The sequence below is a fragment of the Aplidium turbinatum genome, chromosome 8, assembly GCF_918807975.1.
Source record: "Aplidium turbinatum chromosome 8, kaAplTurb1.1, whole genome shotgun sequence".
NCBI classification, from domain to species: Eukaryota; Metazoa; Chordata; class Ascidiacea; order Aplousobranchia; family Polyclinidae; genus Aplidium; species Aplidium turbinatum.
Window position 1 is genome coordinate 3,791,642 of NC_137479.1, and position 72,089 is coordinate 3,863,730.

Below are 72,089 nucleotides of genomic sequence, written 5' to 3' on the forward strand. Positions count from 1 at the left end.
ATTGTAATCTGAAAGTTTATCTCTGAAAACATACACATGAAAAATTATTTTAAGCCACAAACTTAAATTTTCTTTTACAAACTTAAAAAATATTTTCAACAAATTACAATTTTATTTTTACAAGCTTAAGAAAATACAACAAAATATCACAAGTTTCTTTTGCATAATTTGTAACGTTAAAATTTGTGTTCGAAGATTTGTTTGTGTGTTTTTATCATCAGGTGTCATTACGTGTTGCAAAATTTGTGCTCGCATTCTGTTAGAGCTTTGTATTTTTTCATGCTTGTCTTAAGTTTAGGTAACAATTTGTGATGTTGATTTTTTTTCTAGTCGTCAGATTGCAGAAGTATATGTTGCAACAATTTGTTCTATAGCTGTTCATTTGGGCGTTCTTATTGCATAAAAGGAATGTTGATTGTTTAGTTGGAATTAGCATCATCTAAAATAAAAATTTATTCCTACAAAAAAAAACAATAACAAATTTAGAGTAACGTTGTTTTGAAAAAGCTATTATTCTTATAAGCTTTAAGTGACATCATACCAACAACTTTAATTTCCAGGTTAGCTAGATTTTTTAAACGTTACTATATAAAGGTTTAGCTGAAACCACTGTTTTAGCGAAACGTAGACCTAAAGAAATAAAGGTTTAACGAAATCAACATAAAGCGAAACGAAGATTAACCGAAATGGAGATGCAAAAATGCATTATTTATTAGGCTTTTGGACCAGTCATAGATTATAATACATATAACTAACTAATAAGCGACTAAGCACCCCTTTGACTAATTACTTTACATTAACCTAAAAGCAAACCACTGAATAAAAGAATTAAAGTATAACGAAATTAACTAACCCATACAAGCCAAAAAATAGTGAAACCTCATTGATTTACCAAAATAACACATTCAGCATGAACAAAACCCAGCATTTGGAAAGCTCTGGAATCAAACCAATAGACCTATCCATCAGAATCAACAGTGAAAACTCTATTCCTGCAAGCAAACAACTTTACGAAAAAACATGGCTACAACCAAACCGATAAAAAGTTAACAAAACTTTTATGAAATCATCTTAATTAAATCCTACATATTAACCGATCTATAATTTTTAGGTCCATACGCATACAGACAGTTTGCTAACTTCAACGCGATCGGCCCGCACTACGTGTTGTACGGGAAGAAGAACAAATATGCGTTGATATATCATCAACATCAACCGGTCATGCCACTGCTGGCAGATGGCCTCCACATATGTTTCCACACCATTCTGTCTTTTGCTGTTCTCATCCAGGTGATGCCAATCTTTTCTTCTATGGCATCTCGCCATCTTCTTTTTGGTCTCCCTCTAGTTCTTCTTGCATATCTTCGTGTCCATTCTGTGGTTGCCACTTTAGGTTTGTTGTTGTTTCTATAACACCTTTAATACAAGTTTTGTTTGTGATGACTTCATTTCTAATCTTGTCTTTCCTATTTATGTTTAATATTATTCTTTCCATGTTCCTTTGCGCCGCGGCCAGATTTCTTGTTTGTTGTTTTGTGAATGACTATGTTTCTGCTCCGTCTGTTAATGTTGGCAATATAACTGTGTTCATGATTTTGTTATATTTTGCGTTGGTATTTCAAATCGTGATGTTCTATATGCCTAGAACCAAAAGATCTACAATTTAAATCAACAACACTACATTAGTTATTTTGTGAGATTGCTATTTTTATGTTGGTTGAGCAAGAAACATTATACAAATAACGTTAATAAACCTTTATGATCTTCAAGTATATGCTTTAGGTGTGTTTAGGCATTGTATTGTAATAACAATTATGGCAGTACTTCGAAGCGAAGATAAAAAATAGTTAAAATCACATCATTTACAAGCTCTTAATGTAATGTATGTAGTGTAATTGTAATGAAAGAAATTAAAGCAAGGTAATTATGAAAGCCTACGAAATTAAAACGATTTCGCAATTAATACATTCAATGCGCAGCATCATGAAACAAAAGCAATGACACAAAACAATCCTGTAACGTTAAATAACCGCAAACATACTGTAGGTTGTTTCCCTGGTAAAGCGTTTAAAAAAATGATGTAATGAAGGTTTGCAAAAAAAATGGTTACAATCAGGTTTAGCAATGTAATTCTGTGTAGGTTATGTAAGTGAATCTTATGTAGCCTATGCATTATTTTAGGCTCGTGTTAAGACATTTTTGTTTTATAATTTAGAAAATTAGTGAGGAGCTAACCGTCACCATTTAGCGTCACTACATTTGATATAGCGTCACCACTTAGCGTTACCACTTTTTGATGCTTGGATGACGTATGTCTGTTGATTGCATCTTATGTTTTTGCTAGGAAAGATTCATTTTTCAATTCATTATTTCATAATGCCTTTTTATCAGTATCCTAGCGTGAGAATTATGAAGCTGGTTACACAATTATATCGCTTCACATAATTCGGACTTTGTACTTTGCGATTTACCTTTCTCACATAAAATCAAATGTGCGTCACTACTTTGGGTTATTGCATTTACAAGACCATTCATATTCATAACTATATAAATGTGGTATAAAATCAAATGTGGTATAAAATCAAATGTGGTATAAAATCAAATGTGCTTGTGGCAGGTTAACACCGAGGGTTAACACATTTACAAGTCGAAACTAACATTTACTTACTACTCACCAGTATCATCTTTGCCAACCGAATTCAGAGAATCACGTGACGTCACATAAAAATCATGCAGAAGAAAATAGTGTTTCCTATCGTTGTTAGGCCCACACTTACGACAGTTATTTGCATGAACGCAATCCCTAACCATATGCTGGCGCAAACAATTCAAGCATTTGCCAGCTTTCACAATGACATCTCTCCGATCTTTAGGTGTCAAGCGCAAAAATTCTTTACAATTAGACAAAAAATGATATTCAACTTGACCACGTGACGAACAACAAATGCATGCCGGTAGGTTTTTACGTGTGGCTTCACCACCGCGCGGTGCGCCAACAACAGTCGAGTACTGCGAACTCCCTGACATCACATCATCATGGGGTTTTACGGACGTCTGCCTAACCGGACATGAAGGCAATTTTCCTTTGCCAAACTTTTTAAATTGCTGCGACTCACCAGAATCGCCCATTAGCATAATGCTAAAATCAGTCGACTTACGCGTTTCCTCCCGTACTACAAATTCAAACAAACTCTGAAAAGTAGGCTCATCAGTGCCACCATACTGATCACCTAAAAAGTCAAGATAACGCTGCTTAGCGTCAAACGGGAGTCGCTTAGCCAAATCCAAAACAAAACGTCCTTCCAATTTGTCACGCTGACCATAAGCTTGCGCGTAAAGCAAACACTGCGATAATTCATCTTTAAACTCTTTCAGATCACTGGAAGAGGTCGAAGTCAATTTGCTACCATAGCGATACTTTCTAATTTCCGGTTCTGCAAAAAGACCTCCACGAACCCCAAAACGCTGGGACAAGCGAGCTAACGACATTTCTATCCTGTCTTCCTCTGACAAGCCAGGGGTGTCGGAAACCAAATTAGCAATCGTTTGCGCAGCTGTCCTAACACAAGCTGCTTGTAACAAAGTCAAACGAGTCCCCTTAAAGGGCGAAGCTGCCATTAAGGCCGTAACACGATTTTTAAAGAAGATAAATGGCATATTATTACCATCGTAACCAATCAAGGCCGCCTTATCGAAAAACGTCCTACTATTTTGGTATTCAAAAAAGCAATCCTGCTGTTGAGAACTCGATTTAGCGGGAGAAGACAAGCTATATCCCTTAAGGGGCTGAGTGGGCTCAGTCACATGCACAGCCCGATCACGATCCTCACACACGTTAAAATCAGGAGACGCGATACGCCTCTCACAACCACCCAAATTACGTGTAGCTGGGCGATCAAAACCTAGCGGCGCAGAAAACTGTGAAGGGGGCAAAGCATTACTACTAATGGCGGCCCCGTGACCTGTACGCTCTGGGGGAGGAGTTTGGTTGTAATTCGCAGACCTTGGCTCTACAGCATTCGGAAGACCCTTAGCCGCGGCCCCGAGACCTCCTGAAACAGCTGGAAAACGTGTGGATTGCCCTGGTCCATTCACAGGTTGAACGGGCGTTTGGAAAAGGTTATGTAAATTAAACTGCGATTGATGTTCTTTTCTGGAATGCCTAGAAGAGCCCTTCTTAGAGCTACGCCGAGAGCCCACCTCTGATCGATATTCAGCTAAAACTACCTCTTTACGTTGTTCAGCCCTCAACTGAGCGTCTTTGAGTGCGAACTCAGCAGCTCTCGCGGCGGCCTCAGCCGCTCTCGCTTCGGCCTCAGCTCTCGCTGCAGCCTCAGCTCGAATGGCCTCAGCAGCTCTTGCGGCAGCCTCAGCAGCTCTCGCTTCGGCCTCAGCTCTCGCGGCAGCCTCAGCTCGAATGGCCTCAGCTCTCGCGATGGCCTCAGCAGCTCTTGCTTCGGCCTCAGCTTGGATCTGGAGCTCCTCTCGTCTTAGCTGCAGGTTAATTTGTGCCACTATCCGAGACGAAGTCCTAGACATCCTAGTGCTTACATTTGAGGCGCTATCCTCAGGATGTATGTCAGCATCCAACATATCTGAGAACTCACTTTCTTTTTGTTCAAAGTTATTTTTTAACGAGTTAAATTCGGGATCTACCCTATCACGAAGTTCTGCCAAGATTGCAGAGTTAAAGATTTTAGTCAAAAGAGCATGGAAATGCCGTAATTCCTCTTCTAAAGTAGATAACTTAGATCTAAAAATTAACAGTTCCTGCTTATCACTCAAAGAACCTAGGGCTACAGAAAGTTCCCCAATTTGAGTCAAAATATCCCGTCTAAGATGCCGGGCCTCTCGAACTGACTTAGCCTCATCGTTATTGGGTCCCTCCCCAGAATGGCCTGCCCGACCGCAAAGAACATCATCAGGCTTAAACTCAGTCGAGTCTACGGCGGTCGAGTCCTTGTCGCCACCGAGTGTAGACATATTAAATGTTAGGGCTAAATTAACAATTAAAAAAAAAATGAAGTTACACAAACACACAAAATTATTAGGCTACAGTAGTTATAAAAAACTTAACTGCAAAGACCGTAAAAATACAAAAAAGAATTTAAATGCACGATACCGTAGCTGTACGGGTATGAAGTCCTAAAGTCCACAAAACTTGCTTGGATTCTTCCACTTGAATCTACAAGCACAGATGGATTGTCTTTTAATCTTCTTTCTTGCCAATGAATGTCAAAGTTATTTTTCTTCTGTACCAAACTGAGAAGAAATGTCTTTACTTTTCTTTGCTTCTGTAAGAGTGTAGACTACCAACCAACAAATCTTCTTTTATTATTTCTTGTACTTCTAACTAGTTCTTTTGCACTAGCTGACAACAAACACGTCGTTTATTTTTATGCCTTTAAGTGCTTCTTGGCCTACCAGCTAACAAAATCGTTTTTTATTTTTCTTGCTTTAATTTCTTCTTGACCTACCAACTGACAAGAACTCGTCTTTTATTTTTTTTTGTTTTAATTTCTTCTTGACCTACCAACTGACAAGAACTCGTCTTTTATTTTTTATGGTCACAGCGGTAAACCATAATCTCTTCGTGGGAAAATTGTAACATAAGATTCCCGAATCCGTTCGTCTGTATGTATCGACCGAGAAAGAAACACTTCTTGAAACGTCTATTCTTAAAGTGTATTCCTGTAAAATTAGCCCGCGGCTATCGAAATCGAAATGCAACGCCTTGCACCTCTAAAAACTGTCACTACGATACAGATTACTTGGATAAAAGACGGAGAATTTGTCCAGCTAGCAAGCACCAAATAAACCAGTTAAATGTGCGACCGACTTCCAACAAACAACTTCGAGAATGAATCAGAAAAATTTGTGATAACTCAAAGGCACGCCAGCAGTAGCGCGACGCAGCATTTCATGTCCAAACAAGTTTCAACTGAAACAGGTTTAAACAGGTTTGACACGAGTCTTACGGACGATGGTGCAATTTTGGCTCATGTTTTAGGAATTTCCATGACGTAATATTCAGTAGACCTGAACGGTTTCTACATGACGTTTGACCAGGCGAACAACCGTCTGGAACAACCTTTCAGAGTAAACGTTTTCAAGGCATGTTTTTGAAATACAATTACACACCAATACCATCCAGCGCGGCTGTAGAACGCATGTTTTCGCTTGGAAAGGACATTGTGCGTCCCAAACGCAGCAGATTGTCAGACAAACGTTTTAAAATGCTTGTGTTTCTACAAGGAAATAACTAAAAGCTTTGAGCTTGGGGAGGCATTGCCCCCCCAAGCCCCCCCGGCAATTACGGGCCTGGCCTAATGAAAGATATCTTGTGTAGTGTAATTTGGGAGGCTGATTCACATACGGTACACAGGATAACGGTTCGGCAAGACCCTTCTGAAACATACTATAATTAAAACTTCCCACTCCAGTGCGAATACGATTGAGTACCCAATCTTTGCGGGGTAGGCTAACTCTGATCGAAAAGATAAACCCTGGAGCATGAAGAAACAAGCTCGGCAATGTCATCGCGAGCATGATCCTTTTTTAAATGCGGCGGCATTGTCTACCACTTCTCGGGAAGGTGTAATTCTTCTTCAGTTAAATATAGAAGGGCTTAACTAAAGCAAAATAGGCTACACCATTTTGACAAGAATAGCACAGCGCACTAGCGTACGCAGGGGGGGGGGGGGGGCCATTGGGCCATGGCCCCCCCCCCTTAAAAATGTTTTAGTAGTTAACGACGTAGATTAAGGCATTTAATATGTTTTGGATTGCACTGTCAGAGAAATTAACAATGTTGTTCTATAGACTAAGCTAATACGAAATACATAGCCCAATCCACCAACCCCACCCCAGGTATGCCAATGTAGCATGGTGTTCTGTAAGCCTATTATAGTGAGAAAAAAATGGATAAAGTCTAAACTAAAACCATACTGGGATATCGTGAAGACGTCTGGGATATCAATGGCCAGTGGCATAGCCAGGGGGGGTTTGGGGGTTACAACCCCCCCTTTGGCACGCGTGTGACATCACGATATTGAAAATCATGCCTTCAGTCTCTTTATGCTTGGGAATGATGCTTTCAGTCTAAAAAAAACTTGCCTAATTTTAAATAAAACTGCATTGAAAGAGCGAGTTTTGCCAATACCAAACATTCAAACATCTCAGCCAGGAATTAGCAACAAGAAAACATAGAGACTTAGCTTTATTTCCGAAAAATGCTGAAGAAAACATGATCTTATCCTTTTGCTATGCCACCTGACAGCACCATTTTACAGGAATATTCATACCCACATTTTTGTTGAAAATGCTCTCAGAATGCACCAAATTCAAAGTAATTTTCAAAATTTTCTGGGGGAGGCCCCCCAAACCCCCCGCCGCTGGGTGTCCTCTTAGGCAAAAACGATGTCGGGCTTCGCCCGCCCTTGTCAAACCCCTCCCTTTACAAATTTATGGCTATACGCTACTGTCAATGGCCCCCCCCCCCTTGACAAAATCTTGCGTACGCCACTGAGCACAGGAGCATGAGACAACTGCAATCCTCTTGCATGAAATGCATTTCCTAGATGTCACGGATACAGAAGGTAATTTGAAAACAATCCATTGCAATCAAATTTTATCAAACCTTGCAGTGTAATCTGGAAAGAAACGAACTGTTGTTATCTAATTAGCACAATTTGACTACGAGTGTAGCCTAGCTTCCATATAAATAAAAGTAATATGTTATGTTTTTTGCTTTTGTACATTGCAATGAATGTGGAGCTGTACTGAAAACAAACTCAATTGAGTATTGTCAAAGCAAAAGGGTGACTTCGGTAAAATTTTTTTGATAAAACGAGTTTACCAATAGCTTACAAAATGAAGAACTCAGCAATCTTTGAATACTGAACGGTGGCATTGAATACTGTAGGGTGGCAGCTGACATAGATGAACTTACAGGTCTTTCGTTGCCATTCTGTTGTGCTGACAGACACTCAATTTGTATGCACCGGTAACTTTTGTTTGTTTATCGCCAACAAAACAATACACTGAACTGAACTAAAAAACTTGGGTGTTCATCATTACAATTATCGTTTCTAGCACTAGGTTACAACGTTCATCTAATGAAAGTGAAAGTAAAATGTTCGACTCCAGCCACCCGCACTTGCTGTTGTTTCTCTGGGCAAGAAACTTTACGATAATTGCCACTACCCAGTGATCGATTTCGAGTAATGGGTAGTACCAAATTTAAGTAATAAGTAGAGTAGACAACCATAAACATATATTGCCGTCGGCTGCAGCGTGGGTCAGGTATACGTCGGAAGGCGTACACCGATGCAAAGCGCTCAAGTCCGCTTTCCCGCAATGCAGGATAAAGATATGACAAACAAACAAACACAAAAAACAGCAACGATCAGGTTGATTTATTGCTTGACTGACGTTTCGCGCATAATGATAATGGGCATTCTCAGGGCAAATAACATACAAAATAAAATTTACAAAGTTATATACTGTGGTGCGGTTGAAAGCAAAAACCACTTTCAAGAACTTGCCTTGTCCATCATGTTCAATGTTCATCTCTGACAGACAGCAATCGGTGATATACTCCACTAGAAGTGGAAACGTGGCAACGCTGATTGGTGAAATGCGATCATGCGAAACTAGGGTTTGGTCGTTTGCTGTTACTGTTGTCAATCAAAATCATCAGCAGTATTGCATAATTGCAAGGCATTCGTTGTTTTAAGTCTAATGCTTCAACTTTTTTTTGACTGGCTGGTGCGATGAAGCAAGTTATGTGCCTTTCTTGAGTGTAGTCAACTTAATTTTACGTATAAGATTACCTAGGATGTGTGAAATCAGCTCAATGTTACTCTAATGGTTTTGTTACCTTATTGTCATGTTCATATCACCTTGGCTATATCATTTTATTTTTCGACATTAACGTGTCCAGAACATAACTTGAGTGATGAACAACACAAAATCTTCATTGGTTTATAATATTTTTACAGCCTAGATTGTAGTTTACCACAATTTTCTTTGTCAAACCAGCTGTGTTTTGACAATTTTTGAGTTGAAGAGAATTTTGTTGCTTACGTTTGTGTGGACATGGCTGCTGTCAGTGGTGGCACTGAGCAACTCGTGGAACAAATTCAAGAGATTGCTGATGTTGAAGTGCTTCGATCATACATTGTGAAACTTGTTCCTTTGCTCTTAGAAGATGGGGGAGATGCAACATCCCCTTTGAGACGTAAATTGAATGAAAGAGGAAGTGATGATTTGCTAAAGAAGTTTCTGGGAGAAACTCAACCAAGGTCTTTAATGATTGAAAGGCTTGTCATAAAAGGTGATGTTCTTTTGCTTGTTACATTCATCTTAAAAATAACCTATATTGAAACGACAGTAAAGTACTTGGGCATTGTGATTAACAACATGCTGTCTGATGATGAAGACATGAAAAGACAGCTCCGGTCACTTTACTGCTCTGGCAATATGCTGAGAGCAAGATTCTCCAGGTGTTCTACCACTGTCAAAAACGTATTATTTCGATCCTACTGTATGCCAATGTATGGATCTCAGCTGTGGTGTAAATATTTTTCGTACAGTATCAATCGTCTACGTGTAGCGTATAATAACAGCTATAGAATTACATTTCATCTTCCGAGACGTATAAGTATAAGCTCTGTGATGGTAACTAACAAAATTACGACGTTTCATGCTCTCCTTCGTAAAAGTATATATAAATTTACTGATCGCTGCTTTAACACATCGAATACGTGGATTCAGCATTTGATGAATTCCGAGTGTTATCATCAATCTGCTTTCTTCCAGCATCGTGATCGTGCTCTCCAGCCTGAAACTTGTGCTTAATATTTGTGTAGTACCGATAGCTGCTAGGCCTACTCGATTTCTGTGTGGTGTTGTATTTCGTTTTCTTTGTGTGTTTGTATCCTATGGACCAATTCTACTTGTGTCTGAAACAAAATCCAAATAAATAAATATATAAATTTCTTTGTTTAAACAAAATTGTGATATCTTAATATTGATCATTACAATTTGCCTGCTATTTAATTAAGATTTTATATTCCTATTTTCAGTGATGTACGCGCATACAAAAAATATTGACGCTGTTAACGTTAACGCAAACGTTCAAAAAACCATACGCCGTATGCGTCAACGCAACTTGTAAAAAAAGTTGACGCCGTCAGCGCATACACTGGCGTAAACTAATTTTGTTTGCTAGGTGCCAAACATTCACATGGTATAAACCACTCAAAACAAACAAGTTTTATTTTGAATTTCCACGAAGAAACACAAGCATCTGAAAGTGTTCATTTGACATTTTTACTGTGTTTTGATTCCAATATGTCTTTGCCCATTGAAAGCAGGGTTGATCTCTAAGTGGTCAAAACTGGGTTTTGACCACTAAGCGGTTTAAACCTGGTTTTAACCGGTCAAAACTAGGTTTACACCGGTCAAAACTGGTCAAAACCCTGACCTGACCTGACTGGTCAAAACCCTGACCTGACTGGTCAAAACCCTGTAATGAGTTGCTTGATCGTGTTCGCCAGAAAATCACTGAAAATGTGAGGGAGATGGTAGAAGGTGAGGGAGGAGGGAGAAGGTGAGGGAGAAAGAAAAGATGAAATTGACTGGTGAATGAAGCATTTGAATATTTGAAGAGACTTGTTAATTCCAATTGTTCAATTGAGGTGTTCTACATAAAGTAGATAGGCATAAGGCATCACAACTTGTTCCTTTTCCGATAATCCTTTCTTGGCTTGATGTGTACTTTGCTTTAAAGAACGAATCATAAACTATCCTGTCTTTAATTTTTAAAGCATCTTAGAATATGCATTCGCATTGTTTTATTTTAACTGGATAAAATTTGATGGCAAATGTTTTTCATAAAAAAAATTGTTGGAATAAATTCTTGTACTTCAGTTGGCTGTCCAAATTGTTCATCGTTCTACCAAGCAATTTTTGGTTCATCAGAAATTTATTTGTAGAATTTGAATTTTCTCAGTAATTAAAATAACCAACTGATTGAAATATCAAAAACAAACAGAGAAGTTGAATATTTTTTGTTCCAAATCCAGCATTTAGGTTATGTTGATCAAAACAAAATATAGTTGAACATCATTACTAATAACATGGAGGGTAATACTTTTAATTCAATTGAAAAGCAACTTGATTCATACACTAAAGGGGTTTTGACCAGCAATAGGTGGTCAAAACTGCCCGGTTTAAACCAGGTTTTTACCGGGCTGTTTAAACCGCCCCGGTTTAAACCGATCAACCCTGATTGAAAGCATTCTTTCAACTACAGCGCTGGAAGGTATTGGCATGTTGTAGCGAAAAAAAGACATTAAAAAGTATGCATTGACGCTATGCGCTAAAAAACCGCAAAAACTTTACGGTGTAGCCTTAAGCGCAAACTATCCAAAAAAATGTGGCCGCAAGTGTTAGCGTAAACAAAAAGTCTACGCCGCAAGTATGCGGCGTAGAATTTGCGGCGTATACGTACATCACAGACATATACAACCAAGCAACCACACGGCATTTAACATAATCCATTAAAACTGAATTTTGTATCAATCTTGAAGGTATATATTTGTATTTTTGTTATTTTAAGGATTTCCATATGTTACCACCATTTATTTGAGTGAAACTAGCATGTATTTTAGTAGCTATTAAAATCATGAACTAAACATGAGCAAATTTTCAAATATTTCTATTTTTACATGTGTTGTTTGCATGGTGAAAAATTGTTTTAAACCTTCTTAATGAATGAATTGTGATCTACTGAAGATAGCACACTTTGCAGACTTTTAAACACAGACCATGTTTATAATATATTTGTTGCAGATGAAAATGATGATGATATGGAAGCCAACTATGAGATTTCTGTTGATGTGCATTATAGCAATGGAAAAGCTTCTGGGTTTGTTTTTCTTTGAACAAGTTTCTCATCTTATGTAGTGTTGCGGTTATTTAACATTTCACTATGACACAGGATAAAAATTTACATTTATTGTGAGATGTTTATTGTTTCTTGTAGGTTCTACATTCAGATATGCAGTATTTTGAACTATTGTTTGGCATATAGGATTTTGTTTCAAATGACAATTTTCATTTGAGAATCATTTTTACAACTCACCAGGTAATACAATGTGTACTGGTACTTCAGACAGCAAGGTAGGCCTATTTATCTTCTCCGGTTTGTATTCAACTCCACACATGGGGGTAATATTTCTTGGTCATTCACATGACAGTGCTTGCTGCTGTGGAAGAAGCTCTCCAATGCCAACAGCTAAAGTCTCACACACATACTTGTCTATACAAGTTTGACAACCCCTTTTAATTTCTTTTGTGCTGTCCAAGCTCATGTATTAAATTTTGTTTCTGTTAAAGGTAGTCTTGCCAAATATATACTATGAATTAAGTTAATAGCCTACTACGTTAGTACACTTTGCTTGTAACTGCGTGTTTAAATGCAGAATTGCACTCATTAAAAGAGGCGCGGTAGTTGAAGCAGACAAACCACTGGCTTCACAGCTCCATGCCATCACTTTGACCGAGGATTCTCCATACGAAACACTACACTCGCTTGTTAGCTGTGCCTTTGCGCCTTTCTTCAAATCGTATGTCCGAGAGAGTGGAAAGATTGGTCGGTACGTTACTGTTAGGTTACCGGTACCTATGCTGAAGTTATTTGAAGACATTTTTCTTTAACCTCTAAATCTTTGTTTGTAGCCAATCATTTATTTTGCATTACTAGTCTTAAAATTTTGTTTAATAATAAAATCAGACCTGGCTCTGGATATGGTCTTAACAGATCGATTGCAATTAAAATCCAACACAAAGTGTGTAACAATCATCATAGTTGTGTATGTGCAATGAATCATGCACATTTAAATACTACTAAATCAAATATAGTTATTACTATCTGAAGCCTTTACAAATTGTTTCACCTAACGGATCATCAGAAGGTCTGAAAAAACATGCAAACAGTAAAGATCGATGCATGTTTTTTCAGACCTTCTGATGATCCGTTAGATGAAACAATTTGTAAAGGCTTCAGATAGTAATAACTATATTTGATTTAATTCGCTCTGCTTTGCCTTGTTGCTTGGCATTGAGCACTTTTTGTAGTATTAATAGTTTTCATTGTTTTAAATACTACTACAATACATGTTCCGCGGAATCCTTATTGAACTATTTTAAGCAGAATTAAATGGTATGATTTCATCTTGAAACGTTTTTGTGATAGTGAGGGTGACAAAATGGCTCCTTCTGTCGAGAAGAAAATTGCTGAAGTGGAAATGGGTTTGTTGCATTTGCAACAGAACATCGACATCCCTGAGATTATGTTGGTTCCTCACCCATCTGTCAGCTCGACCATTAAACGATGCCAGGCAGACGGCAGGCGTGCACGAGTGCAAGATTTTGGAGATAAAGTCGAGGACTCGACTTACCTCAATAACCTTCAAACAGGAGTAAATCGCTGGATAAGAGAAATTCAAAAAGTAAGTGTTGTTTTGTTTAAGAAACAGGAATAACTAGTGGACTTTTTCTTTTTGGTAACTTTATGGTACCTTTTGCTTGTGGTCTGTGGAAAGACTGCGCTGTTACATAAATGTAAAAGTCATATTTTACATGGTTACATAAGAAAATAAAAAACAAATTAAAGATCATTTCAATTGAGGCCAGTTGATTGACACTGTGATATTGGTAACATACTTTTAATAGATTGGCAACATATTTTGTAGGCTAGTCTTTGTTTTTGAAAGACTTCATGGTTTATAAAGCTAAGTATTGGAGTCGCAGAAATCTTTTGGCGATTTCTTAGTCCTCCCTCGTTTTTAACCACCAGAAAAGTGGCATGTAATGATGTAACTATGTAAGTGGTATTCAACCAGTAATATCAAAGTTCTAACTTAAAATATACAGACTTTCGAACATATATATATAAAACGCCTTAACCAAAAAATTAAACGATTCTGATTGTCAATCAGCAAATCACCTTTGTGATGACCTTTCCAGGTCACCAAATTGGACCGCGACCCCTCGTCAGGAACAGCCATGCAGGAGATAAGCTTTTGGATGAATCTTGAACGGTCCCTACTTCGCATCCAAGAGATGAGGGAATCACCGGAAGTGACGTTGACATTGGATATTCTCAAACACGGGAAACGATTCCACGCCACTGTTAGTTTTGACACCGACACAGGTAGGCGTTGTCGTCTTTGCAGTTGCGATGACATGTGCGTGGACAGGCAGCGTGCACCGGGTGCAGTTGCGATGACATGTGCGTGGACAGGCAGCGTGCACTGGGTGCAGGGACCATCATCTACATTTGAAAAAGCAATTTAAGTTGTGTACGATTTGGTTCCAGTTGGATCTAATACTAAACAGTAAACGTATCAATGTTTCTCTCGTCTTATGTCGTTTAACAGCTGGCGTTTACCTTGGATCTCACGTAACACTAACAGAATGGAATGAGACATGAGCAACCTAACGACACATGTGACGTTTCATTTACAAATTTGTTATATTAGTTCAAGTTATTTCTGTCAAAATTTTCCTAATGATTGCTTTGATATTTAAAGTCCTTTGCCATTTGAAAGACATCAGCGGTTGATCTGGAACATCTCAAATACTTTTTGTTTGCCGGATGATGTCATACTTACCTTTATTAATAATTGATTTCCTTCAGGGCTGAAGCAAGCTATAGACAAAGTGAATGACTACAATCCACTTATGAAGGATTTTCCACTGGATGACTTGCTCTCGGCTACAGAGTTGAATCGAATCAGACAAGTGGGGATGCTTTTGCTATGCTGTTTCTTTTTCTTATCTTTATGCCGAGCCGTAAAGAACTCTCGAATTTTGAATATGTCGAATAAGCATTATAAGTTATCCAGCAGGATTCTTTTGCTGGAAGTGTATTTATGTTTCTTCCTTTACCGTTTGAACATGGAACGTCTGAGGCACTTGGTGATGTCCTCTGTCCATATGCGCATGCACTGGTCACTTCCTGGGGATCGATAGCTCTCACATTCACGTTGTCAGTTTGTAGCTTGGCTACTACGTTATATTCGCTTGTTTATTCTGTGACAGGATAATGTGATGTGAGATGACCTTACCAAGATGCAAATGTTTAATTTGTTTCCACATGCATGTGAAAACATGCATGTGTGGCCACACAAGGTAACTTTTCACCTATTCTGTTTGTTGTTAAGAATTACTGAACTGCGTGCTTTACGGAGAGTCGCATAGACTTTCCTTAACGGAATTTATTAGAATAACATCGCAAGATAACCGTACGAACAGGATGAGGCTTCGTAGATATAATTATTTTATGGATGGAAATTATCTTTTTTAATTCAGGCTCTCATTGCGATCTTTTCCCACTTAAGAAAAATTCGGAATTGTCAGCATTATCCCAGCCAACGTGCTTTAAGCTTGATCGAGGCAATATCAAGAGATTTGATGGGGCAGCTTCTCAAGGTATTTTTTAGATTGTGGCCAGAAGAATTGATTTGTGCACTCCAAATAAGTTGTGTTGGTAGACAGCCATTTACAGTGATTCAACGTCTTTAGACATAAAAATGTAAAAAAACGACATTTTCTATCTGGGTAGGTGATGCAATGGTTGATACTTTGACAAAATATACTTTTGTAGCTGAGTGTCGTTATGTGCAAGTGGCGCATTTCATCCCTTGCGGCATATGTTTAGGTGCTAGGCACACAACGGTTGATGCACATCTCGCACGATGAGTTTGAAAAGGTGATGATGGCGGCTTTCGAAGTATTTGCTACTTGGGACGACGAATACGAAAAGCTTCAAGTAAATACTTTTATCTCATAACCTTGCAATGATATATATGCGCCATTTTCTTCACGAATGTGAAGATGTTGCTGACGCGTTTACAGGGCTGTGGAGTCTGGCAAAAAATAAACGACTCCGATTTCTGGGAAAGTTTTGAAACGCAATATAGAAAGCAAGAAACAATATTTTGAAAAAGATTGTAAACAAAATTTTAATTGTTCATCGTTTGTATTGTATCAAGTCTTAGTCGGCCTTTTTTTATCGATTCCGGACGGACACGCCAAAATCTCTCCGACTCCACAGCCCTGCGTGTTTACTCGCTCGGATAAAGTTAATTTTTTTTTAAACGTTTTCTGCGCTGCTGTGGCTTTCCCGATCGCTTTCAAGTTACCATGATATTGGTTTGTTTTAAAGCCATCGTTATTTATCTGGAGGCTTTATAGGGAAAAGTTTCAGATAAATTTGCAATGAATGAAACATGGTTATGTACTACTCTTAGGCGTATAATCATGTACACTTCACTTTGTCGGGATTTGCTAATTCAGCTGTCAATAACAAGCTTGAAATGTTTGTTCACCAGTGAAAGTCTGCAGTGAGTAGTTCTCTCTTATTTTTGTTCGAACAGGGATTAATGAGGGATTTGCTGAAGAAGAAACGAGATGAGCAGAAGAAGATGATGTGGCGGCTAACTCCTGTTCACAAGAAGCTGCAATCCAGGTGCTTACTTTGACTGTGGAGCAAATATGTTTTTAAATGACGATTGTCAAATTGGACAACTGTGTTCGCCATCTTGAGCTTTGTGTGGTAGGCTACTGTTCATGTGTGCGAGTTCAAGGGTGTTACGTATGAAAGGATTCAGGGTTGTAGTGGGTAACTGCCCGGGTAACTAGGCGGGTGGGGTGAAAAAACGTTTTTTTTAAAGGACGTGGCCAGATTTACAAGACTAGTGTTGCCAGATGAGGAATTCTGCTCCAACTTGAGAAAACTTCAAAGCTGACGGAACTTAACTTGTTTTCAAAACATTCACAAGTTATATTTTCTACAACTAATCAAATAAATACTGCAGACTTTGGGTGTTCATCGGGATTGTTATCTTTTCTAGTATTAGTTTTGTTGTCACTATTGCTAGAATAAAATCAGATTCTTGTTAAATTTAGAAGACTTAGCAGCCAACAACTCACTGCCTAGCAACATGATTTTTTACATAAATGCATATTGCATAAATAAAAGTCAACTTGTTCTTAAACAAATTCGGCAAAACATTTTGTTTTCAGTTATTTTTACCTGATAAAAACCCTTTTTTTTCCATAAAACCATATTTTTTTTATTTTAAAGCCCGTTTTTGCCCATAAAAACCCGGGCTTTTACAACCCTGAAAGGATTGGTTACTTTCATGCAACCGCTTTGATAAAATCAATCTTTAAAAGTATCAAAGTTATTAAATGTATTAAAAATGACATCATTTGCAAGTGTAAGATGTGTTGTGGTTATTGCAATCACATCGCTTTGCCGTTAGATTGCGCAGTTAACGAGTATGATGCTGATTGCTCCAATAAATCTGGTAGTTTTTTGTTTCATAATTATTTTTCAATTGAGTCTACAGCAAACAATCCTGTAGTTTTCAACAATGGCGTTTTTAAGCGTCACATCTGCAGAGCATCAACCTTTGTTTACAACAGCAGCCGTTGTACACGCACAGATAAGAAACTAATCGAGTGATCTGAATCTTTCATTTTATACGAACACACAAACAAAGCATCTATCGTCTAACTCAGTAGTTCTCAAACTGTGCGTCGCGACGCCCTGGTGCGTCGTTTCAATTTCCCAAGGGCGTCGCAGAAGAGTTTCATCTCGTAGCTGAATTCAGTTTATCTTATAACAATGAGGTTAATCCTTTGATTAGCAGTTTCAGTTGTCATCAAAGTTGTTAACTTCATTAAAACACGCCCACTGAAGTCAAGAGTTTTCAAAAAACTTTGTGGAGAAATGAATGCAGGGCATCGGAGTTTGCTTTTTTAATTTTCATCCAAGTGGCTTTCGCTTAGAAAATTCTTTGAACGCTTCTACGAATTGGTGGATGAACTTAAGGCTTTTTTGCAGCAAGAAAATAATCCACTTGCAGATTATTTAGCTCAGAACAATTTCTTATTGAAATTGGCTTACTTTGCTTGTGTGATATCTTCGCCAAACTGAACATTTCTATGCAAGGGCCGAATAAAAATGACATTTCAGATAAAATTGCAGCATTCGTTAAAAAGCTGCTATTGTGGAAGGAAGATATAGCAAACCTGTCTGGAAGCTCTCGATACTTCACTTTCTTGTCCAATTTGCTTGAAAAGAAAAGTATGACGCTGCCTTCAAATTTGTGAAGCATATTTGGGCAACATTTGTCCAAGCTCGAGTCGAAATTTACAAAATACTTCCCGAAAAATTTATCAAACTACGAATGGATTTGTGATCTTTTTGTCCAACCTACTCCACTGTCTTTTACTGCACAAGAAAAAGAAGCCTACATTGACCTTTCTTGTGACAATTCCCTGAAAAGGATGTTTAATTCAGGAAATCCGGCAAATTTCTGGATTTCAATAAATGGCAATTATCCAGCTTTGGTGAAGAAAGCACTACGAATTATTATCCGATATGTCACGTCATGTTTATGTGAAGCAGGATTTTCTGCCTTGGCGGTGATAAAAAGCAAATTTCGATCACCAATAAACACTGAAAGAAAAATGCGGGTGGCAATTTCAAAAATTCTCCAAGATTTAATGAACTTAGTAAAAACAAACAAGCCCACACGTCACTTTAAATAATATGCATTGCTTTTTGTTGTTATATCAACAAACAAAACTTTAATAATAAGTTTCCTTATTAACTTTTATTTGCTGGTGCGTCGCAAGTCCAGAAAACTTTTCCAGAGGCGTCGCAACAAAAAAAAGTTTGAGAACCACTGGTCTAACTGTTCAGTGTGCGCTTGGCCACAGAAGATTGTAAGTTCTAACCAAGTGATCAATCATTGTGACGTCATCCAGTCGTTGGAGTTGATTGTTGTCTCGATCTTCCAGGTTAGATCAGATGCGTAAGTTCCGAAGACAACATGAACAGCTCCGTAATGTCATCATCCGCGTTCTACGTCCTCAACGATCCTCCTCAACATCCGGATCAGCTCCCACAACTCCTGATGGTGATGAGGGCGGTTCTGACAAGAAGGTGCACCTTGTCGACAATTTTTAGATCACTGTGATGTCTTCTATTTGTATAACCAACATGTGCAACCTTGTACCCAAGCAATTCTTGCTAATGAGTAATGAGAAACTTTTGTGCAGAGTTGTCTCCTTGTAAATGAATCATTTCAAACCACTGTATTACTGACCAACAAAACATTGAGCTTGATGTTTTGTGTGGTTCATGTCTCGTTCGGCAGTATGTCGTCTACTTTCAGTTTCAAACAAAAGAAATAATTTGAGAGTTTTTTTTTACTCTTGAGCTTAAATCTGCAATTGTGAATTGAGGCTACGATACGGGCCCTGTTACATGCATCTGTGGCACCAAGTCCCAAACAGCGGACCATCTTCTTGTGTGCTCCCAGCTTACCACCCACTGCAGCCATGCAGCAAGCGGGACCTTTCAATGTACAACTCCTCCGCACAAGAATGTGTCGATCTGTGGTGTATCAACCAAATTTAGAAGACTCGATAGAAGAGCTCTTGAGCTGACAAAAATATTGTTTTAACTATTTTGTTTTATTTGAAGCCTTTAATCTTAACCAGCGCTCACTGATGATTTGTTAACTCGTAGATTTGATGTGTATAATATTTCCATGTTAAAGGGTGCAAAATTTGCTTTTTTTGGTTTGGATCGGCATCGGTTTGCACGCCCAGTAAGCGGCTTCATTGTCAGCTATGTGATTCACAGATGAGCATCACGCTCTTGGAAGCGGCCGATGCTAACGCCATCGAGGAAGTGAACCTTGCCTACCACAATGTGAAGGAAGTTGATTGCTTGGATGTGGCAAAAGAAGGTGAGGTTTAAAAAATTAGACGTTTTGTTACAACTTTTTAAAATGTGACTTATTGCTGGACTGTGCAATGTCTTTAACAAACGTGCATCAATCATTCATAAGGCAAACAGTCCGTACTATAATGGTATTCGCGCTACAGTTCGTATGTTTGCTTTGCTTTGGTGGAACACTTCTATATGATATGCTGATAGTAAAAGGTCGCCTTTCTTCGTGATCAACCGCAGCAGAAAGGTTCTATGCTGCATTTGCGTCTATTTCAGCCACTAAACCACACATTATAGAAGGTATGACGATGAGTAGGCGGTTAACCTTGTTGATTGTGCGCTTTATCGTTCACTTGCCTGTATGACGTATAATGAATGCACTTGAACAAGCAGTTTGTCTAGATAATCAGCTGTCATTCTAGTTAATGTTTTATGAGCCAGTTATCCGGTCTTGTTTCTCCCGATGGTAGAAGTTGTTTCGCAATTACATCGATTCTGCCATCAAAGGCCGCCATGAATATAGCTTGTTTGAATTAAATGTTATATATATTTGCGACAAGTTACGAGTTTCATCCTGGCCCACGCAATACTTTGCCCCTTGCGAATGTGAATATGCTGAATCAGAGTTTTGGTTTCTTACTTTACCTTTTCGTAACAATGTACAATTGTACATCAATATGATATGAATGGGTGCCCAGTTGACTAGCCCACTTCAGACAGCTCTCCGGTTTCATTAGAACAATACATGCATACAACAGCACTTCAACTACAGGAGTGGTTCGAAGCCTTTACAAGTATGCAAAACCGCCCTGGTTAGTGTTTGGATGACGATCTCATTCATACGAAGGATAAATATTATTCAAAGCCCAAGCATCAAAGTGCAACCTTTTTATTGTTTCCCAGATGCTTCGTACTCTACAATGAGCATTGCTAAAGCGAAACTGAAAGTTCCGTACTTGAAAGTTCAAATTTGTTCATACCTTGCCACCAGAATTGCAAGGCCAGCCATATGTAAATGATTGCTTGTAAATTAAGGTACAGAGATATGGGAGGAGGCTGTCCGTCGTTACAACGAGAGGATTGACCGGGTGGAGACTCGCATCACTGCAAGGTTGCGGGACCAACTGGGCACTGCTAAGAATGCAAACGAAATGTTCAGAATATTCTCAAGGTATGCACTTTGCATGTATCTGCGTTGTCCGCAGGTTTTGGATGACCTTAGTTAGACGCACCAACTGTTCCACAATCATTTTTTCTCAATCACTTTAATTTGCAGTGAATGTTCTTGCCTCGTGTATCCCCCCAGACTGGACACACAAACCGGTCCACAGTCAATGGTTGATATTATTAAAGTTGAAAATAGCGCGTCTAATTTAGCTGGTTTACTTATTATTGCCGTGAATAGTGTTGCGTGACTATTCCAGCAGTGTAAGTTACTCTACGCTCTACTTTGAAGTTTCCTCATCGTATGTCAATGCCAATACTTAGATGAACCATCGAATGGTAGTGTCAGGAATAAGCTATTCGACTTATACACGGGAGAAGGAAATATCACCGATTTTCAGCTCAAAAGTAGGGGTTCGACTTATACACGGTATCGACATATACTCGAGTATGTACGGTACATTTCTACCACTGAAACGGTTTTATTGAAGCATAAATTGATAGTGTTTTCTAGGTTTGTAGCAAACCACTTAGGGTCGGACTATTTGCTTTAACAAACACTTAACAAAATTTCCTCTCATAATCAGGTTCAACGCTTTGTTCGTCCGACCTCACATCAGAGGAGCTATTCGAGAATACCAAACTCAGCTGATTCAAAGGGTGAGTGTCATAATGACTTAGGTCAGTCAAGCGTAACGTGTTGCGTCATCCACCGAGTGTCTCAAATTCGTTTTTTGATATGCCCGAGGAAGTCATCATTGAAAGCCAAAAACGTTCACATTTTTTCTCATTATAACTTGATAAATGTCGTGTTATTGCTTGGTTTCATGTGCTTATGTATTTATAAAGAAACCTCTCTCTACCATTGTTTTAAATATTAGGAATAAATGATGGAGTGAACATAATTACAAATCGTTTTGTTTAAATGGCATTCAATGATGTTTAGGTAAAAGATGACATTGAATCTTTGCACGAAAAATTCAAGAGACAATATGCTGGCAGCAAAGAAGAGTTGATCTCCAGGAAGAGAGACATTCCTCCCGTGGCTGGATCAATTATCTGGGCGAAACAAATCGAGCATAAGTTGTCAGCATACATGCGACGTGTGGAAGATGTCTTGGGCAAAGGATGGGAGAATCATGTGGAAGGCCAAAAGCTTAAACAGGATGGTGAAAACTTTAGAAATAAACTTGATACTAAAGCAATCTTTGAAGACTGGGCACAAAAGGTTCAACAACGCAGCATTGCAGTCAGTGGTCACATCTTTGCTGTTGAAGCTACAAGAGCTTCCCGTTTGACGGTCACTCGTGGCAGCGAATCGCACAAGGTCTTGCGACCAAGAGTGAATTTTCAACCGGAAATCATCACTCTGGCAAAGGAAGTTCGCAATATGAAGTGGCTTGGTTTTCGTGTCCCATTGGCAATTGTCAATAAAGCTCATCAAGCCAACCAGCTCTACCCGTTTGCCATCTCGCTAATGGAATCAGTCCGCACTTATGAAAGCGTGTTGCGTAAAATAGACGAGAGGCCAAATATAGCACCTCTTGTGGCACAGTTGAAGAAGGATCTTCACGCAACCTTCATGGAGGGTGTTCAGCTTGTGTGGGAATCATATAAACTTGATCCTTATGTACAAAAGTTTGCTGAACAGGTTTTCAATTTTGAAGAGAAGGTAGAAGACCTACTTGAAGTGGATGATCTTATATCAACCGAGGTAAGAAGTCTCGACACTTGCCAGTACAACTTCCAAGTCTTCTCAGACATCATCGGCCGCATCCAAAAGTGTGTGGATGACTTGAATCTTCATTCCTACTCTAATCTTTCTGTATGGGTGAGGAAGTTAGATGCGCGGGTGGAAGCAAAACTATCAGCCCGACTGGAAGCAGGGTTGCTTGCTTGGAATGATGCTTTGCTGGGCAAGAAAGACAACAAGAAGGAAGAAGAAGATCATTTCAGTGGATTAGGAGATGGAGATCCAGATGCTGTTGCTAAACAGCAACATAAACTTGGAGGAGAACCGAAATTGAAGCAACTGATTTATGAGATGCGTGTCAAGAACCAGGTTATTTATGCTTCCCCTAACGTGAACCTCATTATGAAGGAGCTGATTCATGATCTGCATCAGTGGGAGAACCACATCCTACGACTTCCTCGCATCCTCAGCACGAGGTATCAGGTAGGAGCCGACCAGAGGTTGACTGACAAGGATTTGTATTATCGAGAATGCCTTACAAAGTTGCCGTCAGGTCCTGTCGCGCTACAGCGCTGCTACGAGTCTGTTGTGAATCTGTACAATGAAGTTTCAGAGTACGTGAAGGAATGGTTGCAATACCAGAATCTCTGGGACATGCAAGCAGAAAGATTGTATGAGAAACTTGGAACTAACATTGAAACGTGGCAAGAACTTTTGGTTGAGATTCGTCGACGTCGCGCCACGTTTGACACGCTTGAAAATTGCAAAGAATTTGGACCTATCACAGTCGAGTACGCTAAAGTTCAGGCGAAGGTTAACCTGAAGTATGATTCTTGGCATAAAGATGTTCTGTCGCGATTCGGACAGTTGATTGGACAAGAAATGACAAACTTTCATGGCCAGATCGGTCGCTCGAGAACGGAACTTGAACAATCATCTGTAGAAACAGCTAACACCTCTGATGCTGTGTCTGTCATCACCAATGTGCAGGCATTAAAGCGCAACATGAAATCATGGGAAAGACAAGTCGATACTTACAGAGAGGGACAGCGGCTTCTGGAGAAGCATCGCTATCAATTCCCACCCTCTTGGCTTTACATTGACAACATTGAAGGTGAATGGGCTGCTTTTCAAGATATCATGAAACGCAAAGAGGTGTCGATTCAAAACCAAGTTGCGAGTTTACAAATGAAGATTGTTTCCGAAGATCGTGTTGTGGAACAAAGGACCAGTGAACTACTTGCTGACTGGGATCGTGGCAAGCCTGTGGCTGGCAGTCTTAAGCCAGAAGACGCAATGAGGTCACTAGCGATATTTGAAGGCAAGTTTCAAAGGCTTCAAGATGACCGCAACAACTTGATAAAAGCAAAGGAAGCTCTTGAGCTCACAGATAGTGATGTTGCCAGCCCTTCAGAAGAGAGGGTGCAAGTATCTGTTGAGGAACTCACTGACTTGAAAGAGGTTTGGTCTGAGCTGGCGAAGGTTTCAGAAGGAATTGAACAAGTGAAAGAACAACCCTGGTTGTCAATTAATCCGAGAAAGCTTCGCCAAACATTAGATGGGCACATGGAACAGATGAAAGCCTTCCCTGCCCGACTCCGACAGTATGCTTCATATGAATTCATTAGCAAGACCATAAAATCTTACATGAAAGCGAACTGGATGGTTGTAGAATTGAAAGGTAGCTCCGTGAAAGAGCGTCATTGGAAGCAGCTGATGAAGCAGTTGCGCGTTGTTTGGGTTCTCAGCGATCTCACACTGGGACAAGTATGGAATGTGGATCTATTGAAAAATGAAAACATCATCCGGGATATTCTGACGGTAGCTCAAGGTGAGATGGCGTTGGAGCAGTACATAGCTCAAGTGAGAGAGCAGTGGCAGTCGTATGAATTGGACATGGTCAATTATCAAAACAAGTGCAGGCTTATTAGAGGATGGGACGATTTGTTCACCAAAGTTAAGGACCACATCAACTCAGTGACAGCCATGAAGCTCAGTCCTTATTACAAAGTCTTTGAGGAAGAAGCATCCTCTTGGGAGGAAAAACTAAATCGAATCCTTGCTCTGTTTGATGTGTGGATTGATGTGCAACGAAGATGGGTTTACTTGGAAGGAATATTTACAGGAAGCGCAGACATTCCTCATCTTCTCCCAGTGGAGTCCCAGAGATTTGCTTCAATTTCCTCCGAGTTTTTACAACTGATGAAAAAAGTAGCTCGGTCTCCGCTTGTTCTTGATGTCTTGAATATCCCAGGAAGCCAACGATCGTTGGAGCGTCTTGCTGATTTGTTGGGAAAAGTACAAAAAGCCCTTGGAGAGTATCTGGAGAGAGAAAGAGCTTCATTCCCAAGGTTTTACTTTGTTGGTGATGAAGATCTTTTGGAAATAATCGGAAACAGCAAGAGCATTGCTAAACTTCAGAAACATTTCAAAAAGATGTTTGCTGGAATTACTGCTTTAACCTTGGAAAGTGAAGACTCTGTGGTTGCTGGAATATCATCAAAAGAAGCAGAGGAAGTGACATACAAGACACCAGTGTCCATTGCCAAGAACCCCAAGATCAATGAATGGCTTACAATGGTAGAGAAGGAAATGAAGCAAACATTGGCTAAGCTTCTTGCAGCTTCTGTGACTGATGTTAATGCGTTCAAAGAAGATGTTGTGGATCGTATAAAGTACATGGACTGGATGGACAAGTACCAAGCTCAGATTGTGACGTTGTCTGCACAAATATCGTGGTCAGAAAGTGTCGAGAAAGCTCTTCAAACTGTGGCTGATGGAAAAACAAAAGGAACAGTTGCTCTTGAGAATGTGTTATCTCAAGTTGAAGACACACTCAATGTCCTTGCTGATTCTGTTCTTCATGAGCAGCCCGCAGTGAGGAGGAAGAAGTTGGAACATCTTATTACAGAACTTGTTCATCAACGAGATACAACGAGATTTCTCATCAAGGAAGCTTTGACCAGTCCCCGAGACTTCTCCTGGTTGATGCAGATGCGCTTCTACTATGATCCTCGCAACTCCAACGTCCTCCAACAACTTTCCATCCACATGGCAAATGCTTCTTTCCATTATGGATTTGAATACCTTGGAGTGCAAGACAAACTTGTTCAAACTCCATTGACAGACCGCTGCTACTTAACAATGACCCAGGCTTTAGAGGCTCGCTTAGGGGGCTCCCCATTCGGACCAGCAGGTACTGGTAAGACCGAAACAGTGAAGGCGCTTGGAAATCAACTGGGACGATTTGTTTTAGTTTTTAACTGTGATGAGACATTTGATTTTCAAGCCATGGGTCGAATATTTGTGGGGCTGTGTCAGGTTGGAGCTTGGGGATGCTTTGACGAGTTCAATCGTCTTGAGGAAAGGATGTTGTCAGCTGTTTCGCAACAGATCCAAGTAATACAAGAGGCGTTGAAGTTGCATTCATCACCAGATCATGCTGCATCAAAAATTATTAAAGCAGAATTGCTTGGAAAGCAAGTCAAAGTCAGCCCTGAAATGGCCATCTTCATCACAATGAACCCTGGCTATGCTGGAAGGTCAAATCTTCCTGATAATCTAAAAAAGCTGTTCCGTAGTTTAGCTATGACGAAGCCCGATCGTCAACTGATCGCTCAAGTCATGTTGTACTCACAAGGTTTCCGAACAGCAGAGAAGCTTGCAAGCAAAGTTGTTCCATTTTTCAAGCTTTGTGATGAACAGCTGAGCAGTCAGTCGCATTATGACTTTGGCTTGCGTGCTCTCAAATATGTCTTAGTGTCAGCCGGCAATGTGAAGAGAGAACGTATCCAAGAAATCAAACGAGCTAAGATGGAACGGGGAGTGGCTGTTGAAGAAGCAGAAATTGCTGAAAACCTTCCAGAACAAGAAATTCTCATTCAAAGTATAATGGAGACAATGCTTCCCAAACTTGTTGCCGAAGACATTCCTTTATTGCACAGCCTTCTCAATGATGTCTTCCCGAACGTTGAGTACCGAGAAGATAAGATGCTGGCTCTTCGGAAAGAGATCAAGATTGTTTGCAAGGAAATGCATTTGGATTATGGAGAAACTGGTGAGACAGGCAGTGCATGGGTTGAAAAGGTGATTCAACTCTACCAAGTATCTTTGATCAACCATGGTTTGATGATGGTCGGACCAAGCGGATCAGGAAAATCTACAGCCTGGAGAGTCCTCCTGAAAGCTCTTGAAAGATTGGAAGGAAAGGAAGGGGTATCCTATGTAATTGATCCGAAAGCCATCAGCAAGGAGCATCTTTACGGCACCCTCGACCCGAACACTCGGGAATGGACTGACGGACTTTTCACTACAATACTTCGTCACGTGATTGACAACGTGAGAGGTGAACTTGGCCGTCGACACTGGGTCATTTTTGATGGTGATGTCGATCCTAATTGGGTTGAAAACCTCAACTCAGTTCTCGATGACACAAAATTGCTAACCTTACCAAACGGAGAGCGCCTTGCTCTTCCTTCTTGCATCCGCATCATGTTTGAAGTTCAGGATTTGCGTTACGCGACCCTTGCCACTGTGTCCAGATGCGGCATGGTGTGGTTTTCGAATGATGTCATCAGTGTTGACATGCTCTTCAATAACTATTTGACTCGTCTGCGGAACATCTCGTTGGAAGAAGGTGAAAATGATGCTGCTGCATCTGGGATGTTTCAGGTTCAAAAGAAGCCGCAAGAAGAGAAAACCCTGTCGCCTGGCATGCAGGTGCAAAGTGATTGCTGTGATACCCTTCAGCCTTTCTTCACTTCCGATGGCCTTGTAGTCGGAACGCTTGAATTTGCACAAAAGCAAGATCACATAATGGACTTTACTAAACTCCGAGCGCTCAGCTCATTATTTTCAATGATTGACCAAGGTATTCGAAACATACAACAATACAACCAGAGCCACTTCGACTTTCCCATGAAATCTAACGTCATGGAAAATTACATTCAAAAGTACTTGCTTTACTCCATCTTGTGGTCATTTTCTGGCGACGGAAAGTTAAAAACTCGCGAGGAACTCGGAAAGTTCATTCGTCGATCCACCAACATAAACCTTCCATCACAACACAACATGGAAATGATAGATTTCGAAGTTTCAACGGGTGGTGAATGGGTTCCTTGGGTGAATAAAGTTCCGCAGATTGAAGTTGAAACACATAAAGTTGCTGCTCCAGACGTCGTTGTGCCCACACTGGACACGGTCCGACATGAAGCTCTGCTTTATACTTGGTTGGCCGAACATAAACCGATGGTTCTTTGTGGTCCTCCTGGATCGGGAAAGACTATGACACTATTTTCTGCATTGCGAGCTCTGCCGGACATGGAAGTAGTTGGTTTGAATTTTTCGAGTGCTACTACTCCTGAGCTTTTATTGAAAACTTTTGATCACTACTGTGAGTACAAATGGACACCAAAAGGCACAGTCCTTGCGCCAATCCAGCTCAACAAATGGTTGGTTTTGTTCTGTGATGAAATCAACCTTCCTGATATGGACAATTATGGAACGCAAAGGGTTATTTCTTTCCTTCGTCAAATTGTTGAACATGGTGGATTTTATCGTACTTCGGATCATGTTTGGATCAAACTGGAGCGAGTGCAGTTTGTGGGGGCATGCAATCCCCCCACTGACCCAGGTCGTAAACCTCTCAGCCACAGGTTCTTGCGGCATGTTCCTGTCATCTATGTTGACCATCCAGGTGCAGCATCCCTCAAGCAAATCTATGGGACTTTCAACCGAGCAATGTTGCGCATGGTGCCCTCGCTTCGTCCCTATGCTGATCCACTCACCAACGCAATGGTGGAGTTTTACATCATGTCACAAGACAAGTTCACTCAGGACATGCAACCTCATTATATTTACTCACCTCGTGAGATGTCTCGTTGGGTGAGGGGTATTTGTGAAGCGTTGAGACATTTAGAAACACTTGCCGTTGAAGGACTTGTGCGAATTTGGGCTCACGAGGCACTGCGCCTATTTCAAGATCGCTTGGTTTATGAAGAAGAGAGACGATGGACAGAGGAGAACATAGATTTGGTGGCCGTGAAACATTTTCCCAACATCGTTAAAGAAAGAGCTCTGAAAAGACCGATACTCTACAGCAATTGGTTGAGCAAAAACTATGTACCAGTTGACCAAGACGAGCTAAGAGACTTCACAAAAGCAAGGTTGAAGGTGTTCTATGAAGAAGAACTTGATGTCTCTCTTGTTCTTTTCAATGAAGTGCTGGATAATGTGCTACGCATTGACAGAATCTTTCGTCAGCCACAAGGACATCTGTTGCTCATTGGGGTTTCAGGATCAGGTAAAACAACGTTATCGAGGTTCGTGGCTTGGATGAATGGCCTTAAAGTCTTCCAGGTCAAGGTTCACCGCAACTATACTGGTGCTGATTTTGATGAGGATCTGAGGATTGTTTTAAGAAGAGCTGGGTGTAAAGGAGAGAAGATTGTTTTCATAATGGACGAATCCAACGTTCTTGATTCCTCGTTTTTGGAACGAATGAACACTCTTCTCGCCAACGGAGAGGTTCCTGGTCTCTTTGAAGGAGACGAATATGCTGCTTTGATGACGCAATGCAAAGAAGGTGCTCAGAGAGAAGGACTGATGCTGGATAGCCAAGAGGAGCTTTACCGCTGGTTCACTGGAGAAGTCATGAGGAATCTCCATGTTGTCTTTACCATGAATCCATCGGAAGAAGGTTTGAAAGATCGAGCTGCAACATCTCCTGCTCTTTTCAACAGATGTGTTCTGAACTGGTTTGGAGACTGGTCGATCGAAGCTCTTTATCAAGTTGGGAAAGAGTTCACTGCAAAAATGGACTTGGAAAACTCATCTTACACAAGTCCAGAATATTTACCGATTGTCTATGATAAACTTTCTTCAACACCTACACACAGAGATGTGGTGGTTAATGCTTGCGTTTTCATTCATCAAACCCTTCATCAAGCCAACCGAAGGTTAAGCAAGAGGGGATCTCGCACTATTCTTATTTCTCCAAGAGCTTATCTTGATTTTATCAACCATTATGCGAAGCTGATGCAAGAGAAAAAGTCGGATTTGGAGGAGCAGCAGATTCATCTGAACGTTGGTCTTCGAAAAATATCAGAAACTGTGGAACAGGTCGAAGATCTCAGAAAAGAACTTTCAAGAAAAAACACTGAGCTTCAATACAAGAACAATCTTGCTAATGAAAAATTGAAGCAAGTTCTTAATGATCAACAAGAAGCAGAGAACAAGAAGAAGACTTCTCGTCAAATCAGGACGCAGCTTGAAGAGCTTAATCTTCACATCCAGGAAGAGACAAGTAAGGTTGTGGAGGAGCTTTCAAAAGTAGAGCCGGCAGTACAAGACGCCAAAGCCGCTGTTCGTTCCATCAAAAAGCAACATTTGGTGGAAATTCGATCCATGGCAAACCCTCCCGCCGGAGTTAAGTTGTGTCTGGAATCAATCTGCCTCCTTCTTGGAGAACAAGCATCCGATTGGAGATCCATCCGTCAAATCATCATCCGGGATAATTTCATCCCAACAATTATCAACTTTCAAACAGATGACATTTCTGATTACACGAGGAAAATAATGATGGACAAGTTAGTGCGCTTTTATATTTACCTTGTTTCAAAACTTGACAATAACTTTTTCGGAAATACTGCGTGGGTTGAGGTGTATTTGATGAAAGCATTATCATACGTGGCAGAATTATAAGTTTATGTGTGAAGTAATATGTAACATAAATGTATATTGTATGGTGCAGTTTGTATGAACGACATATGTTTATAGATACATTGCAAACCCCGCTTACAAGTACGAGACGATCAATCGTGCCAGTCTTGCTTGTGGGCCACTTGTCAAGTGGGCCATCGCTCAGCTGCAGTATGCTGACATGCTGCAGAGAGTTGATCCACTGCGGAACGAACTTAAAACTTTGGAAAACCGCGCACAGAGCAACCAACAGGAAGCGGAGGAAGTTGAGACACTCATTGGCAACCTGGAGAAATCTATTGAAAGGTGACCTGACAATATGTTTGCACTTTTGTATAATAACCTTAAAACTATAAAGTTACGATGACGTGAACCATGAACGTCTTAACTCGTTAAGGTTTTCCACCATCCCGTTCATAGGCAGCCGACGTCATCACGCATTGCAGCTGGTACTTCTTTTTTCATCCCAAACATTTAAATGATGGAAAATAAACATTAAGAAACAAAAACTGTAATAAGCTTGTTAGGCTAGTGTTCAGTTTTTCGAAAACAATAATATATTTAGTTTTTGACCGAGAACCAAACAAAGCAAGTTAATAATATTTTTTGTAGCTGTGTCTTTGAAAACATTTGTTGATTGGCGACTTCTGAAAACACCTTACCCTGTTGAGTAGTGACTTAAAGTGGTTTCCTGCAAGGAACCTCATTTTAAGCAAATACTAAGCTTTCACAATGTTTTACTGTGTGACAGGTATACCAATGAATATGCGCTCCTCATCAGTGAAGCGCAAGCCATCAAGCAAGAGCTCATCACTGTGGAGGCGAAAGTGACACGAAGCACCAGTCTCCTCCAAAGTCTCAGTCAGGAGCAAGAGAGATGGGAGTTGACGAGTGACTCCTTTAAAAGCCAGGTGGATGCTGCCTCATTGCTTAAGTTCCAATCTTTTAACACCGGATTTTTCTGCGGCGTCTACGTAAATCGTGCGATTAACTAATCAAGAATTTGTTTGTGCAAAATTTATGGCTTGATCACTAATCGGAAATTCTAATCTGTAGATTAAGATTGGCGCACCAAGAAAAAAAAATTGTCCGCGGATAAGTTGCTTGATCGACCGATTGTTTAATTGTTGAAAGATTCATTGTTTGGTGCATCCAACTCTTTACTGTGATGTTTGTGCTTCAATATCGGAAGGAATTATCAATTAACAAACCGTGCTATGTTCAGATGTCGACGATGCCTGGAGATTGTCTCCTGTCCTCCGCCTTCCTTTCTTACGCCGGTTACTTCGACCAATCCATGCGTCGCAACCTCTTCTTGGCATGGACGACGCATCTCCAGCAGGCTGGCATTGAGTTCCGCCATGATCTTGCAAGGGTTGAATATCTGTCCACTGTCGACGAGCGCCTACAGTGGCAGCACAACGCCCTTCCTATTGACGACCTATGCACTGAAAATGCCATTATGCTTAAGGTGTGGATAATTAGACACACAATCACAAAAGTACCTCTCTACCAAAGCTATACTTTCATTAATATTTATTCACGCACCTCAACGAAAAAATACATTTGCCATAATATAAAACAATTATGATGTTTATTGTTTATTACACTTTCACAACTAAAAAAGAGGGTTAATGGTTTCATTTGCATAAATGGCTGTCAATAGCGATGGCCAGCACTGAAGTTGATGTTGCAGCTTATTAATCTTTGGCTTGAAAGATACGTGATGTGAATGTTAAACCTGGCAACTGCTGTTCAAGCCGAAGAGATTCTACGAAGTCTGAAGTTCAATCGCTAAAGTGAAACTTTAAATTACCGTACATTACTCTTACTGTACTATGCCAAAAATTACGTTTTATTGAAAAATTGCAGGTCGGTTTATTACTTGCTGCTGCTTACCTGAGTTGAAGTTTCTTCTGTGAGTCCTGTTGCATCAATGTTTGTACAATTAATTAGTCTGTGGTTTATGTTACCAGCGATTCAACCGCTACCCCCTCATCATTGACCCCTCCGGTCAAGCCACCGAGTTCATCATGAAGCAATACGCGGACCGCAAGATATCTCAAACTTCATTTCTGGACAACGCATTCCGCAAGAACTTGGAAAGTTCACTCCGGTTCGGCAATCCTCTCCTCGTGCAAGATGTTGAGAGTTACGATCCGATCCTTAACCCTGTGCTGAACAGGTACGTGTTGAAATGATAATCTTTTGACTCGCACTTACTTTGCACCGACTGGTCGTTTAGAGTTGATTTTGTTGCTGAAAGTTGGAACAGCTGTTCTAATTTTCAACCTGCTTCTGTTGTGGTTGTTTTTCAATATTAATATATTTTCAATATTCAATATATTTTCAATCCTTAACCCTGTGCTGAACAGGTACGTGTTAAAACGATAATCTTTTGACTCGTACTTACTTTGTACCGACTGGTCGTTTAGAGTTGATTTTGTTGCTGAAAGTTGGAACAGCTGTTCTAATTTTCAACCTGCTTCTGTTGTGGTTGTTTTTCAATATTATTGACTTGAAATGTTTACTCGATCTTATTGCGACGATGAACTCTTGTACTGATGCTCGTCGCTCTTCAGTTTGTGTGCAATTTGCCAATTGTGTTTCTTGTCATTTTTGTCTCGTGTTTCATCTTTAAAAACTGTTTTATGCAGGGAGCTTCGCCGCACAGGTGGAAGAGTTCTCATCACTATCGGCGATCAAGACATTGATCTTTCTCCTGCATTCACCATCTTTTTAACAACTCGCGATCCCACCGCAGAGTTCTCTCCTGATCTTTGCTCTCGGGTGACTTTCATCAACTTCACAGTGACTAGAGGATCCTTGCAAGCTCAGTGTCTCAACGAAGCTCTGCGTGCAGAACGACCTGATGTGGACACTAAGAGATCTGATCTTCTTAAGCTTCAGGTGAGCCTTCTTTTCTGTCAGTGGTTGCCTTAACTTTGCAACAGATTGAATCACATTTGTAATATCTTGCCTTACCTATAGCGTATCCAATCCAACTCTGACCAAAGTCAGGTTGTCAAGGAATGGATGTAGGATGGTTGGATGCGCTATTCGTGAGTGTGACGATGAACGTCGCTGGCGCGTCAGTGACTTCTCTTTTAATCTTCTGTTTCTGGTGTCACAATCAGGGCGAGTATCAGCTTCGATTAAGGCAGCTAGAAAAGTCGTTGCTGCAGACGTTGAACGACGTGAAGGGTCGGATTCTGGATGACGATCGCATCATAACTGCACTGGAAACCCTGAAAAAAGAGGCGGCGGAGGTAAACTTTCTCATGAAGTTAGTTTTTCTTTTTTATTGGCCGAGAAAGTCATCAGCAAATTCGTTCTGAGATCGTTTCACTTTCAATAATAATTTTATATGGAACATTTATTTGTTCCTGTCAGGTTCAACGCAAAGTGGAGGAGACAGATGTTGTCATGCAGGAAGTGGACACCGTATCCCAGCAGTACGTCCCTCTCGCATCAGCCTGTTCCGCAATTTACTTCACTTTGGAAGCTCTTCCTCAACTACATTTCCTCTACCAGGTTATTGCATGGCGAGCGCTTACAGTGACGTTAAAGGGATGTCTATTGTCTAAGCTTTGGATGTCTATTTGTCTCGTTGAACTATGTTTCAGTCTGCTCACTGCCTCTACTAATTTCTGTTTTTGTATTTAATGTTTTGCACATAACGAACTCAGACGAAGTTTGTCATGGTTTGCCCAGTAATTTTCATTTGGCTTTATTTTTCAGTATTCTCTTCGATTCTTTCTGAACGTTTATCACACTGTGCTCTATGAAGATGAGCAACTGTCAACTGTGAAGGATTACTCAAAGAGGCTTAATCTCATCATCAAAGAACTCTTTCAGGTTTGTTGTTGTTTCCCATAATACGTCACCAGAAAGATTCTTGAAAGGCGTTGCTTGAATGTGAAATTAGGAAGTTGAGGTGTCGCTATATTGATTAACTATTGTAGCATTGACGTAATCATAATGATCTCGCACCAAACTGTCGCTTCGCTGCAGGTCTCATACAACCGGGTGGCGCGTTCACTGCTGCATACCGACAGAGTGACCTTCGCTATCCTGCTCGCCCGCATCTACCTCCGTGGGTTTGCTTCCGGGGAAGCTATGCAGGAAGACTACAACCACTTCCTACGTGGCCAAGAGATTGTCGTCCACGCAAAGTACGAGCTCTCATTTTGTGTTTCTGTCACCCCACCAATACGTTGTTGATTCACTGCAATGCCGATTTGTTTCTTTATTTTTAAGTTGTTTGTAGTTTTCTTAGATACGTTAATGCTGCTGAGCAAAATGTTTGTAAGTTCGTGGCAGCCGAACGCTCATTGCTGAAGCAGCATTGTCACTTTCAGGCAAATGAGCGGACCAATAAACTCAATTCATGGACTATCTGAGGAGCAAAGAGAAAGTTTGCAACGTCTAACTCATCTTGAAGGATTCAAAAGTTTGCCAAGCAAAATTCTGGTAAGGCAGATCTAATTCTATTATCTACATACGTAACAACGATCACTAGTCAACCCTGGATGTTTATCAGGGGTCACCAAACTACGACCTTTTGGCCCAATTTCTCCCGCCTCACTGCACAAAGCATATGATACGTCACTAAATTAATATCCTATCCAACGTTGACGTTTTAAGTATTTGAGCATTTAATGTGTAGTTTTCCATCCTTGTTTTCTGTTAAAACGTGTTTGAAAACAGCTATTTCTGAATGATTGAATAGGCTTATGTATGACTGTGGGAGTTTGTGATAAAATAATAGTTTTTCCCCAAAACCCGTTCCTTTGCAACAACCGAACTTGTTGCAAGCGCTTGGATATATCACGCTCACTCTGTTGAATTAACCATCACCGGTTGCGAATTGTTGAACAAGATGGTTAGCCATAACATTTCTTCTCCCATCACCTATTCCGTTTTAAAAGAAATTGGTGACCCCTGGGTTTGAATGTAATATTGTGGCAGTTTGTAGCTTTACTGGCCACATTTCTCCACAACTTCCAGCTGCTTAGCTGCTTGCATATCAGAATATCAACCATGTGCTTTATTAAACCTTTTAAAACTTTTCAGGCGTCAAGTGATGAATTCGACTCGTGGATGAAGAGCGGATCCCCAGAGACACAGGTCCCTATGATATGGAGCAGCACCACCACCGGACAAGATGGGGCACAAAAGGTGCAGCAATTAACTCTCATGATGGTTCTGCATGTAGCAAATAATAGTTGCGTTTCCAATTCGATCACTAAAGAAGTTCTTTTGTACAGAGAGTGACTGCGCTGAGCGGTTTACTGTTCTGCTATTGTTGTTTTTTTTTTTACTAATTATGTCTACATCGGTTTAGGTGTCGAGCAAGGCCAGTGCTGCCCTGCACACGTTGCTCATCACACAAACGCTTCGTCCTGATCGCGTGCCTGCCGCGGCTGATTCTTATGTGCGTGCCGTGCTTGGTGAGACCTTCATGTCGGAATCAGAACAGGAAATGGATCTCGCCCATATAGTGGAACAAGAAATAAAGGTCGTCGTATGTTGCTTGTAAATGAGTTTGTGTTTGTCTTGCTGCCGTGGTTGAACGATAGTAAAGCAGAAAAACTTTAGTTTTTATCATATTCTCTTTCTTTTTTTTTTCTAGAAACCTTTTTCCACTTTGGTGACGTCAGATGTGTTTATTATTTCAGGCCTCAGAACCGGTTCTCATGTGTTCGCTACCCGGCTACGACGCCAGCAATCGTGTCGATGACCTGGCAACACTGCTCAACAGACAAATCACCTCAATCGCGATCGGTTCCAGCGAAGGGTTTGAACAGGTCAGCTTGGATGGTTGCCACGAACAAGTTGAACTGGTCAATCTAATCAAAAATAAAGAGCCTAAAATTTAGATGCTAAACTCATGTTTAGTAAACGTTTTGAAAACTAAAGCCTACTGTGTCTTCATCAGTGCTATAAATATATATTTATTGTTTATTATGTAACATTTATAGCACTCAAGATGAAAACAGTTTAGATTTCGAAACGTTTGCTATAAACATGAGTTTCGATTTTAGGCTCTTTATTTTTTGATTAAATCAAATTCAGTTACTATTCTTCAATGTCCTCCCTCTACTCTACAGCCTGTTTCACCCTTACTGGAGATCATATTTGAATAAGGACCTTATGGTGATCCCCAGTAAGGGTGAAACAGGCTGTGTGGAGTAGAGGGTATTAGAAAATAGCAACTAAATTTGATTTAATTTACTCTGCTTGGCTTTTTTGCTTGACATTGAGCACATTTTGTTGTTAGCATTAATATCATTTGTTGTTTTATTGTTTGATCATATTAGCAAACCGTTCCAACCATTTTGCTCCTTAGAAGAACTCTTGTCGTTGATTTAACGTTGAATAATGACGAAGTAACGAAAGATTGTCAGCGGTCAAGCTATGTTGCTTCTAGGCGGAGAAATCCATCAACTCTGCCTCACGTTCCGGACGCTGGGTGATGTTGAAGAACGTTCATCTTGCTCCAGCATGGTTGGTGCAGTTGGAGAAGAAACTCCATACTCTTCAACCTCACGCTGGATTCCGACTCTTCCTCACAATGGAAATCACTCCCAAGGTTTATCATCAATATGACGTTTATTTGAGTCTTTTTAGCGTTTTTTTTTGCACACCAGTCAAAGGTTTTGATAATGCAACAAGTGTCACAATATTTTGGCTTTCAGCGAAATTTTAAACAACCACAGCTATGGTGGTTCTTGATGTATGGATTGTATTATTCTTTCCAGCGCTGGATTAAGTTTTAATAGAATGAAGCCAGATTCCGATTAGTGACTTTTTTTATTGTGAATGAAAGAAACAACGAGCACTAGAGCACTAGGCCTTGCACAGTGCACACTGCACAGTGCACAGTCAAAAAATACGAAAAAGTATTGTACTTTTTATTGTAAACGCGACTTTTTTTCGTTTGAGAAAAGATGACGCGATCTTGAATCCAGCAGTGACCAGCTCCTTTGTGAGTCATAAAGTGGCCCGGGTTCTAATAACAAAGTAATGAAGTGAATAACTGGAAACGAGCGTTACGAAAAAAATAAAATAATCCAAATTCCTTTTCACCAGATCCCTGTCAACCTCCTCCGAGCCGGAAGAGTTTTTGTCTTCGAGCCTCCTCCAGGGGTCCGAGCCAACCTTCTCTCAACTCTCAATCGTGTCGCAACATCGTCTCGTGTGCAAAAGCCTCCCGCGGAACGTGCCCGCCTCTACTTCCTCCTGGCCTGGTTCCACGCTGTGGTCCAGGAGAGGTTGCGGTATGCTCCTCTTGGATGGAGCAAAACGTAAGTTTGAAAGACGCCGTCACCGAGCATGTGTTGGTCCAACGTGACTGTATTACATTTCTAATTTCTTAAAAATCGAAGTCTCAAGCAGGAAACCAGTTGTTTCTTTACACTGAGATAAAAACGACCGATTCGGTGCCTGGGTTAACATTTATGGGAGGCCACTGGTTGCGGCCTCTAGCGATCATTCCCATGGTGAGATATATTTCGTTGTAAAGCTACATTGTCGAGTGACGAGAGCTCCTAAGCACGATGTTCAAAGAATGTCTGTTCGACACCGCTATGGGGCATGCGTCTGTATTGACAAAACGGTTAATGATATTTCTTCAAGTAGGACACGAAGATTGACTTCCTTGTCTTCCCGCGACCTTCGGACTAGCCTGGATGCGATAAAACTTTTAGTTCATTGATTGACTTATGAATGAATTGAAATGAAAGTGGCAAGGATGCATTGAATGGACATTGGACATGCAAATGATGCAAATATTTTCTTACCTTTTAACTCAGATACGAGTTCAACGATTCCGACCTCCGTTGCGCTTGCGACACCATCGACACCTGGGTGGATTCTATCGGGAAAGGAAGGGACAACATGCCTCCGGACAAGGTAGGTCGCTCATCACTTTCATGTTTAATTTTAAGTGAATGAGGTCACGGCTGATAGAATGCACTGGAGCCTGTAAAATAAACGAAGATGTCGCTGCTAATATCTTGAACCCAACAAAACCTCAACATAATGGTATTAGTCCATGTAGGTGACGAAATGCATTTATACAAGGTTTCAGACGCTATTCATTTGAATGCGATTTCGAAGTTTGAATAAAAAAGTACATTTACTTTGATTGTTCACGCAGTTGTTTTTGTTGAACCTTCCAGCTAACCCCTTCCTTGATGAGAACGAATTGGTTCCTTTTAGTATCTTCGACTTTCTAGGTCCCATGGAATGCTTTGCGCACCCTCTTCTCCCAGGCGGTTTATGGCGGAAGGATTGACAACGAATTTGATCAGCGCCTGCTCAACACTTTCCTGGGTCGACTGTTTACTGTTGCAAGGTGGGAGTCCATTAAAACACGTGACAGTGCAGCATGGTGGTTTGAACTTGTGCCCTGTCGTGGGTAATTTGTTGTCGACGCTGGTCTTTCATGTAGCATCACCTGGGTTGCTCTCATCGAAGTACCTGGGTACTGGTCAGCCATGGAATTGGTTTCTTCTGCAGATGTTGAATCAATGAGTTTGAATGATGTTGAATTCTGCTGGTCAGGTACTAGCTGATTGCATCTGTCGACTGCGTGACCTTTCAACAGCTCTCATTTTCAAGAACTAGCTGTGCAGTCCCTTTATTGACAGCTGTGTGAGGTCATCCGTTGATCATTTCAGTTTCGAGCACGACTTCGCGCTGGTGGCGCACATTGACGGCCATCGCTCTATCAGCATGCCTGAGTCCGCCATCCGCCAACAAGACTTTGTGGAGTGGGCCGAGAGGCTACCGGAGAAGCAGACCCCGTCATGGCTCGGCCTTCCAAACAACGCTGAGAAGCTTCTTCTAACAAATCTGGGTAGGTCTTGTACGAAGGTTGCTTCACTTTTAATTATTGCTCGGCTGCCGCTTTGTTCCAAGCCACCACCCACTTTAATGTATGCGGTTGTGGCGAAGGTGGACACGAAGATTGGCTTTCTTGCCTTCCCGTTCACAATCTAAATCTTCAACCAATGGGCGTTTGCGTCGATACGACAAAAAAATTAATTGGGAAATTTTATTCAGCCAAAAAAATGGCTCAATTTTAAGCAAGAATAATTTCTTTTCACTTAGCGAATTAATCGCTTTCGATTCTTTACTCCTTTACTTTACTTTACTCCTGCTTGTTCCAGGATTTGACATGATCAGAAAGCTTCTCCGTACTCAGCTGATCGACGAAGATGAGGAGCTCGCTTATGAACAAGTCAGTTTATGTTTAATTGGCATATCTGTTTATAGACACCAGTCTGGCGTTTGGTAAATTATAGCCCTTGAGTAACTCCCCTGATTTCTAGATGGTGTGCAGTGTGCAGTGTATGTGATACGGCAACTGAATGGACTTCTGACTAAACATTTCATCCCTTTCCTCGTTAGTGACGATTGTAGTTGTTTCGTTGCAAAATTTATTGATTTCCTTTGTGTTAGGTTGCACCGGTGAGCAAAGACGGGCGCAGACGACGCACTTCGTCAACACTGTCAGACAGCGACGGACGACCTCAGTGGATGAAAGCTTTGTTGTCCAGCAGCAGGAATTGGAAAGCTCTCATTCCCACCCAACTCCACACGTTGAGGAGGACTGCTGATAACATCAAAGATCCATTGTTCAGGTCGGGATGCTGCATTGTGTTGTTGAAAGTGACCTGACCAATGAATCATCAAGCCACGTTTCCTCATTGTTTGTATATGGCGACGCTATCTGGTTCGCCATGGAGTCGTTCGTAAACAAATTTGTGGCATTTTGTAGCAACTTTTCAATGTTTTTATGGAGATCACAAATGCAGAAGTTTTGAACCAAGTACATCAAGATAAGGAACTATTGAACAACATAACTCAAAGGCAACTCAAATTTCTCGGTCACATTATCAGAAAGGAAGATTTCGAAAATCTCTGTCTAAGCGGCCGCCTTCTCGGGAAACGTGCTCGTGGCAGACAAAGAACAACATTTATATCCAATTTCAATACATCAATCAGCCAACCAAGAACACTTTGGGACACTGCGCGACAAAGGGAACACTGGAAAAAATTTACGAACTGAGCATCTAGTTCATCAAAGGCCGCATCGGCTATGATACTGTTGATGATGATGGAGAAATCTTTCCAACTAAACTCTATAAAATTTCAGGTACTTCGAACGGGAAGTGAACCTGGGTGTCCGACTTCTTGGAGTTGTTCGATCTGATCTCTCTGAAGTGATCGCTGTTTGTGAGGGAAAGAAAAAACAAACCAACTACCACCGCTCACTCATATCCATGCTCACTAAGGGACTCCTGCCAGATGCATGGAACAAGTACGTGTGACAAATTTGATTTTAGTATTTTTCAAAACTTAAGTTGTATGTAGGAACAATTTTATTGGTAGATGGGGTAATCTTGTAAGACCACCACGATTTCATCATTCATCATTTGATATAAGGCAAAAAAGTAACAGATGGAGTTGCAGAATGGTTTCACTGAAACAATGAAACGGTTGTTATCTTGTGATTTGGAGAAATATAGAAAAATAATTTCCAAGGTATGTGTGTCGCCTGCAACATATTCGTAAAAGCAACAATGCTATTGGATGTTTTACGGGAAGACATGAAGTTGATCTGCATTTGTAGAATCAGTTTTTTTTTTAATTTTTCAAGTAATTGAGAACATTGACAAATATCTGCTTATGTTTTCACGGGTTTCTTCATTATTGCATTGAAATGGCAGTTTGTCAGTAATTTCTTGTTTCCCAACAAAACACAACCGTGTTTTTTTCCACAAACTGCAGCCACCATTCAAAATAAACACTTTTTGTGAAATTACCATTTTCAAAGTTACCAGATTCCTTGTTGTAAAACCGCTAGCAAGTGACATCCTATTGACCGGCACTTTCATATCGGGTAGCTCTAAGATCAAAAAGTATCTAAATTTAAAAGTGTTGCCAACTCAGTAAAAAGAATATGATTATATTCCAGGTACAAGGTTCCTGACGGCTGGACGGTCATTCAGTGGATCACCGATTTCAGCGAAAGAGTCCAACAACTGCAGCGCGTTGCTGCCGCTAGCGGTTCAAAGAGTTTGAAAGTGAGAACCAAAGCCAGGCTGCAAACTAATAAAACAACTGGTCTTTTGAGGGAACTAGTTTATTGTTTTTTTTCTGGGTTGCATTTACATTTCATTCACCTGATTGGACTACAAAGTCTATCTAGCGTTCACAATAAGTTACATGCTCTTTAACGTAGCAATCTTGTTAACTTGAGTTCTTCTAAGGTAGTTATTATGACACAATAAAGCTATTAATAAAGCAATAATAGCTATTATGGCAGCTGAAACAACTAGAACGATGCTTTTATGTTTTAACCCCATGATGAATCACGCTTACAAATATTTCCTTCTGACTATGTCCGCTTGCAGACGCTTTCTGTTTGGCTTGGAGGTTTGTTTGTCCCTGAGGCGTACATCACAGCCACCAGACAATTTGTAGCTCAAACTCACAGCTACTCCCTGGAAGAGTTGTCTTTGAAAGTGAAGGTTACCGAGGGCAACACTGCTCCCACCCTGGACAATAAAACCTTTGCTGTATCCGGTGGGTGTCACTTTTGTTTTTCTGTCAATTTTTTAAAGTTGTTTGTTTGCGGGAAGGAGAGGAATGTGAAGTCATTTTCATTTCGAGTTGAATTATCGCAATAGTTATAAAAAACCAAAAACTATATTGCATATAATCCCAACATAGTTTAAAACGATACATATAATTGCCCATGTAGTAGTGGTGAATGTTGATATTGTTAGAGTGGTGTTGCATTCTATATGTTTCCATGCGAAATGATTCAACTCCAGGGCGCAATTGTGCAATCATTAACAACACGTCTGGCAACTACAGGTCTCATCCTTCAAGGAGCAAGTTGCAGCAACAATCGTTTGTCGCTTTCTGTCGATATTTCAACTAAGCTGCCATTGACCTTGTTATCGTGGGAAAAGTCCTTGACTTCAACCGGAAGTAATGAGGTAATTGTTGGAAGCTTACATGACTTTCTGCTCCGGGTTATGCCAATCTTGGCACTAGCTCACTAATTTATGTACGTTCTTTGTTTCGATTCTTAACTGAACATCGATTTATTTTCTCGCTATCTCGTTAAGTATTTTTCTTACCCAACGTACTTGTTCGCATTTTAATTCGGCGTTTCAACAAAATGTTGTTGTCACCATCTTTGAAATATTATTGATTTATTGAAAGAAACTAGATTATTTAATATCCATGCATATCGCAATTTGTAACTGAACTTCAACCGAACGAGTTTGGTCATCGCAAGAGTCGGACAGGTCCAAAGTTCAAAGTGTTTCTAAGCCTTTAGTTTAATGCACTGAGATATTAAGCCAAATGTATAAGCCCATATGTTGGTTTTGCTGAAAACGTTGATAAAGTTTCTTAATATGAGCAAATTATTTTCAATTTTTAGGTAGTTCTCCCGGTGTACAGGAATGGAATGAGATCAGATCTTCTCTTCACTCTTTGCTTCCATGTGGTGGGAGAAGAGTCACCTTTCCACGAGCGCGGTGTGGCGCTGTTGAGTGCAGATTAGTAATATCAACTTGAAAGCAAACGAAATTTGTGTGAAGGCTTGATCAGGAAATCTGATGAGTTCTTTTGCCTATATTTGCTTCGTATCATGTGACAAGGACATAGCTTGTATATCTGCTTTTTGCTTCTAGAATGTACAATATGTGTCGCAGTGCCGCCGTCTTTGTTGATGCTCACCCCCACACGCATGTAGCCTTTGACTAGTTCCAGAAGAATGATTTGTTGTATTAATTTCGAGTGTATCGAGATTGTTTGTAAATACATAGGTTTGTGTTCAGTGTGCGCCTGACTGCTTTACTGCGTCAAGGAAATGATGAGGCTTTTAAAGTTAGGAAAAGTCGCTTTTGATGCGCTGTTTGTCCGGGATTCAATTTTTTTTCCCACGAACTTTTTGTCTTACATATTTCGGTGGTAAGTGTAACCATAATTGGTTACCGTGTGCGGTAAATTTATCTGTAGGTTACTTCGCATAGAGTTTGTTTTTATACGGTACCGTGTGAATCAAACATTGCTTCGTTGGCATGTTTAGTTCAGTGGTTTCACCTTGTGCCTAATGTTCGTGAGAACAACGGTTCGACGCCCATCGAAGTCAATTTCGTTTTCTTAAGATTAGTTTTGCAGTACACACAAGCTTTTCAAAAAAGTAAGGTTAGGGTTAATTCTTAATCAATTCGGAAAATCTTACCTTTAGAGTGATCAGAATCAAGTTCTTTTCTCAACTTTTTTAAACCTGACCTAGTTTCTCCACTCTCCAGGCCTCGTTTTTTTTTCAAGTTCAGTGTTTAGATTTGGACCTGGAGGGCGAAAATTGGCTGCTCACTTTGAAAACCGCGCGAAAAAAATAAATCAACAAAAACAGTTACCGCACGCGGTAACCAGTAGGCCTAATGGAAATATGCAAATGAGACAGAAGTTTGTGGGAGAAAAAAATTTGCGGGCGGTTACCGAGATTGACAGAGTGAAGTTTTTGATTGTTGAAAAGTTATTGCCGGGGAATTAAGTTATTCCATCCACTAGGTAATGCTGAATGGAGAGCAGTCTTTAGAATGTGTTGCTGAAGACTGAAGTGCACACCTCGAAACGAGAGTCGAACCAGTGCCGCTTAATCTTGAAGCTTCTTCGTTTAGGAAGTCACGCGTTAACCAACTGAGCTATCGTGGAGGACTTCGAGGCTGCTTCTGTGGAAGCATTCTAATTTTTTGATTGCTGCCAGCGCTTCCATTGGTCAAGTATTCATAGGTGAACTATCTTACAACACGTCAGTTTTATTGTTTCGAGAGCAGAGGCTTTTTGATTTTGCAACACTTAGATTTACTTTATGGTATAACATTACAATTGTCGCTACTGTGAAAACATCCGGTGTTAACTCCGTCCGAAATATAACTTCTTAGCTGCAAAGTAGCAGTTGACCACACAAGCCAACAACTGTTCCAATGGCAAGACATTCAAACCGCAAAGGCCACTTCAATAATGTTACGAAAGGAAGTGTAACCACAGATGGTCAATGCTACTCACAGTATTTTCAAAAGAAAATTGTCATTTGCGACTGTTTTCCAATTAGGGAACGTTCAAATATTACGTAACGCCTTCGAGGGGGAGGGGGGGGTTTATGTAAAGCGTTACGTTAGCGTCACATCGGGGGGAGGGGGTTCAAGCAAAACGTTACGTAACGCTTTCGAGTACGAAATGGTAGTTTTTTGTGCTGAATTCGTAGTGAAAAAGCGTTACATGGGGGAGGGGGGGATTGAAAAAAGCGTTACGTTGGCGTTACATGGGGGAGGGGGGTCAAAAATTCGGAAAAAAAGCGTTACGTAATATTTGAACGTTCCCTTGTAGCTCTGACTTGATAGCTTAGGAGGTTAAGCGCCCGACTTTATGAACAAAGAACCTTTAAGATTAAGTGGCGCTGGTTCGGCAATTGGAGTGCGCTTGAGCAACGCATTCAAGGATTGCTGTCCATTCAGTGGCACCTAGTGGATGGAATAATTCACATGCAACAACTCTTGAAAACTTCACTTTGTCAGTCTCGGCGATTGGGCCTGAATCAGGGATTTAAAACCTCAACAAGTATGTGCCATGATTAAGCTCTTAAAGCAGCTTTATCCGTCCGAAAATGAAGATTCCCACAAGCGATGAAACTACTGAGTGTGAATGTTCATTGCATGTGCTGGTAGTCTACCTACGTGTGTTTTTATCAAATTTATTGTCTAGCCACTAGTGGGAACTATAATGGTGGAAAAGCCTTTTCTCTCCAGAGTAGAATAGGCCAGGCAACAAGGATCCACATTTATTACGCTTGAAGCAGATGCTCGAAGAATATGTTGAATAAATGCCTCCTTCCAATTTTGGATGTGCCAACACCAATGCTACTTCAATTTTTTTTTTCTCACTAAAAACATGCAAATACTGTTGTTCCAGACAATGGTTCACCTAATCAAACGTCATATAAAAACCGTTCAAGTCTACTGAATATTACGTCATGGAAGTTGCTAGAAAATGTGCCAAAATTGCACCATCGTTAATAAGACTTGTGTCAAACCTGTTTGGACCTGTTTGGGCCTGTTTCGGTTTGAAACCTGTTTAAACATGAATACATTGGATTACTAGCTTTGGACACCTGTTTTGAATTGCGTGACAATGTCTTCATTTATTGCGTCACAGTTACTTTCTACGTGAATTTGAGATATTGATATCTATTCTGGTCATTCGTGAAATGGTTGCTTGAGAGTTAGTCGCACATTTAACTGTTGGCTTAGTGCTTGCTAGCTGGACAAAAGTTCCGTCTTTTATCCAATTAATCTGTTCTGTAGTGACAGTTTTTAGCGGTGTACGGCGTTGCACCCCCTCGTTTTCGGTAGCCGCGGGCTAATTTTACAGAAATACACTGTTTGAAAAGAAGTTCAAGTGTGTGTTTCTTCGGTCATTACATGCAGACGAACGGATTTGGGAATCTTATGTTACAATTTTCCCACGAAGAGATTATGGTTTACCGCTGTGACCATAAAAAATAAAAGACGCGTTCTTGTCAGTTGGTAGGTCAAGAAGAAATTAAAACAAGAAAAAATAAAAGACGATTCTCTGTCTAGTGTTTGGCACAGAAGCACTTAGAAGCAAAAAATAAAAGACGAAGTTTGTTAGTTGGTAGGCTAAGAAGCACTTAGAAGCAAAGAAATAATAAAAGAAGATCTTATTGGTTGGTAGTCTAAAGAAGCAAAGAAAATTAAAGACATTTCTTCTCTGTAGGCAACTGAAGAACTTTAAGCTAAAAAGTAAAGACATTTCTTCTCAGTTTGGTACAGAAGAAAAATAACTTTGACATTTATTGGCAAGAAAGAAGATTAAAGGCAATCCATCTGTGCTTGAAGATTCAAGTGGAAGAATCCAAGCAAGTTTTGTGGACGTTTGGACTTCACATACTCGTACAGCTACGGTATCGTGCATTTAAATTCTTTTTTGTATTTTTACGGTCTTTGCAGTTAAGTTTTTTATAACTACTGTAATTTTGTGTGTTTGTGTAACTTAATTTTTTAATTGTTAAATTTAGCCCTAACATTTAATATGTCTACACTCGGTGGTGACAGGGACTCGACCGCCGTAGACTCGACTGAGTTTAAGCCTGATGATGTTCTTTGCGGTCGGGCAGGCCATTCTGGGGAGGGACCCATTAACGATGAGGCTAAGTCAGTTCGAGAGGCCCGGCATCTTAGACGGGATATTTTGACTCAAATTGGGAAACTTTCTGTGGCCCTAGGTTCTTTGAGTGATAAGCAGGAACTGTTAATTTTTCGATCTAACTTATCTACTTTAGAAGAGGAATTACGGCATTTCCATGCTCTTTTGACTAAAATCTTTAACTCTGCAATCTTGGCAGAACTTCGTGATAGGGTAGATCCCGAATTTAACTCGTTAAAAAATAACTTCGAACAAAAAGAAAGTGAGTTCTCAGATATGTTGGATGCTGACATACATCCTGAGGATTGCGCCTCAAATGTAAGCACTAGGATGTCTGAGAGCTCGTCACGGATAGTTACACAAATTAACCTACAGTTAAAACGAGAGGAGCTCCAGATACAAGCTGAGGCCGAAGCAAGAGCTGCTGAGGCCATCGCGAGAGCTGAGACCATACGAGCTGAGGCTGCTGCGAGAGCTGCTGAGGCCGTACGAGCTGAGGCCATCGCGAGAGCTGAGGCCGAAGCGAGAGCTGCTGAGGCCGCCGCGAAAGCTGAAGCTAGAGCTGCTGAGTTCGCACTCAAAGACGCTCAGTTGAGGGCCGAACAACGTAAAGAGGTAGTTTTAGCTGAATATCGTTCTGAGTTGGGCTCCCGGCGTAGCTCTAGGAAGGGCTCTTCTAGGCATTCCAGAAGTGAACATCAATCGCAGTTTAATTTACCTAACCTTTTCCAGACGCCTGTTCAATCTGTAAGTGGACCTGTACAATCCACATGTTTTCCAGCTGTTTCAGGAGGTCTCGGGGCCGCGGTTAAGGGTCTTCCGAAGGCTGTAGAGCCAAGGTCTACAAATTACAACCGAACTCCTCCCCCAGAGCGTACAGGTCACGGGGCCGCCATTAGCAGTAATGCTTTGCCCCCTTCACAGTTTTCAGCGCCGCTAGTTTTTGATCGCCCAGCTACACGTAATTTGGGTGGTTGTGAGAGGCGTATCGCGTCTCCTGATTTTAACGTGTATGAGGATCGTGATCGGGCTGTGCATGTGACTGAGCCCACTCAGCCCCTTAAGGGATATAGCTTGTCTTCTCCCGCTAAATCGAGTTCTCAACAGCAGGATTGCTTTTTTGAATACCAAAATAGTAGGACGTTCTTCGATAAGGCGGCCTTGATTGGTTACGATGGTAATAATATGCCATTTGTCTTCTTTAAAAATCGTGTTACGGCCTTGATGGCAGCTTCGCCCTTTAAGGGAACTCGTTTGACTTTGTTGCAAGCAGCTTGTGTTAGAACAGCTGCACAAACGATTGCTAATTTGGTTTCCGACACTCCTGGCTTGTCAGAGGAAGACAGGATAGAAATGTCGTTAGCTCGCTTGTCCCAACGTTTTGGAGTTCGTGGAGGTCTTTTCGCAGAACCAGAAATTAGAAAGTATCGCTATGGTAGCAAATTGACTTCTATCTCTTCCAGTGATTTGAAAGAGTTTAAAGATGAATTGTCGCAGTGTTTGCTTTACGCGAAAGCTTATGGTCAGCGTGATAAATTAGAAGGACGTTTTGTTTTGGATTTGGCTAAGCGACTCCCGTTTGACGCTAAGCAGCGTTATCTTGACTTTTTAGGTGATCAGTATGGTAGCACTGAGGAACCTACTTTTCAGAGTTTGTTTGATTTTGTAGTACGGGAGGAAACGCGCAAGTCGACTGATTTTAGCATTATGCTAATGGGCGATTCTGGTGAGTCGCAGCATTTTAAAAAGTTTGGCAAAGGAAAATTGCCTTCATGTCCGGTTAGGCAGACGTCTGTAAAACCCCATGATAATGTCATGTCAGGAAGTTCGCAGTACTCGACTGCTGTTGGCGCACCGCGCGGTGGTGAGGCTAGACGTAAAGACCTGCCGGCATGTTTTTGTTGTTTGTCACGTGGTCAAGTTGAATATCATTTTTTGTCTAATTGTAAAGAATTTTTGCGCTTGACACCTAAAGATCGGAGAGATGTCATTGTGAAAGCTGGCAAATGCTTGAATTGTTTGCGCCAGCATATGGTTAGAGACTGTAATCATGCAAATAACTGTCGTAAGTGTGGACCTACCAACGATAGGAAACACTATTTTCTTCTGCATGATTTTTATGTGACGTCACGTGATTCTCTGGATTTGGTCGGTAAAGATGAGGCTGGTGCCAGAGTTCCTGTGCGTAATGTTAAGATTGGAAATGTTAAAGCAGCCTTTAACCGCGTTACTGCTGCTCGTGTTTTGAATCCAATGACTGGCAAATCGAAGTTGGTGTATTGTCAGCATGATCCTGGTTTGCAGTTGACCTTTGTTTCGAGTGATTTGGTGTGCGAACTTGGTCTTAAACCGTATGATAAAGCGTCGTTTAAAATGGATACTCTGGCTGGTCAGAAACCTACTTGTGCTGAACTTGTTAAACTCAACATTCAGTCGTTAGAGACGAATGAACTGTTTTGTGATATAACTTCGGTGATTAACCCAGCTTGGGCTGACGATGTTAAGACTTTACCACATAAGCAGGATTTAAGTAGTTTCCGTCATTTTCATGACGTGAATATGTTTCATTTGAATGATTGTAGTACTGTAGATGTACTGATTGGAAACGACAACGCTTATTTGATGTGGGCAAAAGAAGAACGTGTTGGTGAAAATCGCAGTGAACCGCATGCTTTACTCACTCCTCTCGGTTGGTTGGCTTGTGGTGGTAAGTCACCCTTAGTTGAAAGCGTTGCTAAAGTGTGCAGAGTGCAGACGTCTTCAGAGTCGGATGTCATCTCTGGCTTTCAGCGTAAAATTGAGTCTCGCGATATGGAAATAGCAGACCTGAATAAAGTCATTCAGGATTTGACTTTGCAAAATGAAACCTGTGAATTGTCTCGCAATGATATTTTGGCTAGAGAACTTGTCGCACCGAATATTGAGTTGAAAGATGGTCGATTTGAGATACCTGTACCGTTGAAGGAAGATATTGATTTACCTAACAATTTTGTGTTGGCGTCAGATAGAGCTGCTGCTTTAAGAAAGAAAGCTTTAAAACAACCTGAACTTCGTGATTTCCTTACTGACACCATGAAAGATCTTAAATCTAATGGCTATATTGAGCGTGCGGGTGAAGCAGGAAATGTCAAGGGATTTGAATGGTATTTACCATACTTTGTGACGTCACAATTAAAAATGCGTATTGTTTACGATGGCAAGTCTGAATTTCGAGGAACTTGTGTTAATGATGTAATGTTTTCTTGTCCTGATTTGTTAAACCTTCTGGCAGATGTCTTGGCTAGATGTCGGCTTGGTAGGTTTGGTTTCATGGCCGATGTGATTAAATACTTTTTTCACATTTTGGACTCTTCAATTCGTAAGCCCAATTTTATTGAACTGCTTACGTACACAGGCAGTGCCGTTCGGATCGTGAACGAACGCCCTTTGGTACCTTTGAGTGACGACTCTAGGGATTTTACTGTCATCACCCCTGCCTCACTTTTGACCCCATACTTAGACCCATACTGTGCTGTTGGGCAACCACATGATCGTGACCAATTAAGAAGGGATTATCGGTTCAATTTGTCACTTTCTCAGCAGTTTTGGAGTAAATGGATCGATTTTTACTTGCCAGGTCTTCAGGGCCGGAAAAAATGGCTAAAAATGGCCGAGAATTTGGAGCCTGGTCAACTTGTAGTGGTAGGTTCTCTCCAAGACATTGGTAAACGTGGGAAGTATCAACTTGGGAGGGTGCATGAGGTAGTTCCACAAATTAGGAAAGGGAAGCCTGTGGTTCGTAGAGCCAAAGTTGCCGTCTGCAACTATGATGAGAGTACTGGGAAAGTGAAAGTAGACTACGTGTTGAGGGATATTTCGTGCCTCGCCCCCGTAAAGAACACCTAAGTGTTAGGGTTTGAGCCTGGTTTTGTCTGCGGTGGACGACCCTTGTCTGAGCCCGGAACAGTCGGTTATTATCGCAACCATTGTATATAGCGTCATTTTAGCATGTACCTATGGTACCAATTTCATGTATCATCGTGTTTATTCTTATTGCTGTTCATTCTTTGCATGCCCTTTGTATTTGCCTATTAACTTAAACGTGAGTGATTCAAACAATTAGTGTATCATGTGTTTTTATTCATTGGCTCACAATTGTCGTCAATTCTTTTTTAGTTATGCCATGTCAGACTGTCATAACTAGGGGCCGCTATGTTCCAGACAATGGTTCACCTAATCAAACGTCATATAAAAACCGTTCAAGTCTACTGAATATTACGTCATGGAAGTTGCTAGAAAATGTGCCAAAATTGCACCATCGTTAATAAGACTTGTGTCAAACCTGTTTGGACCTGTTTGGGCCTGTTTCGGTTTGAAACCTGTTTAAACATGAATACATTGGATTACTAGCTTTGGACACCTGTTTTGAATTGCGTGACAATGTCTTCATTTATTGCGTCACAGTTACTTTCTACGTGAATTTGAGATATTGATATCTATTCTGGTCATTCGTGAAATGGTTGCTTGAGAGTTAGTCGCACATTTAACTGTTGGCTTAGTGCTTGCTAGCTGGACAAAAGTTCCGTCTTTTATCCAATTAATCTGTTCTGTAGTGACAGTTTTTAGCGGTGTACGGCGTTGCACCCCCTCGTTTTCGGTAGCCGCGGGCTAATTTTACAGAAATACACTGTTTGAAAAGAAGTTCAAGTGTGTGTTTCTTCGGTCATTACATGCAGACGAACGGATTTGGGAATCTTATGTTACAATTTTCCCACGAAGAGATTGTGGTTTACCGCTGTGACCAACTGTATTGCTATTTTTGAAGTGCTGATACCGAATTTGTGCTCCTTTTCCTTCCATCGCGTAAAGGTTTCTGAGATAAATGCTGCAGGCATGATGTATCACCCTTGGTGAATTAATTCAAAATGTCGCAAAGTATACAATAATCTAGACTCGATAAAGCTAAAAATTTGCACAATAATCGTTATATAGGCTACATATAGCCTATCTTTGTGTTCTGCAGCCGCTACTCAACAAAATGTAGTGCCGCTATCACAAGTTTTTGTTGCTTCGTTTATTTGATGAACTACTGGATGATTTTCTGCTGAGTTGCAAATTTGTTGATGCAAGTTAGAAATCGCTGCCAGTTATTGGATGTGTGGTGGAGGAATATTGCACATGGTTATATAGTAACCATTGTGTGGGGTTACATTTCAGTGTTCTAGCGATCAGACGCATTGTGGTTCGCAATTGCACGTTAACTTTGCTTGCATGGGCTGACGATGCCAAGACAGGTGAGCAATACTCTTAGCCATCTTCGCACATAAGTAAAACTAACTTTAACGTTAATATGCTATGTAGGATGAGAGGCGCCTCAGTAGAAAGGCTTGATGAAATGCTCCATGTAAATAATAGAGATTTGAGAATCACGCCACATTTACAGTATTATGTTGAGAATTCACTCATCGTGATAATAAACAAAACGAAACGATGAAATGAGCCAAACGAAACTAGCCTACTACTGCTACTATTGTGATGATCAAAACAAGCAAAAATGATGATGACAGCTGGCTTCGGTTGCTTTTATTGCAGAGTTAGATGTTTTAATTCTCGCGTATCTTCAGAATTTTCTTTTTGAACAACTTCTTCTTGTATTTCTTTATTTTGCAGCACAACTTACGGTCAAGATAATGAAGCTGAAATAAATTATGTTTACTTTTAAATAGTACAGATGGAGAATCCACAGACAGATGATTGCAGGGCGGTGGAGTCGGAGTCGTTAAAAAAGGCTGACTCAGGCTTGATGCAAAAAGACAAACAATAAAATTTTTGTTTGCCATTTTTTGCAAAATATTGTTTCGAGTTCTTCGTATTAAGCTCTACAACTTCACCAGAAAAAAGAAGTGTTTGTTCTTGTTAATTTTTATAAAAGTTGCTGTTTCAATTTGGATCACAACTTAAAGTGAATTTAGATTGAAAAAAAATGAAAAAGACGAAAATTAAAAAAAAACTGGCAACCCTCCAAAATCTGGCAACACTGAAGCCGGAGTCGGCTTGTTAACTGAAGAGTCGGTCGGAGTCATAGACATCTTATTATAACTAGACCGCGCATCGTCACTTCTCTCGTTTACGATTTTTGAAGAAAGCAGGTTCAGACGTCAGCCATTATTAGTGTACCTATTCCGCGCGTTTGCCAATGCTTTTGTAGGGACCCGTAATGAATTTTCATTGTTTTGAATTCAATTCAATTTATTTTTCCTTGTCAGAATGCAAAACAAATGATATTGTGAAAAAGAAATACAGGAACAAAACCAACAAAAGGAAAAGGTGGCAAAACTATTATGGTTTAAGACGTGCATGAACGGATTTAATATTGCGGTATATGAATCGATAAATATACAGTAGTTAAGCACGGCCACCAAACCTGATACTTTAAAACAAGTAGAAGTAGATGAATTAATTAGTTAAGAATCAGTCGCCTCCTCGTTCCTGAAACAACTGGAGCGCCAATTCTTAAAGCAATGAGAACACGACTGAACACAACTTAACTTTCTACAAAATGTAATTCTCCTATAATATTTGCGTTTCTTAAAAAACTCAGTTGTTGTGAACAAATAATTGACAAAACAAATAGTTTTCTATGCAACAACACAACCGCAGCTTTTACCAGGATTCTGTTCAATAGAGATTGATGGCTTTCGATTTTCTCCGTTGTAGCAAAACGTTGCATTATGACGTAAATTCGTGTGATTTCATCAACAATAACTTTTAAAGAAATAGCTTCAGTTTCAAGTTGCTGTGAAATAACAACTAATAAATATCTCCGCAATTCACCTAGTATGACGAAATCTTTATATGATTTCACCTTTGCTGTTCTACAATCGCAAACATATTGTTAGAATTTGTTAATTTATGCTGCCAAAATGTGCGCAAAGATAACGTTATGTGCAAGGTGCCGCTTTGAACTGAGTTCACACACTTTACCTGTTCAACCCAGCTTCTTATCATTTAAAGATAGAAGTGGACTTTTTAAACCTTCTTTCAGTGTTGTATATATTTGTGAAGAAACTGAATTATGCATTAAACGGTTACTAACTACCACAGCTGGGAGATTACCTCTTCATCCAGGCATTGTGGAAGCTATTGCGGTAGCTGTGCTTGGAAATATAAACCATTCCAAGATATTTACTAATCTCACGGATCTTGTGTTTGAATGCACCGTTACCGATAATCACATTTTTACGCTAGTCAAAACTGTGTCCAAATGTTATTTAAAAATTAGGTTTTACCACATTGGTAAGGAAACCTGCAAGCAAATACAAGGCAAATTGGTTCGTAAAACGCTTAACAAAACAGTACTTTTCAAACACCAATAAACTACTTCCTTTCGACATCACATCAGTATTGGTGAATATTTAATTTGTTTTGATTTTGTTGAGCTATAGGCCTACGTTATAGCCGCTATAATATAGCGTATCATTTGCTTAGGTTTGATGTAATACACTGTTTGTTGCTGTTTTTACAATAGGCTAATCATCAGCTCAGCTGTAACGCCAAATTGAATACGGTAAGAGTTCTGCTGAACTGCTGGAAATGATGCATTCAGTGTATCGTATACGTGCTCTCGCATCGCAGTGTTTTTGCTTTATATTATAGACTGTATGTATAATTCTGTGCAATTTAACACATGCTTTTATTCATTTCATAGATGAATAAAACCTCTATTACACCAAAGTTCTAAATTATAGTTAACAAGTTAGTTTTCTGCAGAAGCGCAACCAGCTCAGAAATGTTATCGTTAACAGCGCAGCTTTCACGCGAGTTTGAGACACTAACAATGGCCGCCGCCTTTTTTCAATTTCTTCAATCGAAATACGAGAAGCGCAGTCTAGTTATAATAAGATGTCTGTGGTCGGAGTCCTACATTTTTCGCTCGATTCCACAGCCCTGGAAGATTAACAACAAATTAATAGGTTTAAATAACAATATTCAAACAATACAATAAAAATGAACCAACGCACATATTGAATTTAACGTTTTCGACCAAATTCCATGGCATCACCATGAAAATAGTTTAATATAACAAGAAAAAATAGCTATAAAAGATAGTAGCCTAAATGACTATGAGAAATAGCTACAATTCAAGGAGTAACTTAATAACCTCAGTGCAAACAACTAAAGAAATAGTTATCACAGCTGCTAAGATCATTTTGTTACAATGCAAGACATTTATCAAAATTTAAAAACAAACAAACGTAGCCTTGCAAAAAATAACCAGCTAGAACAATATTAAGAAATTTATGAAAATGAGGTTTCAAACAAGAAACAAACCCAATTTATTGATATTTATTATTTAATTACGTTGTAATTATGTTAGACTACATCTTTTTTCCTTGTATTGCAGCAAATAGCTTACTGTTTTAACAACACAACTTTTAATAATAGGCTATGCTTTACTCTTACAGTGAGGCATAGGTCTACTATAAGTGAACATGTAATTTACTGAAAAAAAAGCATGGAAGCTTCATATTTGCAACAACAAGATTGAAAACTAAATCGGAGTAAAATACATTGTTTGTTAAATAAACTAGCAATCAGTTCAGGCCAGTAACGATGAGGCACGTTGCCTCCAATCATTTTAAAGTTATACACTAGTTAAATTTTGGGTGATAGTTTGAAAAAAATTTAAAAGGTTGGTTTGAAAATTTTCTAGGTTATGGAAATTCATGCACTTGAAACTTTTCTGCTTTGAAAACTTGAATGCAAATTAAAAAAACAAAACAGCAGTGTCATTCCAAAAACACGCCATTAATAAATTTGGTGTTTTTAAAAACATTGTTGCCAATCAAGTATTTAGGCTACAAATGAGTTTATGACATCAAGATCGTTTTTTGGCTGCATCAAAGTTTTGTTCGTTTTTCGTCTGTTAGTTGATTGAAATTAATTACAGTAGAACTCGGTTAATCCGGATTCGATTTGACCGGCGATTCCATCCGGATTAGGCGAAGATCCGGATTAACCGATGACGGTTCTATCAAACCTGACTCATTTGTACTTCCAGTTTCATCCGGATTAGGCGAAGATCCGGATTAACCGAATCCGGATTAACCGAGTTCTACTTACTAATTAAAAAGAAAATAATAGTTTACTCACAGCAACTGAACGCCCCATAATTCCACCTTGGCCTCTTCCCAGTGACAAATTTTCATCGAGGGCTAGATCTTTTATACGAAGATCACCGTTGGATAAAGTGTTGTGTGTTCCAAGGTCCCCTTCATCTCTGTTGTGAGGAATGAACATTTCTAAGATGTCTGCTGTGGAATGAGCGGCCAGGAAAACACAGGAAGACCGACTTATTTATTCATTTAGGGGTTCTCAACCCTTTTCGCGTTAAACGTTCCTAACTTACTAAGTAATTTGCCGGAACCCCAATAAGCTGACACCAAAGAAAGCTATATTACTCTGTTTATGAAAGGTCATTCCAATATCCATGAATTGTATCAAAAATAGCGATAACGTGTTATTAAAAGGTTTATATAAAAACGCAGTTTACAAACGATAACACAGACTCGATTTCAGCCCAATTGGGAAACTGAATAATTCTCAAAAATCTTTGCACACATCTACATGCAATAAGAAATCTGTTGACTGGTGGTGCTGGTTCTTATCATATCACTAACATGTCTGTGTGCTCGAGATTGTAGTGGCCTCCTAGACTGGCGCAGCCCGATGATGGAGGATTCTCGTGGATATGAATCTTGACTGAGGCAGATTTCGACAATTGATGAATGAGAGAATAAAGATTCAGTCTTCCTTCATCCTCTTTGAGGAAGATGTCGCCTTTGGCAGGCTCTCCAGATATACGACAACGAGCATACCTCTTGGTACCTGTTTATAATGCGGTTGGGGTTAAAATTCATCTGGAAGGTCCTTTCCTATAATGCAGTTTGATAAGCTTTGTACTTAGTAAATAAAAAATAACACCAAGCAGCAATGGTTCGGTTCTAGAAGTGTTTAAGCAAAGCATTATAAGAACCGCTCTCCATTCAACGACATCTGGTGAATGGAATAATTTACATGCAAAAATACTTCAACAAGCGGCACTTCACGATAAAAAATTAATAGTCATAAAAGGTCGATGCAAGTTTAGATAGTTGGGAAAGGTTATTTGCTAATTGAAGGTTCCTGTTTATCTATAAACAAGTTTAGATAGTTGGGAAAGGTTATTTGCTAATTGAAGGTTCCTGTTTATCTATAAACAACACAACCGCTAGCCACAAGAAAGGTACATATAGGGTCAAGATGGTGGCGAGGAAGAAAATAAAATGTAAAATAGTGTTGATGTTAATATGTAGATTGTGACAAATAAAAGTAAGCCCACAAAAAACAGACACAAGTAGGCCAATGAAGATAAAGGTGAAGAATACAAGATGGGGGTGGTTGAAACACTTGATAAAGACAACTGTGCGAGCAAAAACATGCTATTTGGAAATCAAGAAAGAAATATTGAGACTAAAGTGGAGATAGAAATATTGCAGAACAGAAGGGAAATTTATAGATGAGAAGATTATGGAAAGGGTATGCTTCGACATATTAAGTGTATTTTATGGATCTAGTTTGTTGATTTTATTATTATGTTTGATAAATATTGTGTTTTTTTACTTTTGTCTTCAAAAAGACAAACCACGTAAGAAATCATTATCTTTCGAAACACTGGCTTCGAATGGTTTCGTTTGTTAACTGGCAACACTGATCGATAACTTTGTTTCTTAAAATACTTAGGTGTGAAAGAAATGTAAAATAAACTCACCAGAGGTGATTGTGACTGTCAGAAGCACTATGACGATCGATATCTTCATTTTCACTATGAACATTGTCCCAAAATGCGCTGCTTGTGGCTAACTCCAATCAAATATTCAACAAATATTGCGATACACGTCGCGCACGAAAATAGAAGAAATGTATTAATTTTTTCAACTAATGTGTTTACGGTTAATTTTGCTGTTTAACACTATTCAATATAAAATCGTTATTCAAAAACATAAAAAGAATTTTTCAGTAAAAAAGCGTTTCAGCGTAATTCTTTGAGAGATTCGGGTCAATAGGGGAAGTGGACCAAAGTTGGGAAACAAGATTGGATTTTGGCGTCTTACGGAATTCTAAAAAGCGTTGTTTTGTATATTGTTTTAAATAAAAAAAAAAAAATACCTACAAATTTTAAAGTTCAAAAACTCGGTGAAAATAAATCTAAAAATATCTTTGATTAGCGCTTAAATGTTGTTATTGTAATGCAATAGGCCATGCATTATTGTCCACCAAGGACGAATTATATGTTGTTTTCTTTTGGTGATGAGTTTTAACAAAGTGTTTAATAAAAACAGAGAGAGACTGTTCACCAGGCATTTGGTAATAAAATTAGTTTGCGTTCTTCTGGTGACTATATGCTAGGTTACCTCGTGATGTTAAAGATGATAACTAGCTTTTGTATTTCCGACGTTTCGTCAGTCAGCACGACTGACTTTATCAAGGTGGCTAAACCTGTTTTAGCCACCTTGATAAAGTCAGTCGTGCTGACTGACGAAACGTCGGAAATACAAAAGCTAGTTATCATCTTTAACATCACGAGGTAACCTAGTATATAGTCACCAGAAGAACGCAAAGTGTTTAATATTGAAAAAATAACCAAAGATTTTATGTTTCTGGTAACAAAGATCTGATGCAGTAATAAAATCACCAGCGTTATTCCTTCACCTCTTGCAGGACCGTGGTAGCCTATGCGGTGTCCGACAAATTATTCGTAAGCAATTGTTCGTAAAACAATTGTTCGTAAAATTAATTCTTTGTAAAACAATTTTTCCTAAAGCATTTTTTCGTGCATGCAGTTAAAATTTGATGTATACGAAGAAATGCTTTACGAACAATTGTTTTACGAACAATTTGCATATAACCAGCCTATGCCCTATATCAGGGCTTTCCAAACTGGGGGTCGCGTAACGAACTTCAGGGGTCGCAGAGCGTATACGAATTTTACACGAAGTAGCCTACTGCATATACTATTATTGCAATTGTGCAAATCATCTTCCTAAACTAAGTTAGATTCTACGTAAATAGGCCTTGCTCCAGTACTTCTAAATTGTAGGACTTCATTAATTGACAGAACTTTGATGAACGTTACCGCATTCGTATCAAGTGGAACAGCTGAACGCACAACTTTTTTGTTTTATGACGCCGCTTTGATTTATGATGCCATAGAACTCTCTACCTCTGCGTATGAGAGCCTAATTACCGAAAACACAGAGCTTAAAGCCTTAAACTTAAGGAGTGCATGCTAGTAGCTAAATATTTAAAAAAAAAAAAAACTGATCAAATGGATAGGTGATTAAAAAAATCGAACGATAATGGTAATAAGCCTACTGCAGATCATGTTGAAGCTGAGGTAGAGGCAGATGCAAAAACAGCTTGCACATCGAAAAAGCGCAAGTGCATTGGAGAAAAGGCGGCTAGTCATATGAAAAAGAGAAAATATAACGAAAGTTTTTTGCAGTATGGTTTCACTTTTATATCGGAAAACAATGAACATCGTCCACTTTGTTTGATCTGCAATGCAGTGCTGGCAAGCGAGACCCTTTGCTTTTCAACGTTTTTTTGGAAGTTAACTGCTCAAGGGGTGACCGTTTTTGGATCAAATTCAGTCAGCTGTTACGTGTTATCCGCTGGTGCTATTTCAACAGAAGTTGCACTGGTGTGAAAACAAATCATTTGTCTATAAGTCTGAAACGTCATTATTTTAAAATTTTATATGTTAAACTTGATATTTCAATTTTTGCAAAGGTACCCAAAAACGACAATTTTGATTTATCTTGCCGCTATTTAATTACCATGCTAATCCGATTTCATGCAAAGTTCTGAATAACAAAGGGCTCAATCGACTGCACGAAGTGTGTGTGCGGTGTGCCGAATCATTGCATTGATAAAGATTTGCGAGCAAATCTTATTGTAAGCTACTCACTGATTCTAAAATAGTTATAATCAGAGTAATATTGTTACACAAATTTGAAAAAAAACAAAACTGCGTTTGTTGTCTTACATTTTTGTCCTAAACTAATGCATTCCGAAACTCATGGCTAGCTTCTAGTTTTATGGAACCAAATTTCTCATAAGTAACACCTTAGCCTGCTTGAATAGCTGTTTACATCTTTGTTTGTGTATTTTAGGTCTACAATTGAGTTTGTAGTATGAATATTTTTAGTAGAAAGAAGACAGTTGAACAAGTTGTTGAAATTATCTGAAATTTCTAAGTTCAAATTAGGTGCTTTTGAAATTGTGGATTTGTGTCAAGTCGCATCACAAATATCATGCAGGCTCCATCATACGTCATTTCGCTTACGGATGTTTATAAACATGACTCATAAATTACATCCACAAAAAATACAGCATTTACAATTTACATCAACAAAGCTAAGTTCGAAGCCCACTTTTTATTGAAGATTGTGTCAATCAATTTGAAAATACATTTTTAGTCCGCCAGCGTCGAAACAATGCAACAGCGAATTGAGGAACATGCGTAAACAAAGGAAATGTGAAATAACCCACAGTCAGCAAATCTACATAAATTTAACGTTTACAAATGTTGAATCAATGTAAATAGACTGGATTGCTGACTGGGTCCTTATTGTTTGAAGCACAAAAAATACGCGTAAAGGCGACAACATCAGTAAGGCAGTGATTATGTTTCTGGCCAAAAAAACATTAACTTTTGACTTCAAAGATAAAAATGATTATAACGAAGCTTCAAAGTTTGTCGTAAAACATTTTGCAGAGATACAATAAACATAATCACTTTGTGCCAGATTGTGAGAAGACTTCCTAGATTCTTTCCAACCATTTGCATGATTGCAAATTATTTTCTATAACTTTATATTGCCAAAAAATGGCTTCTTTGTTGAAACAACGTGGCTACCATTCTATAAAAAATTCTTAGGCCTACTACATTGAAGTAATGAAACATTTTTTTGTGATTTTGCTGATGACGTTTTACAATATCCGAGAAGTAAAAAATAATAATGTTGAATTATTTTACAAAACCGTAGTTTGCAAGCGCTTCACAAAAAATTGTTGGGGGAAAATTTACTATTAGACGTAAAACGTTTGTAAAAGAAAATTGTCGGTTTACGTATTTATAATGTTTATTGCGCTGTTATCGAATTATAAACTGCCTGTGTTGTCTACCTTTGTGGTTGCCGGCCAGCTTAGAGCAGCATGCAAACTAAGCGTTTATGGTATTTGCATCGTGTTATGATTCTCGAAAATTTCCCACAAGGTCTTTATTTTTATCGTGATATTTTCTGCCTCTTCTGTCCTAAACTTGAAGTTTCAATTTCAAGTAGTGTCTTCCCCTAAACTGTTACACAAATCGTCTAGAACCAGGTTGATTATTATGTATCTTACAGCCGTTGAGAGCCCGTTATTATATGTGTGGAATTATTACTGTAGATGTCTGACTAACTTCATGCCAAAGTCGAGCAAATTCTGCTTTCGGGATCCTTGCCGTTATTTACGGTATTTTTGTTGATAAGTTTAGGCAGCATTTTTCCAAGATAAATGAAGACATCGGTATTGTTCGTCACTTAGATTTAGTTTTCTCAGCATTGTTTATTCATTCTTTGATCCACTAGTTTGTCCCACTTTTGGTATAATCGGATCGTTTATAAATGGCGGGTCTTCACAATAGCCGGCCTCTTATACATTGGGGCAACGTATTCAGATGTTGAATCAATGAAGAAGAAAGCTGATTTGTTGTTTGTCTTATGTGACGCCTAACTTTATGCCTCGTCTACATTACAAAATATTTTGTAATGTACATTGTAAAATATTTTGTAATGTAGATGAGGCATTATCATCTTTATTTTGCGCTCTTTGGAACAAAACACAGTGCACTGTGAAACAAAAATACAGGACATAACAACAAGTAGGCGACATAAAGCAGGGAAGGGACGCCATCGAGTTAGCTGCTACGTGTACGTGATCTCACAATTTTGAGTGTATCTCACAATTACTGTTTGCAAAAACGCTATTTCTCCGGCTTCTCCCAAAAGCATTTGCAGTCAGGCCCGCAACCAGGGGGGGGCATTGGGGGCATTTGCCCCCCCCGAAATTTTTTGAAAAAATTTTAAGCGTTCTATGCAGTATGAAATGTACTATGAATAGTACGTCGTACACGTAAAGCCATACTATCGAAACCGAAAGTAGGCTACGCTGGTTGGAAGCCATGCTAACGATTTTGTTCGATAAACTAGGCTGGCATCCTCATTATCTGTTACTCAAATTCCAAGCGCGGAATTGGTGTTAAACAAAATTGCCAAATCAAGTAGAAAGTTAGACATTATGCTCTAAATTAAAATGTCATTTTGCATTTGCAAAGTCAACTTCTTTGGGCCTACAAACATAAAAGCTTGTTGAGCCAACAAAATGTTTCAGGATTGTAATTTGTAATTACCGTGTTGAGTTTATTCATATGTATCTGTTTGTTTATGTTGATGTAAATATATGTTATTGATTAATTTATGACTCCAGTCGTGCCAATGCAGTTCGTAGCCTACAAATGTTGTATTTTATTTGTAATCGACTGAGTCGATTACAAATTCGACTGAACACATTACTGTATTATCGTAATTTTCTTCCTCGGGTAGTCATAGCTAAATGAGAAAAGGTTACAAAGGCTAGTTTCCTTTAATGCTGTGCTAAACAAAAACGTGATTGACATAAGTTATGACCATTGAACCGTAACATGGTAGTGTCACACATAGGCGTAGCCGGGGGGGGGCGAAAGGGGCCATGGCCCCCCAAATTTTCAAAGTTTGAGTTCCGAAGTTGAACCCTTTTTTGAAATATATAATATAATTTGTAGAAATTTATATCGTTTTTCAAGACATCTGGCTATTAACACCCCCAGAACTTGTTTTAGGCACACAGAAAGACACTAATAAATTTTGTAAATCGTAAATCACGCAAAATTTACGCGATTTACGCTTCTTTTAACTAATCTGTTGAAGCAATTTCAGAATCGCTTAGGCTACTCTGTTGGGTTTTTGTGTAGCTGAGTTTTTTGTGTTCTCTAATTTTAGCCGCAGTTTTGCCCGTTCGTGTGTAACAGCTACCTTTAATAAATTAATAGCTGTTTATATGCTAATAAATTTGATACAAATATTACCCTGAAAGTGTTTCCAGAAAGCGCTATAATCCATTATTTGAGTGTAATTTTGCAAAAATTTTCCGGGGGAGCATGCCCCCGGACCCCCATAGAATACGCATGCCTTCGGCACGCTCTAACCCCTCACCAGCTTTATTGCTTCCCTTGCCCCACCAGGATACGTCACTGCACATCAGGTGGCAATGTTTTAAATCAAACACTTTGTTGTTCTCTTCAATTCATCAAATATTTGGCCCCCCCAAATTTTTTTCTGGCTATGCCACTGGTGTCACACACTCTTGTCCCTTATCAATGGGCGTGGACATTAACATAAAAATGTTACAATGCATCATTTTAATGTTTGTTCTTTGATAAAAATTAAATGCCCCCCCCGAAAATATTTGCTGGTTGCGGGCCTGTTTGCAGTGATACATTTCCTCAATTGCAAGTTTTGTCAATGAGAGCATTTCCATAGAACGTTTATTTCGAAACCAGGTTTTCGTGTCTTTACCCAAGAGAAGATATTTTGTAATATTGTTTGGATATTTTGTAAAGGTTTTTTAAGGTTTGTAAAGGTTTTTTATTCGTCAATGAATATTATCTGCTTGAAACAACTGTTTTGAATAGTTTGTGGCCTCCATAGCCTACTATTTTGATCGTGGATTGCTATACTTCTTTGTAGAGCTGATACCGCAAAAAACGTTTGCTATTATTGTTTCTAATTAACAGCTTTGCGATCACTGGCTTCTTTTGTAGCATAAGAAATAACGCGCTTTGTATTATTGAGGTCAAACCAAACAAAGGAAAACAAGAGGATGTTTCTCTCTGCTCGCGCATATCGATGCACGAAGCAATTATGAGCTTATGGCTTGTTATCGCAATGTAATCCATTTCACGCTTTGCTGGAAGTTAGCTAGAAATAGCAAAGATTCACTAAAATCTTGAATTTACAAGAAAACTACACAACTTTTAGCATCAAATTTAATATCATCAGATCCGCCTGGCAATTTTAGGAAAAGTCAAGAAAAACCAAGTGCATGGCGTTACTGTGCTTCAAATAATTAAAGGAAATTTCAGGGGGGGGGCCAAATCTGGCCTCCCTTTGAGGAGCAAAGTGGCCTGACAAGTTGAAACGACATCTTCACACCAAGCATGATTCTCATCGCAACAAGCCAGTCGAGTTTTTTCATCGCTTACTGCGAACATCGGAAAGACAAAGACAATCATTTGAAAGTGAATTTGTAGACAAAGAGAAGTACACAAGAGCATCGTTTGAAGCTTCCTTATTGATCGCAAAAAGCAAGAAACCTTACAATATCGGTGAAGAACTTATTTTACCAGCTGCAAATAAAAGGAACGCAATAGTTCATGGCAAAAAAGAGGCCAATGAAATGCGGAAAATTTCTTTGTCAAACAATACTGTGTCAAGGCGAATTTTCGAAATATGGCACATCTTTTGTCTTATGTTAGATACATTTACAATAACGATATTCACGAGGATTTACTGTTTTGTCAACCATTACATAAAAGTACGACAGGTTGGATATTTTTCAGAAAGTTGATGATTTTTTCACAGAAGTTGGGCTATCTTGGAAGGACTGCGTTGGTGTGTGTACTGACGGAGCTGCTGCAATGACAGGACACACAGCTGGGTTCCATGCAAGAGTGCGATCTGTGAGTGATACACCAATTACTTTTACACACTGTATGATTCATCGAGAGGCTTTTGTAGCTAAAAAAATGTCTCCTCATTTAAATGCTGTTGTGCAAGATGCTGTGAAAGTTATTAACTTTATTAAGAGTCGCGCACTCAATACCCATATTTTTGCAAGTTTATTTGGTGAAATGAAAGCGGAGTTTAATACCCTACTATTGCATTGTGAAGTAAGGTGGCTTTCATAAGGTAAAGTTTTAAAAAGACAATTAATGTTGAAAGATGATGTCGTGGTTTTTCTAACGGAAAAACAATCAGACTTGGTCCACCATTTTCGCAACGACAGCTGGCATTTTAGACGAGTCAATATACGGAAAAAAGGCACCTAACCCCAAAAAAATTGATACAAAAGGTTTTTCAACGGATTCTGTTACCAATGGGCATACTAAATGACATACTAAAAGTCTACCAAAATCGGACCCCCAGAAAGGGGTCATTTTCAAGGAAATGTACGGCATATTTCAAATAATTTTGCGTATTGGGTAGATGGTGGTATTCAAGTTTTTATTGTTCTTGTGTTTGTGACATCATAATCACATGAATGCGTGCATAGTCGCATCACAATGCAAGCAAAGTTATCGTTGTTAAAGTCGAAAAGATTTATTCCACCAGCACTTATAAAAGAAGTACCGGTACTAGGGACTCTGAGGGTCTGTTCAATACCAAGACTGATTGCCTTTTCTGCGGAAATAATGTTCATGATGGAAGTGAAGACTATAGTTATGTGAAAACTGATATCTTCGCAAAGGCAATATTGGATTGCAGTGAAAACCGCCATGATGAGTGGTCTTTGAAAGTCAAAGGTAGAATTAAATACTATTGTGGTGATCTACATGCTGCAGACTGCGTATATCACAAAGTATGTAGCCGCCATTTCAGGTGTAGCTGTGATGTCCCCTTGCAGTTTCAGACTGATCGCGATTCAAAGCGTAGGAAAGCTGGAAGGCCAAAGAATGAGGATCAAGAGCAAGCCTTCACAAAGATGTGTGCGTACCTAGCCATGAATGATGAAGAACAGCTGACTGTTTCTGATCTAAGGTGTAAAATGAAAGAGTATTTATCTGAGGACGGTTCCCTTCCTTATGGCAATCAATACCTAAAAAGTCACCTGAAAAAACGGTATAGAAACTCCATAATTATTGCAGAAGGAAAAGGTTTAGAGGACATAGTGACGCTGAGAGAGAAAACGGGAAGCATCCTCAGGTCATACTTCGCAAGCACAAACCAAGAAGGTGATGAAGAGTCACAAAAGAGAGCATTACTTGAAGCATCTGCCAGGCTCATAAAGAGTGACATCAAGACAAATGTGCCATCCGTTAACGACCAGTACCCGACTACAGAGACACTTAAAATCCAGGCGGCTCTTGATTATATTCCAAAATCACTCTACGTTGTGTTCAATGCCTTGTTTGTAGGTAAAGGCACACAGCGAAAAGTTGCTATTATTGGTCATGCAATCATACAGGCAGTCCGACCACGAGCTGTTATTGCCCCTTTGCAAATTGGCCTTTCAGTGCAACTGCACCATCTAAATCGATCGCGGTTTCTTTTGGATAGCTTGTGTCAGATGGGGTTCTGCTCTTCGTATGGCGAAATGCAGAAGTTTGAAATGAATGCCGCAAATTGTTCTGCACCAAACATGCTTGGTAAGGATATTGATGTGTTGGACAACAACTTGCTATTCGCAGCAGACAATGTAGATCATAACATTCTCACAATTGATGGGAAAGGAACGTTTCACGGGATGGGCATGATAGCCGCCTTGACACCAGGACAGGAAACAGGCCAGATTATCCCAAGGCACGAAACGTTAAAACTGAACATTGTAGAGACGTCCAAGGTTGCGATAATTGAGCATCGTTTTGCAAAACATATTCGACAAGACATCACATTCAGAGAACTTCCGATTCTCACTGCATGTGCCAACATGGTTGATCTGCTTTGGGAGTTGTCATTCAACTCCAAGCAGGCCACGCCAGGCTGGCAGGGGATGATACACACTATTTATCAGGGAAAGGAACACCCAGGCCAGTCTTTAGTAAGGTATCTGCCAATGATAGACATGTACTCCGGGGACAAGACAGTATAAGGGCCTTTATTTCAGGTCAGACAAGTCCAAAGCTGATGGCAGTACCAAAGTATACAACATCAACCGTTTGAAAAAAATCTTTGGACATGACATGTGTTCTGAGTTGATATTTATCCATGCCATGACTGGTTGTGACACTACGTCTCGGATATTCGGTGTTTGCAAAAAGACTGCTTTTCGGAAACTTGTGCATGGAGATCCTGTTCTTCGGTCTTGTGCTAAAGCATTCACTGCCCCAAACCAGACCACAGAGATAATCGATGACCTTGGGTGCCAAGTTTCAAGTTTCAATAAGTAATGGCTGTCTTCTTTGATGGCCAGAGCACAGATTCCCTTGCGACAATGCGATACAACACCTTCAGCAAGAAAGTTGTCTCTGCTTCATCATTTGTAACGCCCGAGAGTCTGCCACCAACTGAATCTGCTACCCAATTTCACTGTCGTCGAGTTTACTACCAGATAATGGTCTGGATGGGAAAAGCAGAGAGTATGGATGTCATGAATCGGGGGTGGAACCTGCAAAAGAATCGGCTCATCCCACTTATGTCAAAAATGAAGGCTGCTCCAGACAGTCTCTTGAAGGTCATTCATTGCAACTGCTCCACTGCCTGTAAGACACTCCGCTGCTCCTGTAGAGGATACGGACTACCATGTACCGCTGCATGTGGACCATGCAAAGTGCAAGAATGTGACAATCCACATAACAAGTTTCTTCTAGACGAGTCGGAAGATGATGAATAGAGACAGCCGTAGGCAATAAGACAACAAATCGGTAGATCACCCTGGTTTACGATTTACCTTTGTAGCCTACTGTTGTAATTCCGATGATTTTCTGAATGTGTCTGTGTCCAGACTTTAATGGTACGCCATTCTTTAGAACAGATTAATCCCCTGTATTCATCTGCTGTAGGAGGCCAAGTATGAGCCTCCTGTTGGTTGCAGTTTTTCTTAGATGCCTGTATTGATAGTACCTACTGTTATGCCGCATGTAATATGCTGTTATGATAATTCCATCTTATTAGGGGAGATTGGGGATACTACGGACGGATTTTCGAGTGTTTTGTTTTCAAAAAAACGTTTTATTTTAAAGTTTACTGGAAACCGTTTTGCACCAATACATATGGAATTTATTCAGATGAAAAGTGAGGAGTTGTCTCTGAAAATTTTACCACTATTCGGCTTATCAAGCTGCCAAAAGTATAGAAACTGGAATGTTGGAAAACCACTTTTCTCAAGCTTGTGTTACATAATGGAAGTCAAGATGATTTTGTTTGCGGTTTATCTCAAGCCTCAAGTGAATTTGCTAATATCGTGCTCTGCTATGTCTGATGTTGGCCTATCGCTGCGTCCGAAATGTCCCCGGGCTCCTCCAGGTCGTATATTATATACAAATCATACGTATCTCAGTAGATAATCAGTCTATCGTAATTTAACCTACTTAACTCGATTGATTGACCCCGAAAACCTAGGGATAGACACCTAAACCGCCTTTCTAGCTTAAATAGCAATTGAGATATAGGCAATATAACATCTCGGCGGCCATCTTGGACGCCATCTTGAAAATGACCCCTTTCTGAAGGTCCGATTTTGGTAGACTTTTAGTATGTTATTTAGTAGGCCCATAGGTAACAGAATCCGTTGAAAAACCTTTTGTATCAATTTTTTTGGGGTTCAACCTTATATTGACTCGTCTATTTGAAATTATTCTATTTGTCAGGTGTGCTTGAAAAACTGAATGAACTTAATTTGTCCCTCCAAGGAGAAAACAGCAATGTTTTTACGCTGAAATCAAAAATTGAAGCGTTCATAAAAAAAATGAACATCTGGAAACAAAAGGTTGAAAATGACTCATTTGAAATGTTTTCATCTACAGAAGGTTTTTTAGCAAACAATGATGTGGAATCAAACTTTATTAAGCCTCTTGTTAATCGACCATTTGTCAAATCTGTTGAAACAGTTTCAAAAGTATTTTCTTCCAGAATTGGACAATACAAAATTAGATTGGATTCAAAACCCATTTGAAATGCAAAAACAAAGTAGGCTACTGAGCACCTCACTCTTAAATCTCAAGAAGAGCTAGCTGAGCTATCCTCTGACTCTAAGTTGCAACTGGAATTTACAGGAAAAAAGCTTCACACTTTTTGGCTTATCGTTAGAGAGGAATATCCATCATTATCTGACTCAGCAGTAGCCTAAGCGCACTCCTGCCTTTTGTCTCAACGTATCTGTTCGAGTCAGCATTTTCAACATTAACGACAATCAAAACAAAATACCGTTCCAGCCTAATCAACATTAAAACTGCCTTGAGACCAGCATTAACAGATATTGAGCCACGGCTGGACTTGCTTTGTAGCAGAAAGCAGTTGCACCCATCCATCACACTGAATAAATGTGTGTGCTTTTTTGTTTCCAGTAGCCTATATATGTGCAAAGTAGTAAGTAAGCTTTGAGTACTGGTTGCTTGAATTTAGTCGTTGCATCTCAATAAATGTCACTAATGACTAATGTAGGCTATATTTCGCACTGCTTATCAATTTAAACGTGAAGGGTCGCGGAAAACTTTGGAAGTTTGAAAGGAGTCGCGAGCAAAAAAGTTTGGGAAGCCCTGCCCTATATGACAGAGATGTAAAGACTTCAAAACTTAAAATCTAAATCCACGTTTAAGATTTCAACGTAAAATCCTAATCCAAACTACAAGTATTGTAAAGTTTAAATCTGATTAAATCCGACGATTATAAATTTAAAAGTAAAAAACTTACGCTATACCTTTGTATACAGAAGTTCGTTTGAAAACAATTCATCACAATTAAATTCAACTGACCAATAGACTGTATGGGCGTTTCGTTGTTTTCCTATTAAAAATAAAACTTCAAATATTGTGTGTATTTTGGTTTTGTTATCACTTTTGTGTTTTGTTTTTTATAAATAAACAATTGATTGAATTGTGTTTGCTTCTGACAAACAGTGTTAATCCGGTCTCTGACTTCAAATCCAGCAGGATTCAAATCCAAATTCATTTTCATGTCAGTTACATGAAGATCCCAGGCTATAAAACGATGGCAAAAGTTAATTCTTAACCATTGAAATTTTAATTTACATACAAAGAGTATAGGAGAAGCAGAACAAAGCTGGATATTTAGATGTAATAATTATCCCCTGGTACTGCAGTTAAAAAGCTCAATGTGTGACAGGCATGCGCGACCGCAACAAAAACATGTGAAGCCTGTTACCCTGATGGTGGAAAATTTCGGCGGCCTGTCTATTTTGATGCTTTTCTTTTTGCTTGGTGATATATAATATTAAGAGCCCTAAAAATCACGTCGAGTCTCCTGGAGCTGTTCAATATTTTGGCCATCGAAGGCTCATCAAACAATTTCGTTGTCTTCTTCTCGGTATTTATAATTGGGGTAGAGAGGTTGACTTTTTTAACCATAAACAAACGTAGCTGAGCAATACCACAGCATTTAACGTTGCTTAAAATTTGTGGCGTTGCTCGTCTATGTTTGTATATAAATATTTCTGACTTAGTTTTTGTCACTCTGATTTGAAAATTAAACTTAGGGGAAATGTGGGACCTAGGAACAGGGTGGGACCTATGAACCAGGGCGTTATTTGGCCACCGAGTGGATAAAAATTTTTGTAATTGCAGTGGTGAAATCGAGATTTGATTTCTTGCTGCCATGTGCGTTTTGGTCAGATTTGGTTCACTGTTTTATCTTTCGTGCTCAAAAGTTACTTTTCAAGAAAAACAGTGAAATTTTTCATTTACAGTTTTTTTAAAGTTTCGAAAAGCAGGTATATTTTTCGAAAGAGTTTGTTGGTTACGCTATAACCTATTCTCAGGATAGTAGCAGTGAATAGGTGACAAGATGAAGTCAGAAACTTTAAAGAACCCCACGAATTCTGAGAGGGGGTTCATGATTCCCACATGAGTGGTACATAGGTCCCACAAGTGTGGGACCTATGAACAACTTTTTAAAAAAAGTTTAAATGCAATTTTGAAGTATTTTATATCATTTAACCCATCCGTTCTTTTTAGTGTAGTGAGGTAAGGTAGTTATCGATTTTCCAGCCAAGTTTCAGGATCAGGTTAGTTTAACTTTTTGAGTTGGAAGCTAAACTGCAAAAAGTGGTTCATAGGTCCCACATCTCCCCTACTTCTATTTTTTATGAAAGTAAAATTGTTTTTGTAACACCCAATTTTACTTCTCTTCACTGCCCGTTTCTGGTGTCGATCGATCAAACTAAACCAAGAGATTGGCCAAGAACATTGTATACAATCCAACTTGTTCTGTTAACTATCAACATCTACGACTAACATCTACGATCATCATATACATATTATACTTTTAGCAACTACCAAAAGAAACCTCTGTGAAAACCTAAACTGTTTTATGCCAAACAAAAAGTTAACAATTACAAACTCAGAATTTTTTTGGCTGCAGTTCTCCAATGCACCTTTGCGTGACCGCTCGATATTCAAAATGATTAGGTCTATTGCTTCCGTCATTGTGACGCAATACCATATGTCTTGAATCAAAGCAATAAAACGTTTGTGAAAATATTTAGCTTTTCGTTAATTTAACGTCAGTTGGCGCATAGGTTTAATACCTTAATCATTATTGGATTGTTCGATTGACCATAACGCCTCTCAGAATGAGGCGATTGTTTTCCAAACTACAGAGTCGAGTGACAAATAATCGACTTTTAATTTTGTGATTTATCAAGAATCAATCCAAACTTCAACTCAAGGTTGTCAGGTTTTGTTTGCATGGATTGTGGTTGAAACAAATCTCTCACGTACTGCTAGTAAGTCTATATTGTAACCAGAATAATTGTAACTTTCACGTACCGCCACTACTTTGTGGTACCGGTCCGGTACTGCACAAAATTCTGCAGCCGCTACTCTAACAAAAATGTAGCGCCACTACCAAAAAAGTAGCGCGCTAGTAGCGTTGCTACAAACTAGCCTGCTGCTACCCACCTCTGTATGCAACAGGTAAGTACTCTGATGGCACAGATGGCCCATTGTACAGCAACACAGCTTTCATGCTCGCCTTTCAAGAACCCACAAACAGTCTCCTGTCTTTTACTGAATATGATAGGCCTATCTCAAATGTTTCAATCGAACTCTGAATGTCCTTACAATTAAAGAGAAAATTTTCTTCACTGAAATATTTCAGAAACTCTGTCTCTCTGTAGCGGTACTATGCAAAAGTTGTACCATTTTCAAGAACATTCTTTTCCCTTAATCGTGACACCAACAGTTGTGCACTTGTTTCGAGAGATTTAGTTCTCTTGCTAGATCATTCAACTGAGTTTGCTTGGGAAAGTCATCGTTCATTTCTTCTTGATAGTGCTTTCCATTTCCTGCACTTCCTTCAGATTCTGATGAATTTTACATTTCTGTTAGAGGATTTGGCACAGAAATTTCATCATGCGGTACAGGCCTCATTGCTGACTTTAAAT

General features: G+C 39.6%; 2 protein-coding genes across 2 annotated transcripts; one reads left to right on the top strand and one right to left on the bottom strand.

Annotated features, from left to right (window-relative positions):
• Positions 1 to 9,077: 9,077 nt before the first annotated feature.
• Positions 9,078 to 43,259, top strand: LOC145775312 (cytoplasmic dynein 1 heavy chain 1-like). Its single transcript, XM_082586582.1, has 39 exons — positions 9,078 to 9,337; positions 11,860 to 11,935; positions 12,492 to 12,665; positions 13,265 to 13,520; positions 14,038 to 14,224; positions 14,711 to 14,814; positions 15,385 to 15,504; positions 15,734 to 15,844; positions 16,452 to 16,543; positions 18,889 to 19,033; positions 19,739 to 19,844; positions 20,864 to 20,999; positions 21,580 to 21,652; positions 21,939 to 30,271; positions 30,462 to 30,689; positions 31,135 to 31,294; positions 31,609 to 31,854; positions 32,360 to 32,568; positions 33,041 to 33,293; positions 33,521 to 33,652; positions 33,777 to 33,917; positions 34,125 to 34,241; positions 34,398 to 34,558; positions 34,745 to 34,856; positions 35,460 to 35,564; positions 35,731 to 35,904; positions 36,065 to 36,193; positions 36,817 to 36,978; positions 37,479 to 37,693; positions 38,201 to 38,300; positions 38,627 to 38,745; positions 39,071 to 39,249; positions 39,563 to 39,633; positions 39,855 to 40,036; positions 40,552 to 40,716; positions 41,374 to 41,482; positions 41,813 to 41,984; positions 42,279 to 42,403; positions 42,856 to 43,259. The coding sequence occupies exons 1-39, from the start codon at positions 9,100 to 9,102 to the stop codon at positions 42,976 to 42,978; spliced, it is 14,040 nt and encodes a 4,679-aa protein (XP_082442708.1). The 5' UTR covers positions 9,078 to 9,099; the 3' UTR covers positions 42,979 to 43,259.
• An 8,333-nt stretch (positions 43,260 to 51,592) lies between these two features.
• On the bottom strand, positions 51,593 to 57,742 carry LOC145775905 (uncharacterized). The gene is made up of 4 exons (XM_082587304.1): positions 57,439 to 57,742; positions 56,309 to 56,516; positions 55,782 to 55,908; positions 51,593 to 52,324 (listed from the first exon to the last, which is right to left on the bottom strand). The coding sequence occupies exons 1-4, from the start codon at positions 57,500 to 57,502 to the stop codon at positions 52,232 to 52,234; spliced, it is 492 nt and encodes a 163-aa protein (XP_082443430.1). The 5' UTR covers positions 57,503 to 57,742; the 3' UTR covers positions 51,593 to 52,231.
• Between the last annotated feature and the right edge of the window lie 14,347 nt (positions 57,743 to 72,089).

Bases quoted from the DNA above. Each gene is read 5' to 3' on its own strand.
- LOC145775905 (XM_082587304.1), bottom strand. From the start codon at position 57,502: ATGTTCATAGTGAAAATGAAGATATCGATCGTCATAGTGCTTCTGACA. The intron at 56,517-57,438 runs GTGAGTTTATTT...CATTATAAACAG, and splicing joins GACAGTCACAATCACCTCTG to GTACCAAGAGGTATGCTCGT. The intron at 55,909-56,308 runs GTTAGTGATATG...TCCTCACAACAG, and splicing joins AATCTCGAGCACACAGACAT to AGATGAAGGGGACCTTGGAA.
- LOC145775312 (XM_082586582.1), top strand. From the start codon at position 9,100: ATGGCTGCTGTCAGTGGTGGCACTGAGCAACTCGTGGAACAAATTCAA. The intron at 14,815-15,384 runs GTGGGGATGCTT...TTTTTAATTCAG, and splicing joins AGTTGAATCGAATCAGACAA to GCTCTCATTGCGATCTTTTC. The intron at 21,000-21,579 runs GTATGCACTTTG...TCTCATAATCAG, and splicing joins ATGTTCAGAATATTCTCAAG to GTTCAACGCTTTGTTCGTCC.